The 72,089-nt window shown below is 33.0% G+C and overlaps 2 protein-coding genes and 2 long non-coding RNA genes across 7 annotated transcripts in view; 2 read left to right on the top strand and 2 right to left on the bottom strand.

Moving 5' to 3' along the window:
• Nucleotides 1-7,662, bottom strand: part of LOC101213907 — a 24,579-nt gene extending 16,917 nt beyond the window's left edge. Inside the window, exon 1 of one of the 2 annotated variants that reach the window (XM_031888532.1) lies at nt 7,222-7,662. In XM_031888532.1, coding sequence (XP_031744392.1) covers nt 7,222-7,353 — 132 coding nt within the window. In that variant the 5' untranslated portion in view covers nt 7,354-7,662. The remainder of the gene's footprint in view (nt 1-7,221) is intronic. The other variant, XM_011660822.2, reaches the window with a different exon arrangement.
• A 2,019-nt stretch (nt 7,663-9,681) lies between these two features.
• LOC105436142 lies at nt 9,682-17,243 on the top strand. 3 transcript variants are annotated; one of them, XR_004218468.1, is made up of 6 exons: nt 9,682-9,983; nt 11,296-11,361; nt 11,470-11,596; nt 15,842-15,948; nt 16,446-16,735; nt 16,822-17,243. It is a non-coding gene; the product is annotated as an uncharacterized LOC105436142 (long non-coding RNA). The 3 variants fall into 3 exon arrangements; XR_004218469.1 differs by lacking the exons at nt 16,446-16,735; nt 16,822-17,243 and adding exons at nt 13,080-15,581; nt 16,044-16,333; XR_970062.2 differs by lacking the exons at nt 16,446-16,735; nt 16,822-17,243 and adding an exon at nt 16,044-16,333.
• Nucleotides 17,244-31,562: 14,319 nt separating this feature from the next.
• Nucleotides 31,563-41,386, bottom strand: LOC101214149 (PH, RCC1 and FYVE domains-containing protein 1). Its single transcript, XM_004139629.3, has 9 exons — nt 40,896-41,386; nt 40,069-40,155; nt 37,042-37,131; nt 36,866-36,952; nt 36,655-36,774; nt 33,961-36,048; nt 33,684-33,830; nt 32,674-33,242; nt 31,563-32,088 (listed from the first exon to the last, which is right to left on the bottom strand). Exons 1-9 carry the CDS (start codon nt 40,941-40,943, stop codon nt 31,968-31,970), a joined length of 3,357 nt encoding a protein of 1,118 aa, XP_004139677.1. The 5' UTR covers nt 40,944-41,386; the 3' UTR covers nt 31,563-31,967.
• A 281-nt stretch (nt 41,387-41,667) lies between these two features.
• On the top strand, nt 41,668-43,542 carry LOC116405015. Its single transcript, XR_004218071.1, has 2 exons — nt 41,668-41,872; nt 42,972-43,542. It is a non-coding gene; the product is annotated as an uncharacterized LOC116405015 (long non-coding RNA).
• The last annotated feature ends 28,547 nt before the right edge of the window (nt 43,543-72,089 follow it).

Genomic DNA, 72,089 nt, shown 5'->3' with positions numbered 1-72,089 from the left:
ATGGACTCAATAAACATGGTGCCTTTAGGACTGTTAACTAAAAAGTTAATTAATGTCCTATTTCTTCTATTGGTCCATCCATCAACCGTAACGGTGCATCCAACCTTGGCCCACTTTGCCTTATAGTTACTCATCAACTCATTTGTTGCTTCTAATTCCTTCTTCAAACATGGAACTCTTAACTCATGATAAGATGGTGGTTACAATCCAGGACCGAATTGCCCAATTGACTCAATCATAAGGGCAAAACTATCATATGTGCAAGCATTCAGAGGCACTCTTGCATCATAAAACCATCGAGCAATTCTTTGGATGGTGTGCTCTCTCATTTCCTTCTTGTATGCCACATTCAATGAAGTTTGTTTTCCTTTGTCCTTTCTATTTTGAACCACAGTTTCTGGATTAGGAGTAAAAAATGCATCCATTGGACCCTTTTGCCTTGGTTTCTTCAAGCTCGGGCCCCTTGGTGTTACTATGTTGTTTACACTAACACTCCCTTCATTTTCATCCTCAATACCGTAATCTTTTACATCAATGTCCACAATCAGATTTTTTTGTTCTTTAATCTCTTTTTTCTTGGACATGTACTCTTTAATTTCTTCCTTCACGTGATCCGGACATTTTGTACAGGCGGTGACATTTCTATAACCACCAACGAGGTATTGTTTCATTCTATATACCCACAGACAAACGTATTTATATCTTGGTCATTTTGCAATTGACCATATTTCCATGCCGGATCTTTCCTCGAACTTTCATCAGCCATCTATGATCTAAGTTATCAAAAAAAAAAAAAAAAACAGAAGCTATTTAAAATAGCAGCTGTTATAAGAAGAAAAAAAAACAGAAGCTATCTATGGATGGGATGAAGCTGTTATAAATGGAGGATTGGAGGGGAGTGTGTTGTGAGAGGGATGGGATGAAGGTTGAATTTGATGGGTTATTGAAGGAAGTTGTAGTCGAGAAGTATAAGAAGAAGAAGATGTCCAAAACTTGCACACTAGAACCAAATGAATCTGTGACACAACAAAGTGTCACAGTAGTGTATGAAATTTAATGCAAGATGTCAAATCAACAAAGGAGAGATACTCAGAATTAGACATCTATAAAAATAGCCCACTATGCTTAGCATGAAATATAGACTTTTGGTCAAAACTTGATTGTAGTTATCTCAATCCTCTGCTATATTTCATCTCATTCCTCTTGAGTTTCATTGGAATTGTAACCAAATTAGAGCAAATGACAATAGAGCCAAAAGATGCAAGAGATAGAAAACATTTCAAGTTCATACATCCATATTTGTTCTTTTCACCATTCTGAGCAATCAATATGTTAAATGAAAGTAAAAGGATAAAAACTAATAATTCTTTGAAAAGCATGTACAAAATGGAAGAAGTTGTTGAGTGAAAAAAAGGAATGTGAGATTTTGAATGTGAATCTGATGAAAGACAATGAATTGATTAAGTTGTTGGAGGAATCAGGCAGGGTAATTGAAGATTTACAGAGGAAAGTGGATGTGAAAATGAAGGAGAAAGGTGAGATTGAATTTAAATCTAATCCAAGAGGAGGCAAGAAGTTTACAACGTACGATCGAGATACTCACCGGTGATAAAGCTGAAATGGAGGAGGCGAAAACTGAAGCACAGAATATTATTGTCTTCTCTTTTCCTCTGTTTTTGCACCAAAAAACAGAGTAATGGCAGCCGCAGCACCAAATAGATTTGTTGACGTTTTGTGTGAAGAAGAAGGGTGGCCGGAACGGAAGGGTGGAAAAGGAAGCAAAAAGTTTTGAAGTAGAAGCAGAACCGAAGAACCGAAGAAGTAGATGAAGAGTCGTGTTGAAGAAAATTTGTGTGCGGGAGGAGAAGGGTTGTTTCTTCACTTTCACGTAATAGGTTTAAAAAACCTAGATAATAATAGTTTTTTATAATTAAAGCCCAGCCCATAAGTTATAAAAAAAGCCCACGCCTAATTCGACTTGCGCCTAGGCACGCCTTCCTTAATCTGGGCTTTTTAGAGTTCACCACGCTTCCTCACAAATAAGCCCTAAATGGGTGCCTTGAGCCTAGGCGCGCGCCTTAGGGCGCTTTTTAAAACACTGTCATTGACAATGATGGAAAAATTAGTTGTCGACAAACAGCCTCATATCCATCTCCTCCATCTCTCACCAAAGCCTTTAAGTTTCATGGCCATATCAAGAAAAGACCAATCCACTTTGTCATAAGCTTTCTCCAGATCAAGCTTCAAAAGAACGCCTTTTCTTCCTTTTAAAGACCATTCGTCAAGCCTCAGAAGCAATCAAAATAGCATCAAGAATTTTCCTTCCCTTCACAAAAGTCATTTGAGAATCATTAATTATCGAAGGAAGGACTTTTTTAAGTCTTGTTGCAAGCACCTTTGAGATAACTTTATACAAGGAGGTAACTTCTTCTAAGCATGTCAGTGCGGATTGCAACCTTGTCAAGTTACATCAACTCCAACTATCATTCTTGTCTTCTTGTGAATCTTCCTCACATATGATGACGTAGCACCTCACTTAGAAATTGTAGTTGCTAGACAAGGTCTTATGGGCTTTGCACGCGCTCCTCTGCAATTCACTAGTCTCTTCATTTCTTATTAATTATGCATTAAAACACCAAAAACAAGGTAAAACAAGCATGCAGACTTATGTAAAGTGTATTTCTTAATAGTTATGAATTTGCAATAGAAGCTACGTGTTTTGATACATTTAATTATTACGCGTTTTTGGTCCATTATTCTACCTAAAGGAATATAATAACTTGTATTTCTACAAGTTATTACAATCGTACCAAGTTCTTTTTTACTATTGAATGACTTCTTTTGTCGTCGGTACAAATGATTGGGTGCTAGAAATCTTTGATGTCCTAGGTATGTTATTTTCTTCCCATACCTTAACCTTAGGCACGCCTTATACCTTTTCACACAACATCCACTAAGGTTACTATATGCATGAAAATCATTGATTCTCCACAACAAAACTGAATTTAAGTTGAATAGTTCTTCTTGATAAGCATTGTAACATTCAACACCACTTTCCCATAAAAGTTTTAAATCTTCAATTAGTGGTGCTAAGTGTCACAATCGTAGCGTTTCAACCTCGAGACGGACGATTGTGCGGCACTTGTTCTAAATCACGAACAAATCAGCCGATCAAAATCCAAGAGTTGTGGGTAACGTCGATGTATGTCGTAACCTTCCTTTGCGATTTAGGGAAATTTTATTTATAAAACGCGGAAAAGAAAGAAATACATTGAAATAGACGTTACAATAAGCATTAAAGACTGTCAATTGCAAGGAAAAAGGGTTGCTTGCAAAGAGTACAACTAATGCTTGGGCGGGGATTCAACTGGTATGCCTCCCCTATAGTACATTTTGAACATTTTCTTCTCTGGCAGACTTGCATATGAAAATGTCGAAACGTCACACCCAAGCTTTATGACCTAGAATGGAAAGCAAACACCTAAACTAGTTATGCAAAGTAAAGATGGGATAAACTGGGGGTAATCGGAGCATATAACCAAAGGTAAACACACTTTGGAAAAATATGTCCGTGACACACTCCCTAACTTAAACAGTTGACGTCCCCGTCGACTGGCAAAGCTGGAATCCTTCGATCTTCTGCCTCCACGCTTCACGGTCTTGGTACGTCTTCCACAGGCTTCTTCCATGAGGAGGCTCTTTTGCTTCATCACGAACTGGTGTATCCTCCCCATGGATCTTCTTCTTCAACTTCTGTTGATTCCTCGTGTGCTCTCACGTGGTGAAGATCATCGTATCTTTAGAAACCGCATCAGTTCAGGTCGCGGCGTCACGATATCCTGACCTTCCACATGAAGGTCCAGGGGGCGATGCTTCCCATCTGCCCATCTTCTCAGCCGCTTCGAGACTTTCTCCAAATTGGCTCGAACAGTGTCTGATCTACGCTTCCACTTCTTGGCAAGGTTACGAGTCTGAGGCTCCTTCATACAAGAAAAATCAACAGGACGCAACAATACATATTGTCCGTCACCAACACTCATTGTTGGACTTCCGTCAGTTGATGATTTCTTCATAGCTGTAACACTCGGTTGTGTTGCCTCCAACGAACGACCCCCGTTCTTTTGCGCTAACTTGCCGGCCTTCGTCAAACTCCTGCCATCATGAGCGACAGAGTTTTCCTTCGTGGATTCTGTTGACGCGTCTCGCATTGGGCCGTCAGCTTGACAGGCCTGTATACGAGCCGACACATGTGGAACCCCACGGTTGCTCTTTATGCGTTCTGACTCGAAATCAAGTTTGAGCATGACTCTTCGTCTCCTTACTTGATTTGAAGTCAGATTCGGCCGAGTACCGAAATGGCGGGCAACATCGTTGTTCATCTCTCTGACAAACGTTGATTTATGGGAACCCTGTCTCCCGTCCCTCAGATCGTGTGCTATGGCCAGCGTTTCTTCTTCAAACACTGTATGATTGCCCTCGGTGGCACTCTTCTTCTGACTCTCAAATGCAATAGGGTGTCTATTCTGTAGTAGGACACCACTCAATGCATGACTACACGCCTCAGCGTAAGTTTCAACAGGTTGGGTCACGCTCATGGACCCAAGAATTGGCCCTCTCCTCGGGGCTTGCTTCAGGACACGGTTGTCTGACTGACAACCGCCAATTCTCTTCCTCACGTAAAAAGCCTTGTGCTTTATACGGAGCTCCTGCAGGTCTAGCGAAACCTGCACTCGACAATCTCTTTGATTGTCTCCAGAGTCCAGGTGACTCTGACTGTGCCATACGATGATTATTCTCCGTAGGCGATCCTGGCATGGGCAAACTCTCACGTTTCTCATCTCCATATTTCTCCACGACACACCTTGTGTCTTCTCGAACACAGTCCTCTCTCAGTTGCATGGTCGAGATCGTTCTCAGTCCTTTAGGTTGCCTAAGGTCTGTCTGCACAACGGTGGGGTTAGACCTCGAGATCACCAGACATTTGGCTGCAGGCATTATGATCACTTGATGTTCGAGAAGGAATTCCATTCCAAGAACTACATCAAAGTCATCCATGCCTACAACCACGAAGTCAACGAAACCGCTCCATCCTCCCAACTGTATCACCGCCCGTTTTACTACTCCAACTACGGGTAAAGCTGTAGAATTCACGGCCTTCATTTTTCCCGTATCCTTCTTCCAATGAAGGTTTAGCCGTCTGGCTTCTGCCACCGTTATGAAATTATGGGTTGCACCAGAGTCAACCATAGTGCTTCTTGCATGGTTCTGGTTGATCCAGGTGTCCACATACATTAGGCCCCCTTTCGTGCGCCCACTTGTCTCCCCTGCTCTCTTTTGAAGGGACGACAAGAGTCTTATGGCTCCCACTCTCACATTTTGAACTCTTTCTTCTTGCCCAACTTCCTTCTCTGGTTGACCCGACGTGTCATCTGAGTCTGCAGCTAACGAGGCCTGGAAGGCATAGAAGGCAGCTTTATCCGGACATTCCCTTGCCCGATGTGGTCCGTTACAAATGTAGCAACTGATAGAAGCGTGAGATGTCCTCTAATTATTGGGCCTCTGCCCGTTGTTCCCCGTATTTGACTGGGAAGGCTGCGGTCTCTACCGGGACTTCTATTTCCACTGACAACTTCGGGATAATTCAGTCGGCTGTTTCTGTCTCTTCCAGGTGAAGAGCTTTGTTGACGTCTCGTCTCTTGAACTTCACTAGACAGATCAAACAAGCGTTCAGCTGTCGCATAGGCTGATACGAGGTCTTGGACCTTCTGCTCGTATAGCTTAGTCCTTGCCCACGGCTTCAGTCCTTCAACAAAACTAAAGATCTTGTCCTTTTCAGTCATGTCAGATATGTCCAACATCAGCCCCGCAAACTGCTTCACATACTCCCGAATGCTTCCAGTGTGCTTTAATTCCCGCAGTTTTCATCGAGCCAGAATCTCGACATTCTCAGGGAAAAACTGCGAGCGGAGTTCTCTCTTCAAACTATCCCATGTGTCTATTACACAACACCCTTCCTGAATGTCAATGTATCGGGACCTCCACCATAACTTTGCATCCTCAGATAGATGCATGGTTGCCAATGTCACCTTGGCTTCCTCTGCCACGGTGTTTGTGGCTTTAAAGTACTGTTCAATATCGAAGATAAAGTTTTCCAATGCCTTTGCATCCCTTGCCCCACAGAAGGGCTTGGGTTCCGGGATCTTTATCTTGCCAACTGCCATCGCTCCTCCAGCTGGAGCTTGATTGGCCAACGCTCGCATCGTAAGGTTCACCTTCGTGTTCACCTCTACGATTTCATTTCTAACGACATCCAGGGTGGCTCGAAAGTCCTCTGACATGCCATTTATCATTTCTATTATATCCTTCTGGAAGTTATCTAGCTCCATAACTCGCTCCTTCATTCGGGCAACAGAGCCCGATGAACTGTCCCCACGCTCGTAGGGAACATTTAACCAACAATTATCCTTTCTATAGTGGTAGATAATATTTAACAACACCATATTACTAAAACTTCTCCCAAACACAAACCAACCATCATCTACAATATCCCTCCCTAGCTCCAACCAAGGTTCCACAACACAAAATAACCATCCCCATCATCCCATTCCCAAACTTAAACATCTCTACAGGAACAAACCCAAGAAGCAAGAAGCTAATAAGCTAATGTAGCAGCATTAGATTTACAAATTCTTACACAACATTAGGTTTCTTTAAGCCCCCATCGCAAATTTCCCTCCAACTAAACAAATCATTAAATATCTATAATGAACCCAACCATTGTTGCATTTGCTTAAAGATATGCATATGAATCATTATCTGGCTTTGTTCTTTAACACGTTGAACAAACTAATTGGTGAGCCATCATCCAGAGAAATTTTGTTAATGCAATTGAAGAAGCTAATGAACAAACTTCCACAGAGATTTCACATAAAGAGTGCAGCAATACCACCATCCATTAATTAAAAAGAAAAGAAAAAAAAAGACTTCCATAACTTTCTCCACAAGTCAACAAAGAAAAGGGGTAAAACTAGTGGAAAGCCATTAAAGCACCAAGATAAAAATTAATCAGAAACAATCACAAATGAAATCCCATTAGCAAAAGAATAATCAACCCAAATCGCCAAATCCCATCATTGCTTAAGAAACTTAAGCATTAAGTCTTTTGCTAATGATCTGTCCTAAAAAGATAAGTTAAACAAGAGTAGAGACAGAACAACTCACATTTAGTATTACGGTAAGAGAAGAGAAGTGTTCGATGGGTTTGTTCGAAGGACGCAGGTCAGCGGTTGGAAGCGTCAAGGGAACGACATGAAGGGATTCCATTTTGAAGGGATGTGTATCAGAATGAAGCATCAGACGACAAGATTCCGTTTTTGTTTTTGCAGGACAACATGGAGGGATCTTGTTTTTGTCAAGAAGGGATGCGTATCTTAATGAAGCATCACACAACAGTCGGGGCAGGCAGAAGAGTTAGGGATGACGGTCATACAGAACGGAGGACAGCGGTGAGAATCTCCTTTTTGCTTTGGAAGGGCGGTGTGAAGGATTTGGTTTTCATGAAGAAGGGATGAGTGTGAAGCGTCTACGGCTACCATCTGGCATTTTCGAAGCGATACCATCTGCACTTGAAGTTTAATTGTTTAATATTACTCGATGCTTTCACGAAAAGTATCTCACTTGAAGTTTAAAAGACATCAATAAATTCAAAAAATGACCTTTCCTACCACATTTCATACAAATTCTTGATGTTTTAAAATATCAAAAATTTAATAGTTCTTACTAGATATTCTTAAAACGTCAAAGAAAAGTACATATCACTTAATGTTTAAAAGACGTCAAGAAAGTCAAATTTATAATTATTCTTGATGTTTTAAAAACCTCATGAATTTAATAGATATTACTTTACATTTTTAAAACATAAAAAAAAATGCATATTACTTGACGTTTAAAAACCATCAAGAAAGCTAAAAAAGGCCTACCTCCTTATTTTCATACAAATTCTTGACGTTTTATCTTTGATATCACCCATTTTTTGACGTCTTTTTCGAAAAACATCAAATAATTAAAACCACAAACGTCAAGAAAGTTCATTTTTCTAGTAGTGACATCATCCTTGTGTAAGAAAGTTGGTGATTGATTTAACTTTGTCTCCAATCAAAATTCAGGATAAGGAAGTAACAGTGGCACATGGCGTTCTGACATTAGACCATTCTCACCGCCGATCGAGCAAAATAATCATTATGGCATAGGAGACTACATCAAAGAGACTTATAAACATGTGAAGGTCTGTAATTTTGAAGCTGCTTTTACCCTAAGCTTACTTAAGAAAGAATTGAGAGAGTTACTACTTCTCGATGAAGGAAGCTCATATCCCATAGCAATTCATCGCATAGCTTAGAATATAAAATGCAAGCTACTTTGAAATTTCTTCAGTCGTATAACGGTCTCATCGTATAGGCCAATCTTGCCTCGTGAATCTTATCGCTTAAGGCAAAACATGATTAGGGCCTCAAATTAATCTCTAAGAAGCAAAAGGTTAGATAGGCTTATGATTTATGGTCTATAACAAAAACCTTTGTTCTATTGTTCTAGGGGAAACCATATTAAGTTTCTTATTAGGCTTTTCTTATTAGAAATTTATCTAGCGCAATTTTTTAAAGGGTAATGTGGTTAGTTAAATTGATTAGGATGTTATTTTTCATCTAATTAAATTGGCTAATTTGACATTTAGGATTATTCGTCACCGTGACATTTAGGACCACGATGGTGGGTTCGACAGCGACTAGGCACAAGATGAACACGAAGGATCTTCTTCTAGTGGTGGTGGTAGTTGTTCAGAGAAGAAAGGAAAGAAAATGAGATAGAGATGGAGAATGTAGGAAAGAAATTGACAAACAGAGGAGAAAAATCGTGTGGCTTGAGAAAATAGTAAAATAAGAGAGATAAATACTTAACTTTGTACAAAAAAAACAATTAAACATAGCTTTAATATCGCTTTTCAAAAGGAGGATGTTTAATGTCAGTTTTAAACTGACATTAAAGCTCCCTCTTTAATATCGATTTAAAACCGACATAAACATCCGTCATTTGAGAAGCGACATTAAAGCTCCGTTTTCATTTTTCAACCCAACAATAAAAGCCAGATTTCTTCTAGTGAATCAATTGGGCTAGACACAAGTAAGAAGTTATAAATCATAATTTGATAATTTGATGATCATAATTACAATGGACAAATTTCATTCTTATAAGCTAGAACGTTATTATTTGATTGCTTTTCTATAATTTACTTCAGCGTCTTTACTTTTATGCACATATGAATCTCAAACCACACCAAACCCCATCTTTTATCACTTAATTAAATAATTAGCTTTGAGAAACTAATATTCCGTGCTTCTCTATGGATCGACCCAATCTTGCCACCTGTACTACTTAGTATTAAAGGTAACATTGATTGGTATCACTACAAGAAAAATTGTCTACTATGACCGTTGTCACAAAATGGGGGAGAAAAAAAACTGACACAAAATGTAAAATTTCGCGTTTTGGGCGAAAAAACGGAACTTTTCGGATAATACATTTTGCGACAGTTATTTGATATCATAGAAAAAACATAAAATAATTTTTTATTTTTTATTAAAAATAGTAAATAAAGATTAGAAATTTAGAAAATATTTCCCCAAATCGTAAACCCTTATTATTTTTCTCAATTCTCCCACAAAGTATCCATCTCCAATCTGACCGTCTTTCGACCCCGTCACCATCTGCCACTACTCGTGGCCATCTGTTCACTCCGACGTGGCCGTCTATTCGCTCTGACGTGCTCATCTATTCACTCTAGCGCTGCCATTAACGAACGACGAAACCCCTGCAATCCCTCTGCAATCTTCAAACCTTTTCAATTCGTTCTCGTCTTCTCCAGTGTTGTCGTTCGTGCCCGTTGTCTCCGGTGCTGCCATTTGTGCCCGTCGTCACCTCCTCTACCGGTAAGCTTCTATTCTTTCTCTCTTTGTCTCTCTCTCTTTGTGACGGTTTGATTCTGTGTTGATAGTGTACATTGAAATTTAATTTTATTTATGGAAAGTCCCCTTGACTGACTCCAATTTCCAATCTGGTTGACCAATCCTATTTCTATTTCAAATCTTGATCTACCCTTTATCCCTAGACCCCAGCTTTTGTTCTATTTCAAATCCATACACACACACACCCAAGTTTCATTTGTTCATGGATGGAGGATGTATTAAATATTATTACAATAACCAACATATATAGTAGTAGTACTAGTGCTATGTGGAGTTAACATTCAAATCATTGGAAGTTATTAGAAACTAATTATGCCAAGTTTATATATTATTGTAGGATAGATTTGATTTTGAATATAATGAAATGGAATAAGTTGTTGCAATATATTATGTGAGCTTTGCAGATAAAACAACATACTGGATTTTTATAGGAAATACTGTACACCTACAGTTGGATATTCATTACTTATTTTTAGAAAAGGGGTATTGTTTAATTGAAAGAACATTTTAAATCCAATAGAATAGAAGAAGTTTAAGATATCAAATCTTGGTTTGGTTTAAGTATGAATAAGAAAGAGAGAGTATTATTTAATTAAAAATGGAAACTAGAATGAGAGAGATTTTAGGGAAAAGTTGTTTTGTTCTAGACACACAAATATGTATGGAAACTCCTAAGTCCTAACATATATATATATACATATATACAGTAAATTCCCAACTTAAAAGTGGGATGTTTAAGCATATAAATGAAGAGAATACCTTTAAAGCTTCAAGCTTCACTAAATTCTCAACTTAAAGGTTTTGTGATATTAAGGATTTGATTGTAAAAAATCCACTGTTATCCAAATTCCAGCTCTAAATGTCCTCCCTTCGTGTGAGGAAGAATGAGAATAGGGATAAGTTGATGGATGGAGACCTATTCAGAAATTTCATCTTCAAGGTTGCTTCTAAAGTTCAGCACCCAAGACGTGTCAATCAAATATTTTTGGAATTTTAGATGGAAGTTATATGCTTGTTTTATCTCGACCTTATGGCATTTACATATCCTAATAATTGAAATCTCTTGTTTCCCACAATAAATAGTTGTGATTTATATTATTTTTGTTTTGTTTTCTTGCTAAACTGATTCATACTCTTTATAACGAAGATCTCATTTGATGGCACCTTGTTCCTTCTCTGTTTGCCTACTTTTGGCTCTTCTGTTTTTTTTTCTTCTTCTTTTATTGAACATTATACTCTAGACTTACCATTTTATGCATTGAAAACATGAGTCTAGGATTCCTTTTCATAGGTGAAGTTCGAACTTGCTGCTTATGAGAAGTTAGTATTTGGAAAATTAGAGGTTTGTTCCTCATTTATCATTGTGATGTAAAATTGATTTTACCTTCCTTCGTTTTTTTCTTTTCTTTTTTTTACTTGAATATTTAACTGTTTTGAATTTTTTCTGCAGATGGTATTCTTGTTGTTACATCACATCCACTTATCAGTCCTATTTTGTTCAATCCGGCTGTGGCCGTAATCTCCAATCTGTCGCATTCTCTTGAACATTCAATTTGCATCTGTGACCTCCTCTACTGGTAAGTCGTCTCTTCCTTTTCTATTTCTCTATCTCTCTGTTAAATTCTTCTCTGTGATATTTCCCTCAACTCCATGTCAATCTGTCTGTAATGTGTGCAATTTTAAATTTTGGGCAAACAATATATAAGACTTGTAGTCGAAATAGATCACTGTTTGAGAATGGGTGAATGAATTCTTAGTTTTTTCTTGTCTTGTTTAGGGTTTAGAACGATAATGGATGAAATTTACATTTAATTTCTGTATATTTTGTAAATCATTTTAGATAGGAGAAAAAATATTTAGATGATTTTTCTTTCTTTTTAGTAATATTAAATTGCTAAAAATTATTTGCAACTATTTCTTTTTAGCATAGCCACTCGAAATATGGGAAATTTTGTGAGCATATTCATGTATGGAGTAAAGATGAATGCATATGATTCTAGCTAATAGACATTAATTTTAGATAATATTATGAATGAGTTGTTGGTGAATTTCCCATTCCATCATTTCTCCATACTATTTCATTTCATATCTTAATTTTGCTTTTCTTCTTGAAACATTGGTAAAAAGGTAATTGTATATCTACAAGAATATCACTATTTTTTTTAAGTAGAGATGAAGTGTAGGACTAGGGGTATATTTTGTTATTTAGCATTTATTAATTTTATTCACATTTGAAGGAAAATATTGGCAGTATATGTTTATATATTTGGTAAGTGATGAATGGATAGGTGAATTTGAGAAGGAAAGAGGGAATATGCATTAAATGTGTTGACCATAAAAGCTCAAGTTGAAAAAAAGAATGAAACTTAAGTTTTTTGAAAAATTATCTATTTCCTCAATGTATTTTCATAATTTTCTCTCTCTTATACTATAATGATTTGATTTAACTTCGAAGAAATGAATACAATGTTGTCGATAAAGTTTGTTAAATTGTTTTCTCTATGGTAGTAATGTTGCATTAAGAAATAATGATTTGTTGTTGATTGGGAAGGTGGCAAGTTGGGGAACTAAACAATTTTTCTCAACTTGATGAACTCTGATATATAGATGTGAGGAATTATGGGTGGATTCAAAAGTTGAACAATACCGCTCTAGTATTTGGTTTTGAAATTTAAGGGATCATTGGAGTTATGAAGTATTCTTTAGTATACTTTTAAAACTAAGCTGAAAACCAGCTATTAGGACTAAGTTTGATGTTGATTACGATATTTTCTTGGTATATACTTACGATATTTTCTTTAGTATATATAATTTTGATGTTGATTAGCTATTTTGGAAAATATACTTTTGTGTGTGTGTTTGTGTGTGATGCTTTTTCCTACTGCAATCGTTTCAAATACAACTATCTATATAGTACTATTTTTATCTTCGATTTAATTAATTGGATGAAAATTTTCTGAATGGTATCAAATAAATTATTGAGTATTTTGAGGATTATCTACTGTTTTGAAAGTTTGAGTTTTAAAAGTTGTTGCCCATAATCTCTTAATGTTTAATCAGGTTTATTTTGAGGCCAACTTAGACATCTACACAATGGACAAGTCATGGATGACCCAAAATAGGATGTCAAGAGAATATGATTTATGAGTCGAAAGGTTCATTAAATTTAGGTTGAGTCATGCCAAATGTTCTAATTCAATTAGATGTTCATGTTTGAATTGCGGCAATCGTTTACTTAAGGATGTCTCAACAGTTCAGTATCATTTGAATGCCAATGAAATTGATAAAAGTTACAAGATATGGTTCTAGCATGGTGAAGAATTAACACAGATAACGTTACCAACACGATGGAAAATACAGTGGTTAAACTGATGAAAACGTCGATTTATTTAATACAGTTAATATGATTCAATTCGTTCAAGAACAATCTTCTAATGCATCCAATACCTTTGACACTATGTTTGATGAGGCGAAGAAACCCTTATACCCCGGATGTAAGAAATTCACAAAGTTGTCAGCCCTCGTGAGATTGTATAACCTGAAGGTTAGGTATGGTTGGAGTAACACTAGCTTCTCTGAATTACTGTCCATAATAAGTGATCTATTACTTGATAACAACGAAGTTCCATCTTCCTTATACGAAGTGAAGAAAACACTAGGTGCCTTAGGACTAAGTTACCAAAAAATTGATGCATGTCCTAATGATTGTTGTTTGTACAGAAAAGAATATGAAAACATGACCAAGTGCCCTAAGTGTGGTTTTTCAAGGTGGAAGATCGCTAATAACTCAAACAAGGAAAAATGTGGTGTGCTTGCCAAACATATGTGGTACTTTCCAATAGTTCCAATATTTATAAGAATGTTTAAGCGATTCGAAAATGCTAAGAACTTGTGTTGGCATGCGGTAGATAGAAAGGTTGATGGTACTTTGAGACACCTGGCTGACACTCCATCATGGAAGTTGATTGACCACATGTGGCCAACCTTTGGGTCAGAACCGAGAGGTTGATGGTACCTTTGGGTTTGTCTACTGATGGAATTAACCAATTTGGAGATATGTCGACGACGTACAGTTGTTGGCCTATTATCACTACCTTCCACCATGGCTGTGTATAAGAAGAAAATATTTGATGTTGACAATGTTAATATCAAGTCCAAAGCAATCGATATACGATATCACTACGTACTTAGCACCCTTAATTGATTACCTACAAATGTTGTGGAAATATGGAGTTCATTGTTTCGATGCATATAAGGAAGAATACTTCACACTGCGGGTTGTCTTATTGTGGACCATCAACGATTTTCCAGCATATGATAATCTATGCAGTTTTAGTGTGAAAGGATATAAGGCTTGTCCAATATGTGGAGAGAAGACTAGTTCAATAAGATTGCAACAAGGAAAAAAAATTTCATACATGAGACACAAGGAGTATTTGCCTAGACATCATCCATACATATTACAAAAAAAAAATTAATGGGAGGCAAGAGCATGGAATTCCTCCACAACCCTTGTCGGGGGAGATCACGTACCTTAAGCTGAAAGACATGATATTTTCATGTGGGAAGAAGTGTGGAAGGATCGTGCATAATGAAGGTGGCAATGACTAATGGAAAAGAAGACCAGAATTTTTTCAACTACCATATTCGAAACACTTGCATGTTCAACACTTGTTTAGACGTACTGCATATTGAAAAAATGTATGCATGAACGTAGTGGGCACCTTGCTTGATATACCAGAAAAAAGTAAGGATGAAATGAATACTAGACTTGACTTAGTCGAAATAAAAATTAGACCAAAATTGCCACCAACGTTTACCGGTAATAGAACTTACATCCCTGCGGCATGTTATACACTATCAAGAGAAGAGAAGTATCAGTTTTGTAAGACTTTGTCAAAAATTAAAGTTTCATAAGGTTATTCATCAAATATTAGTAGTCGTGTCTCTTTGGATGACTTAAAACTGATCGGCCTTAAGTCGCACAACTGTCATGTTTAATGCTGCAACTACCTCCAATTGCAAGACGTTCAATCCTACCGAAGAATGTGAGGTACACAATCAGAAGATTGTGCTTTTTCTCAAAGCGATTTGCGCCAAAAAGTTTATCTGTCTCAGATCTTGATGCATTGCATGGAGAAATAGTTCTGACTTTATGCAATCTTGAGAAGTCCTTCCCACCCTTGTTCTTTACAATCATGGTTAACCTTATCGTTCATTTCGTTAGAGAAGTAAAACTTTGTGGACCTGTATATTTGCGGTGGATGTACCCATTTGAACGGTGCATGAAAATGTTGAAAAGTTATGTTCGCAATAGAACTCGACCGGAAGGATGCATTAAAGAAGCAAGCATATGTGAGGAGGCAACTGAATTCTGTTCAGATTTTCTTTCTGGACTAGATCTCTATTGGACTTGGGTCACTCAATTCAAGGGCAGACATACAAAGTGATTGACCACTGTCAGCAGGAACATACGTTTGACCCTATGTCCAACAACTGAAGCAAGCATATCTTCATGTCTTACAGAACACTGGAGAAGATATGTTACAGAACATACGTTGAGTAAGTATTTGTATGATTATATACTGCCATTAATTTACCCTCAAGGGACCATTTTAATCTATGAAACATTTTGTAGACAACATTTCAATCAATTAAAGATGAATCATCGTAGAAGTGCTAAAAATGAACAATGGCTACATGTTGAACATAATCGATCATTCGATGTATGGTTTAGGGATCATGTACTTAAACAATCAAAATTTATTTTCGTTTCATCTAATTGTTCAATATTTAGAACGACTAACTGTTCTATTCAATAGGTGATGAGTGAACTACATGAAGGAAAAGTTCTCTCGAACACCATACGTTGGCTTGCACTGTCGGACCTGACTGTGAAGGCATATGTGTTAGCAATTGACTTTGATAAGTATGTATAGTAAGATGCGTACACTTTTTTATTTGCGTGTGTCATTCAATGTTCATTATATAGAGTTAATCATTATCGTTTTTTCTTCTTTGTAGGATAATTCCATTTTCAGATATGACTACTTCAGAATCTACCGTTATCAAGTTTTCTTTTCATGTTCAACAGTTTCTTTGTTTTCAAATTTCGAAGAATTTTATGTAGTAGATATTTTAATTTGAAAGTGTTATGTGTGTTACCATATTTAGTATGAACTTTGCGTAATTAAGTGTGCATGAATCATTTCCTATTTTCTTTTAGAACCAAGTGTTTATTAACGTTTAATTATGAAAGTCATGTATCGATTCTAATATTAGACTTTTCGGTTATGCTAACACTTTTTTGGATATTTCACAATTCATATTTACAATTAATTGTTATGTAAGTGTTATGAAATATTAAATGAGTATTATTACTAATAGTCTGTTGGGTTATGTTTTAAATCACATGTATGTTTGCAGGAATGGTTTATTCAGACGATGATCAGATTGCTACACCCCTTGAAAGAGGGAAAACTAGTGGCCAGAAAAAGAAATGTGGCCCTATGGGAATGAAAGAAATAACACGTTTTAGTAGTGAATGATGGATAATGGTTATTTAGTACAACGAACTAGGTCAACCTATTAGACTCAATGCAACAAAGTTGAAGAGTTTTATTGGAACGATCGTAAGATTTCACGTTTCTATCACGTACTCCACTTGACATGTCATTCCAAAAGAGATGAAGGAGAAAATCTATGAACTAATTGAGGTAAAAATCCTTCTAATTGAGTGTACATATATTAAACCACTAAGTTCAACAAATTTAATACTTTTGATGTGTTTTTCACATTGTAGGCCGGCTTCATTCTTGACCCTAAGTCGAAGAAAAATATACTTCAAAATGCGGGAGTATGCTTTTGTGGATTCAAGTCAAGATTAACAACTACGTATGTACTGCCATTTAAGGACGATGTGGAGAAATTAAAACACCCACCAGCGGAGTATTCAGCCATCGATCAAGACCATTGAGATGAATTTGTGGCTTCACAGTTGAAGGAAAATCTGAATATTTTGCTATTTTTTATGTACAATTTGTTACCCAAATATGTTAATTTAAATGAGGTTATACAATTTTTTCTACGGAAAAAAGTGAAGAAGGTAAACTGAAGAGGAAACTATACAAATACAACCATAGAACATCTCGCAAGGGGGTGATTTTTTGATCTAACAAAAATGTTGAGGAGTTGATAAGTAACGATTTTGTGATCTAACAAAAATGTTGTTTCCCATTGTTTGTGATCTTAATTGTTTCTTAATTTTTTCTCTTCAAGAATTTAAGAATGGTATAGAAATTAGTGATTAAACTATAGGGAATTACAACTAATTAAATATGTGCTTTGTTTTCATGATATCTTAGGAAAGTGGTCCAGTGGTCTAAAACAGTAGAGAAGAGAATAGTAAAGTCTTAGGTGCTTTGACATTGTCACTGCCCTTAAATATATGTTTTGTTTTCATGATTTAAAATTTCAAATTTGAACAGAAATTAAAGTTGGTGTTGTTTTATCTTTTCTTCAGCATGATTAACTTCAATAACTTCCTTTGTTGTTACGTGAAAAGGGTTAAACATAAGGAATCACTTCCTATTTTGTTTGCCTAATTAGAATCTCAGACTTACAAAATAGAAGTTATGACCCCATTTTTTAAGTAAGGAAAAACACAGAAGGAAAGGAAGGAATCACATATGCTTAATACAATGCACTGAAGTTGTTATGTTGTTCTGTTGTGTGGTGTATTCTAATCTAAAGAATTGCAAATTGATTATAGTTAAATGTTTATTACTATTATATGTACACTTTCTAGGCTTGCTATGTATTTAATGTAAGTATATGTTATATATTTATACTTATATAACATCTATTCTTTATGTAGCGTGCGTCTTCTTCGTCCAATCAAATAGATCGATCGATAATATGGAAACATGTGCGCTTGAATCGTAAGGCATAGTTCCCAAATAAAGAGACGAAGGACGTTGCCAATGCTATCATAAGTTAACACGTTGACAAAATTTGGCAACTTATAATTTCCAATTTTTTTTTGTTACCATGGTTTTGCAACTTATAATTTCCATTTTGTGTACTATGTTATGACGATCTATTGGGCAACCAGAAGGCACATAGTTTATCTGGTGATAACGATGTTCTCATCCAAGCATTGGGAGGGAAAGATTGTTTGGGCATACTCCGAGACGTGGGGAAGTACGTGACTAAGAAAAAATATTTCCATACCCTGATGGAATTAAAATCTAAAGAAAGTAACGAGGAGAAGACAGTGTAAGAGGAACGTGATGAAATGGCCAAAAGAATTATGGGGTTAGAAGTGGAGTTACAAAGAATGAAAAAAGATGAGGGTGTGAAAGGAGATGAAGAATAACAACAACCTAGTATGTGTTCGAAAGGAACATCATCAATCGAAGGGGATTCAGATGATGAGCCTGAAGACGTAGTCTTTGATCCAATACCAAAGAAAGCGGCAGACGTTGTGACAGAAGTGACGAAAGAAGATGATGTGAGGGATACGAGATCAAATGACTTGAAGGTTAGTTGAACATATACTTTACTAATTAAGGCACACTGCTCCACAATATCCACACAAAGATCATATAGAATTTTAATTAATTAAAGTTCCCCCATATATATGTGTATATAGTGAATTTAAACAAGAGAGGGTCATCCCCAACCATGCTAAAACTCATATCTCCATACATATTTATTGGGATGAATTAAATAGGTTTTTTTATTGGGGCCATATTATATATATGTGTTTAATTTTGTAAGCCTTTAGAGGGTCCCATGAAAACATATTTACTAACTTTACGTGCACATATTTAACATATAATTCCACGTAGGTTGGAACCCCGTGTATGCTTGCGTTTGAAACAAAAGATACTATCATTGCACACGAGACAATATTTGATGCTAAAGGTGACAGTGAGAACATTAAGGTGTCGATGGATGTTGTCATTGATGGCCAATGTGCTATTCTGATACCGACAAAGGAAGGAGTCCCAAAATAATGCAGAAAGTCGGTTCACATTTAATGTGGCCACGACAACTTTTTCTTACTAGGAATTACAAGGTAATTGACTATCTTATTGCATTGAAATTTTCATGCATCAAATTATACTAACAGTAGTTGAACTCTTTGTGATAGAAGGATATTGTGAGCTTCAGTACGGATCCGCCCACATTCTCTAGTGCAGCATATCTACGTGCTCCAGTGGCACTCTAGTGTTTGGTAAGACTCGTTGAACGTAGGGGGTCATCGATTCAACTAAATACGCCTTTTGAGGTATTCGGTGTCAGAAGAAAATGTTGCATTATGATTGAGTCACTGAGGGATTTCTCATCAATGTAGCCAATATGCACATCATGCCTAGATGCTTACATGATGTAAGATTTCCTTTTAATATATATACGTATTTGATGTTTACATGATATACGATCTCCTTTTAATTGTAAGTCCATTGAAATTATGTAGGTACCTTCACACAATTATGGTAGAATGATGAAGTTTAAGCTTGTACAAGTTCATGGATGCCAGATCTATAAGTTTCTCAAGTTACAAACAATCGCGTGCGTAGTTGTTGAATGCTCGACTGCTCGGAGCCGAGTATGACCAGCTAGTATTGTTCCCTTACAACTCTGGGTAAGTGCATGATAATGACATTTTCATTGACATTCACGATTTCAATGCAGTACTAGTCAAATATGAATTCATAATGGTGGAAACATGTTCTTAGTAATCATTGGACTTTGGTCGTTGTAAATATTACAAAGGGTGCTGTATTTTGGATTGACTCGTTGAAGAATTGGATTGACGGAGACATGACTGAAGTGCTTCAAATGTAGGTCATACTATTATTGTTACTGTCTTTATTATGAGTGCAACTATTTTAATTATGTAACAATCTTATATTATGTGGTAGGTCATTCAATATGTCTAAGAAGAAAAAACCAAATTGGAAGGTTGTGAATGTATGTGACTTTGACCAATAGGATAGTCGTAAATAAGTTATTAATTTAAATGTTTCACACATATGTTTTTTATTGTGCATCCACAGTGTCCCAAACAAAATGGGGTGGTAGAATGCAGGTACTATGTTATGTGATTCATGCGTGACATAATTTTTGCGAGGAGTACTTCGATTGTAGATGTCGTAAGTATTAGAATTTTAAAACATACGTTATGTCATTGTTTGGAATGATAATAATTCTTAACCACTTTATTGTCTACAGATGAAAAGTTTACCTCCTACATACTCGTAAGATGAAATCGATGAAGTTAGATCGAAATTGGCGGAGTTCCTTTCTAAGCACGTACATCATGCTTAGCGTCAGATTAGGAAAAAAACTTTTTTGAAGTATTTTATGGGGATTTTTTGGTTATATAATTTTGTTCAACCCAAACGACACATAAGTAAATGTTTAAGCACATTGTTTTTAACAAACTGAAGCATGAAAGGGGTAAGTTAATGGTTATTGTATCGCATCTATATATATGTGACTTGCTTATAAGTAAATGGATATGAATGTGTGTGTGTGTTTATTTGTTTCTTAGGAAGAGTCTGATATATATGTGACTGGCTCATGAAATTTTTTTGTTTGGGGCCCTACTGCATTGGGACATGGATCTTATTGCAATCAAATAACTGTCGAAGGTAATTCTTTGCTTGCGTCCTTGAGGTTTTATTTTGTCAATATTATGTGGTTTGTTCATGTTCGTATATGTGACAAATTGTTAATTGCTAATTCTACTTGGTTCACTAGCTTTAACTATTTAATATATGGATTGAGGATTGGAGATGTAGGTTTTAGCATTTTGCTTATCTGTGTAATTGGTGTTTTTATTATAATTGAGATTGGGTTGGTGCTGTGTATGAAAAAAGAACTGGAAATATAAGTGAGCTAGGCTTGTGAAGGTTCACACTTTTTAACATTTTGTTTGGTTTATACTTACTTTATTAGTGTTTTAGAAGTTTATATCTTTAATTTTTGTTCTGGAATGGATGGGCCCTAGTTTGGATCTTAGTTTGAATCAACTCACAAAATAGTGTCATATATTGAGTAGTGCTAGTTAGGCATAGACAAAAAAGTGGTATAAAGCATTGTTTCATCCTTCTTCACTCCCTGTAGCAATGGTTATTGCATGTTTGGTTTTTTCAGTATTGCGGTCTTCCAAAATATGGACAACTTGGTCATGGAACAGATAATGAGGTACTATACAACTTTTTCTTCTATTCCTTTTAATTTGTATTGAACAAATGGAGAATCTTACAAGGGTATACTTTGTCACGTGACACATGGGATAATGTTGGGCCCTTCATTCCAGTAACAAGCTCTAGGCCTAAATTGCCGCAAGCCAGCAATGAATGGTATGTTGATACAAATATGTTTTGACACGAACCCCTTCAGTTGCCCAATCATCTGCATGCCACAAACTGATATATACTCTCATTTATTGCTTGTTAGGAAAAACTATTCCTTGATTATCGTAGTTGCGCAAAACTCTAATTGGGGTGCAATTTGGCTGACTGCATTTCAGGCTTTTTTTTCTTGTTCATGAACCTGAGTACTTGCTGTAATCTTACTCTTTGTTTTAATAATTTGAGAGAATTGGTGCATGATTATTCATAGTTCATCTTTATTTGCGATGATTTTCTAATACAAGTTGTTGAACTTTAAGGACTAAGAATTGTCTTAGGTCTATTGTCTTAGCTTTTTTGTTGTAAGGACTAGGAATAAGGATATATTTGTGATATTGGCTTTCCATTTTCACTCTTTGATGATTTTTCATTATTCAATTTTAGTGGTTATATATGCTAAAATAAACTATTGAATTGTTGCTTTACGAAACAAGATAAATACTTGAAAACGATCGATTGATGCTTCGTCTCTCCTCTTGTGTGTGTGTTTTAAATAAATTGCTTCCACTTAGAAAATTCTTCATTTGGTACAACTTTTGGGAAAATTTTAATTGATTTTCAACCCCTTTGTCAACTATTCGAGTATTAGGCTTACTGGTTTCACACTGACCAGTTGTCATGACTCACTAGTTTGAAATGGTGGTTTATGTGTTTCCACCACTTAAATACCAACAATATACTTGCTAGGCTGCTACAATTATTTTCCCTCTCTTACACTTTCTAGCATGATTATTGCGACAGATTGAGGTTTGTTATTGATACAACTTCCTTTTTCCTTTTAGTTTGGCTCTTTATTCATTGGAACTTTATTTTGTGCAGATATTGTGTCATTCATTTGGTATAACTTTTGGGAATTTTTTTTTCTATAATGTAACAAGCTAAAGACAAGATCAACCTCCCAAGATCCTAACTAAAACATGAATTTTAGAAATCTCCATGATTGAAAATTATTGTTATCTGGTCAAGATGGCTTTAGAGTGCAAAAATCCTATTTGGAAACTAATATAGCAAACTAAACTCATGTTTCTTCACAAACAACTTTTGTATCATTACTCTTTAGAAATTAATATAGCAAGTAGTTTTTGCTGCTAGTATGAGGTAGTAGAATTGTTGTGTGTCATAAAAGACTAAACTGATGGCTTGTAATTTTAAGGTTATTGGTTAGATTTCTATTTCATCTAACTTCAATGGCCCCTTCTTAGTTAATGTCGTTCATATTAGAGGATTAAGAGTAATAGATACCATTTTTTTTTATCATGGATAGTATGCTTGTACAGGTTGGCTATTGCTAAATTGCTACTTGTGTAAATTTCCATGGGTGTAATGTATGTACTTATTGCTATTGCTAAATTGCTACTTGTGTAAATTGTCATGGGTTTTATGTCTGTACTCATTGTTAAAGCTTTTTTTTGGATAAGAAACTAGGAGACCTTTAATTTATGTCAAGCCATAAATGATACAAGTTGTTCTAGTTCCATTTTCCTAGTACCTTAATATTTCTTGGCTTCGTTAACTGAAGTGGACTGCACATGAAAACTGTCTTCTTTCTGATATTTGTAAATTTGAAAGTGTTTGACTCCTTAAGATGAAAACTTTTTGGTTCTTTTTGGATAACGTTTCTTCTAACCTTATTGATAGTGAACTACTAATGGATTCTTAAGTTTCATTCATCTCTATTATTACTTATGATTACTTGTTCAATAATTTCCTTGTAGATTACTTATTTATATCCAGCTAAATTTTCTAAAGAGTAATGATACAAGAGTTATAATTTGTAAAAAATTCCAATATTGTAGACCAAGTGGATGTTAAGGTGACGCTGTTATCCTACATTTGTGCTCTACTACATAGTTGTTTCTCTTATCGACGCATGTAGTGATAGGTAATGCTCAATGTTGAAATTTTCTATAGGAGTTGTACTCTCTTGTCCTGTGATGGATGCTTATATTCATGTTGTCTTTGTAGGTTCAACTGGAGTCGACAACTTCATGAGTTTACTTTCAAAGAACATTTTCAGAGACGAACATTCTTGGTTGGTTGTTTATGCTTCTGCAGAAAATCTTGTTATATGTATTCTGATGTTATTTAAAATATTTTTTGATTAAGGGTTGGGATTCCGTACTTGTAAATTGTTGGAACTTGATTGGAAATGTACGAATATTATAAATTGTATTATAGCGTACATATATTAAAGTGTCGGCTATTTTTTCTATATGGCTTTCAATATTATAAATTCAAAATTGTCATTGTCGGCTACATTATTGTCATTCAAATGGTTCGTGTAATGACAGAGCGAGAAGGAGAACATGAAAAAAATGTAGTAATTGAGTAAGTTGCAACAGGAAATAAATGTCGTAATATATGAATTTGTGACAGTCATTAATTGTTGTCAATATGAAAACAATGACAGTTTTTTTACAAAATTAATTGTCATGATTGCTCTATCTGTGACAAGAAAAAAATGTCGTCAATAAATAAAAAATGACAATTTTTTTTAAAAAAGAACTATCACGATTGTCATATATTTGACAGCAAAAAAATGTCGTCAATAGCAAAACAATGACATTTAACTTTATCGAAAACTGTTATGATTGCACAATATTTGACTGGAAAAAAATGTCGTCAATAATGGAACAATGACATTTAATTTTTAAACAGACTGTCATGAATACCTTAAATTGGACAGGAAATAAATGTCGTCAATAACAGAACAATGACATGTTTTAAAAAAAGAACTGTCACGATTGACATATCCGTGACATTTAAAAAATATCATAATAAACAAATTCGCGACATTAATTTAACTGTCGTTAATACACAAATGATGATAGTTATTTATTGTCATAAAATAAAATATGACAGTTATTTGATGTCGTAGAATGCTAATTAACGACATTTATTTTATGTCATGAAATAAGTTATTGCGACAGTTTTTAGAAACTGACATGGAAGGACTTTCTATGACTCCCGCTTCTATGACTGAAAATAACTGTCACAGATTTTGTTCACGACAATAAATAACTATCGTCGTAGACTATTTTTCTTATAGTGTATAGTATAAATTTCATTTGATTGGCTATTTACGACCGACAGTAAAAGCCTATATCAGTAACGAAGGGAGGAGGGTTTGGTTTCGCGTGTTGCTTTGTAATTTAAAATTTCAAAAAAAGTGAAAAATTGTAGGCAATTGAATTGAAGAATAAAGTTGGAAAAATTATGATTAGAAAGGCCTAGCTCGGGTTTATTACGAAGTTTCTCCCTACTAGATTACTTGATCGTCGAACTCATTAGATTATTAGAATATTCGTCCTACTTGCTTAACTGTCGCCAAATAGATTAGTAGTGCTAACCAATCATCCTAATTAACTAATTAGCTTACATGAATAGATAAATCACTTGAACTTAATTTCATTAAAGTTTTTAGAGAATACACTACGATAAATGTCTAACTGGTTATACCTAATTAGAAATCCAATGTGACTTTACTTTAGGTTGATTAAACAATGCTCATTGGTGGTCTACTCACAATTCACAAGTTAATTAATTAACCTTTGTGTACTTAGTGATTTTGAGATCACTTAAAAGAAGTTTAAATCAATAACCACAAATCATACAATCTAGCTAATAGTTTGTCCAACAATCCAAAGATAATATGATCAATAATCAATTCAATATAATAAAGATGAAAATTAAAAAGCAAGAGCATAGATCAATTTTGATGAAGATCAAATCTCACAAGTTAAACTAAGAAAGGGAAAACTCCTAAATCCAAGCTAGAATTACTTAACATAGTCAAGAATTCATCCTCCAAATCAAGTTAACAACAAACCTGCAAATACGTTTGATCTCAATGTTATATTTGCAAAATCCAAAAATTAAAGTGGGAATTAATCTCTTAAATAGTTTCACATCTGCTTTGTAGTTTTAAAAAGTGTCGTTGTAAATTTAGTAGTTAATTTGATGAGATAGTATAAAGGTGTGTGCTAACTTTTGGGTATAATATTTTTTGAGAGAATATTGCATCAAATCTAAAGTAAAGAATTCAAATCTATAACATCTTTTAAAAAATCATGAGAAACTGGGAAAAAATTCTTACTCGTACGTATAATTATGATGAAGTAGAATGGAAACACAGAGTAGACTAAGAGCATGGGTTGTTACATCTTCCATGGAGATCAGATGGATCTGGGGAGATTTAATTTGCCATAAAATTAGCTGGTCAAAACCTGCTACGTAGACTACACTCCATATACCTTTTTTTTTTCTAACTATTTTTTTCTTCAAAAAAGAATATTTAAAAAAACACAGAAAACAAAAAGAAAAGGGAAACATGAAAAAAAAAAAAAGATGTGTACAGTTTTAAAAGGTTGAGGAGAAAGGAGAGTAGTGCGTATCATAGTTACTTGGAAAGAAGCATCACTGTTGAAGAGTTCTCTTCTCAGTCGGTCATTAACGTTGTTGCTTAAGACCCATACACAATACACCCATGAATCTTGGTAGATTACTAAATTTACTTTAAGAGATGGTTTCGCACAAAAAAAAAAGAAAAGATTATTACAATACTAAGTTCCCTTTGTTATTGATTGTTAAAAGATATGTGAATCCATGTTATGTAAATAAAATTTCACTGAATTTTATTCAACACAAATAAAATCTTGATAATGTACTCCTAAGATGAGGAAAAGAGAGCATTAAAAAGAAAAAGAAAAAGCTTTTCCCTAATTTTATAACCTTTCAAATCACTACCTTCACATCTTTCATTTTTTGTTCTTGCCCCCTTTTTCTTTATATAATTAAATTTATGTCTCAACCCCATCCCCATCCCCTCAAAATTCTTTGTTTTAATAAACCCCTCTCGGCCCCCACTATCTATATCTTCCCCATAAAACAACCCCATCTTTCTTCTTATCTCTCTTTAATTCCTCTCCATTTTTTAGCCAACAAAAAGGCAAAATCACTAAAAACCTCATATTCCCCGGCTCTCTCCTTTGGTTTAATTTCAATGGGAAAAGGAAGTGAAGTTATAGTTGTAATGTGGTTTGTTCTGGTTTTAATGCTCATTTTGTATGTGGGTTTCAGCCATGGCTCAAGACTCAAGCAACTCAACATTAGAAGCATTAATGTCAATAATGATAATAATTCTCCAGCATTTGTCAATGCCTTCCTTCCTAAAGCTTTCCCAGTTCCTCCTTCTGGTCCTTCAATGAAACATAATGGCATTATCACTTCCCAATATCATCCATGATTTTTCGACCTCCTCCGATCCTCCATCAAATTTTTTGTTAGTTCTCTCTATCTTTTTTTTTAATATGTGTTTTTTTTGGCTTTTTCTTTTTTTATGGAAAAAGCAGATATTGAGAATCCCTCATGTAGAAATGAAGAAGGGAAGGATGGAATTTTAGATGTTTTTTGTGGATAATAGTTTTTTTTTTTGGCTATAGATGGTTACATTACAATTGATTATATGAAATGTCAATCAATCTCTCTTTCTCTTAATTTTTTATGATATGTAAGCTAATGAAATGGGTTTTCTCAATGATAACACTAACATGAATTTACGTGAAATCTTTGTATTGTCAGACAGAGAAATTAAGAAAACATGTTTCAGTACTGACTATTGTCCTTGAGAAACCATTGAAAGAGATATATACCAATTGTTCCATTTTTTGCTTTTTATTTGTTTTTCATATTTTATTATTATTGTTGTTGTGGGAATATTAAAAAGGCATTTTAACTTTGTTCCTTATACCACCATTCACTTTTCACATTCAAGGACTAAATTAGATTTATATTACATTTTTCATTTGCCTATGACCTTCTTAACAAAAATTAACATGATTTTGGTGCTTATAATTTGAATTTTCTATAACTTATAGTTCGAATACTTCTAAATGTCTAACCTTTAATCTTTGACATCTTACAATACACCTTAAAATAATTTATAGTTAAATATTTATACCATTAACAAGTTTTTGTAAGAGCTAACTTCAGATTAATATTTAAGATGAATGTTAATATTAATTAATTTGGATTAAGTAAATGTATTTAGGAGAAGATGGTTATATTTTTCAACATTTAAAATAAGATTTAAAGCTAATGGAAATAATATAAAAAAAGGAATAAAATAAAAGAATAAAATAAAATAAAGGGGAAGAAGGAATTGGGAATCAATGCAATTGTAGATTTTGGTTGGAGTGAAAGATTGAATGCGTGTAAAAACAAAATTACCTTTTAAACAGTTGAGTTGACAAGAATGACCATACATATTCATTATTAGTATATTCAATTATATAATAAATATTGCAATCTTTTCAAAAGTATAACAAAATTAATTGTTAATTGTTATACTATAAATTTTGTTTTATATAATTTTCTTTAGATATTACAGTATGGTTAAAATAGTACATTTGGATCGCAAATATTATTTTATAGGTATAGATATTAAAGGTTAGGAATTTGAATGTTTGGATTTTAAATATCTTATAATTAATATTTGTGTTTGGATATGCATAATAATTAATATCTAAAAACTTAAAAGAACGTATTTGATTTACCAATCAGAACTAAAAACTAAATAATTATTTAATGGAATAGAAGCGAACTATAATGTCGTGTTAAATTAGATGGATAATTATTAATTATATATTAATTAAAGGGACTCTAGCAAATATAGAAAAATTAATTTTAGTAATTAAGTCCATCACACACTACTTTTGGGTCATTTGAAAAATTCAAAATTACAAACTTACCCTCAAGAATTATAAACATTTTCACACATAATTTCCTACGTTGTTGATACACTTGATGTGTTTTTGATATACTTGTGTATGGTTGTTGATACACTTTGTCGCGACGTGATCACTACGAGGAGCGGCCGACCTCTATCGTTTATTTAATTTTAATAAATAAATAGTTTTGGAGTCGTCACCAACCATATTGGGGTGTGATTGGTCACCCAAAAAAGAAAAAAAATTGTCTGCGTAAATTCAGAGATTTAAGTTCGGAAGTCAGTTGTGTAGAGAACTTGTTAGCACCTTACAACACCCACAAAATGATTACCCAATTTTATTTTTAAACTAAATTATAGAGGTTCACAAAACAAAATTTTTTATTTAGATTTTATTTAAATGTCACATGTTTATCAATTCACATCGAAAAAAATAAAACCCAAACATGAATTGATAATTATGGGTGACATAGAAGCCATTAAAAAATAAAGTTTATTTTTGTTTTAAAAGATTTTTTTATTCAACTTAAAAATATTAAAATACTAAAATTTAATATTTTAATCTCCATCATAGGTGTTTAATGAGAAATTTCATGTACCTAAGAATTAATAAATTCATATAAAACACTACTCAGTCTCATTTAAAATATGAAATGTGTTTATTTAAAAACAATCTATTAATTAAATTTCAAACAGAAAAATTTCATGTATTCATGAATTTTAAATTATAAAATCCATAAAAAACAATATTTTTTCTTCAATTTACATTTTTATATTTAAATTGGAAAATAAATAATAACAATGACAAAACATTATGAAATTTGAGAAATACTTGAAGGGTTATATGTTGAGATAAACTAAATACATAAAAAAAATACAGGGATAATAAGCAATATGCAAAATGTACGAGATGATTAATTAATGTAGGATGCAAGATAATTAATTAATACAACACATTCAAGATAATTAATTAATACAGCATATGCAAGATAATTAATTAATAAAACACATGCAAGATAATTAATTAATACAACACATGCAAAATAATTAATTAATGCAGAAATATGTAAAATAATTAATTAATGCACAATGATGCAAAATAATTAATTAAGACAGAAAGATGCAAAATAATTAATCATGCTAGAGTCATGAATAATTAAACGAGCATGCCAAATGAGTGTCAAATAATAATTAACTGCAGAATGTCAAAGTAGGTTTAACGCAAGATGCAAATAAATAATCATAGTAGCAATTATAGCAAGATGCATGTTGATTAATTAATTAATTAATACAGAATGCAAATAATTCGAATGAGTAATTGACATAAGAGGCCAAATGAGTGTCAAAATAATTAACGATATGCAAATAATTAGCTTATAATGGAGGATGTCAAAAATTAAAACTGTCAAATACAGGATGCCAAATGGATAATTATTTCCAAACAAGATACCAAATGGATACAAGCAATTAACACAGGACCTAAAATGGGTGCTTAAATAATTAAGAAGATGCAAATAATTAAATCAGCATAATACATGGGTGCTAAATAATTAACACACCAACCAAATAATTATCTCATCATCTAATTAACTAACCAAATTAAATAATTAACATAGCACCCAAATGGATGCCAAATAATTAACCTGATGCAGAACACTAATTAATTAGTACAGCAATCAATGCAGAAAACAGAAATCAAAATAGCCAAATGGATGTTAAATAATTAAATCAAGATGCCAAAAATTAAAAAGCTCAAATATGGGTGCTAGTTAATTAATAGGCCAAATGAAAAAATAGGTATCGTCAAATACATGCTAATTAATTAATCATTGATAATTATTAACGCATGATGCCATATGAATATAAGTAATTAACACATATGTAAATACATGGTGCTAATTAATTAATAGAATGCAAATAATTAAATCAACATGTCAAATTGGTGTAAGTAATTTACACATATTGAATGTGAGATGGGTGCCAAATAATTAAAAGGATACAAATAATTAAACGATGTCAAATGGGTTCCAAATGATTAACACGACAACTAATTAATGAGTGATTTAAATGAATAATTAAGACATCACCCAAATGGGTGTCAAATAATTAAACAAGTATCATTAAAAATGAATAAAAAAAGAATTTACCAACAGGTATGTCTTAAATGCAAAATGTTATTTCTTGATCCTCTTCACCTCTTCCCAAATCACACATAAAAAAATTTCTTTTACGTGTCCCTCTTCTCTATTAAATCCCTAGAAAAAATTCTCCCCAAAATTGAATCTTCTCATTCTCTTTTTATAGAACAAGATCTATTTTTTAGATAGTGAAGTGGAGTAGTTTAGGTAGTGAAGTGGAGTGCAGAAAGGGGAAGAAGGTGGAAGAGTGAGAGAAGGTGAGAGATTGGGAGAAAGTGAGAGCGTGTAAAAACAGAGCGTGGTGACGAAAGAAAACGAAAATAGGGGATGGTTGAGAAAAAATATAGAGGAAAAAAACTTTTATTTTTAATTTTAATTTTAAATATGTTTTTATTTTTATTTTTGTTTTAAAACATAAATTTAAAATTTAAGAATTAAGAATTAAGATTTAAAATTTAAAATTTAAATTTAAATTTAAATTTAAATTCTTTTTTTAAAAAATAAATGAAAAAAAATAAAAATGCAAGACAAAATACGATATCTACACACTCAATAAATTAAATAACACTTGATACACATTATTGGTTTGATACACTTGATATATTGTTGATACATTTGTTAAACTTACAAATACACTCAATCAATTAAATACATTGATGCACTAAATATAATACGTTTGTTGTATTGTTGATACATTATTACGATTTGTTCATACACTTGTTGTGTTTTGTTCATACACTTGATGAGTTTAATACACTCTATAAGTTTGATACACTAAATACACTAGTGGTAAATATTTTATACTTCACCGATACACTCGACGGATTTAATACATTTGATTATACAGATCATATGTTTGATACCCTACATGTATTGGTACATTTCCTATGTTTATTGATACACTCAATTGTTTAAAATACATTTGATACATTTGAGGTTCTGTTGATACACTTAATATACTTTACTAATACACTTTTACACATATTTATATGTTTGATATACTAAGTTATATCATTCATATACTTAAAAATACTGAAATGAATTGCATAAAATTTACAAAACTAATACATATAATGTAATGCTCTAACAAACCAAAGACAACCATCTTCATTACATCCCAACTCAATAGATCTTGAATTAGATATAATGCCTCGGAGAGAGATTGCTGCCAAAAGCTCTCTGTACCTGTGCGTCAATAAAGAGAGAGAAAAAAGAGCACAAAAACAAACACTTCCTCTACCAGAGCACAGAAACAAAAACTTCCTTCCTCTACCATTAACTCATTAGTCATAATATATACACTAATAATATGAAAATGGGAAAAACTGCCTATAAATTAATTGAAAGAAAAAACAATTGAAAAGATGACAAGAGGTGAAAGGATGGAGAAACTGACATAACAAAGAAATGACTAAAAGGTGACCACTTTCCTTCTCCCTAATTTCTCCCACTTGGTCACCAAGCCACAATATCTAAGCGAAAATGAGCTTTTAATGGGCATAAACATATATATAACCTACCAAACTTTGTGCAAAAGAGGAGAATTAGCTCGCTCTGAACTCTAAGAAGATTATATCCAGAATCTGAAGCTTTGTCGTTATCCTTTCCTCTGTTAGAGATTGTAGACCCATGGGGAGACATCTTCCTCCAACTCTCATGGCGGACTCGGAGAAATTGAGGATTTTTCAGTTCCACGAACGTTATACTTCTCATAGACCTTATCACGATTTTCTGACCACCAACTCTCTGCTTGGTGCTCCCCAAATCGTCTCCGACTGCACGTAGATTTGCATCAGCAATAAACATTTTGTTGGTCTTGAGCAATCAAAGATGTGGCTTAGATCAAAGAAAGTTATTGCAAAAAACTGTTTCTTTGTTCAGTTTCAAAAAATTCAAGCTATGAAAACTACCTTTTTCTTCAGTTTTGAGAATTTAGCAATGATTTCAAAATATATTTTCAGAGTAGATTAGGAAACAAAGAAAAATGATAATAAATAAGCAGAATTATTCAAAACAGCAAATGAAGAACAAAAACGTTATCAATACGACCATTCAATACTACAATTTCATGGTTAGAAGAATTTTGTGCCTTTTGCATGGAAATGTTAAAATCTCTGTCCAAATTGGTACAAGAGAACCATCCTAGGGGTCTATGGTTTCAAAAAAAATGTTCAAAATATTTGCAAAGGATGCTTATAATGAAATGCATCATCTGTCCATTAAATATTGGAAAACAATATTAGTTTTTGAAAATGATGGAAGGTTATGCACATTCTCACATGCTTCATCCATAATTTTTCATCTCAGAAGTTTGGTCATAAAGCCTTGCACCAAATGAGTTGCAAAAAAAGAAGGATTACCTGAAGCGCACTCGTTTAAGATCTCTAGTTCCGTTGCGAAGTGCGGTCAAAGTTATGTAGACACCAGGTTCATATTGCTCAATCCATTCAGCCTCAACTTGATTGTCATTTCCTGGCAATGCAGAATTTCTTGATCTGGCGTTACTCTCACTATCCAGTAAAGGACCCGAATTATCTGCTCCCTCTGACATGCTGCTGCTGCGGCGGCTTTCCCAAACCCCTCTATGACCATAAGAGAGTCTTACATCTGGATCGTCATCTATCCCATCAGCAGTAAACCGCCCTGGCTCTGAGGAGTTAGTTTCATTACTTGCAGGGAATTCTCCAGATGAATTAGCTAGACCTTGAATTCCGTTACTTAAGGAATAATCAGTAGCAACTGAAGAAGCCAAGGACAAGGAGCTGTGTGAATCTGATTCTGAAAGACGCTCTCCATTGGAAGCTAAATGGTGGACGCCATTTTGCTCCATGCCATTTGGAACAAACAATGATCTCATGTTTTCAGAGTCATTAATTCCGGAAAGGCCCATTTTTACTCCATCGGGTAACCTTTCGGCCATATGTTTAATCTGTAAATAACATTAGTAGAACTTGATGAAAATTACAGTAGCTCAATATAAAGATGTTAAATTCGCATAGAATATTTCTAAACAAAACAATGATCACTGGTTGGATTGTCTCGGTCAGAAGAAAGAACGGGAGCAGAATAAGTCTAATAGCAGAATTAACCATCTGAAAAAACCTAGTCTCTAAATTTTATGGGTTCAGAAATTTTTGTTTGCTATGGACAACATACTCATACACAAAGTACTCTAATTGGAATCCTGATGAGTTTCTTTCTTTTGTATCATAATACAATTTGACAGACCAACAACCTCAAGATGCTATTTTTGGAATAACAGTGAATGTCAAGACCATCGTGTTGCATGAAACTATAATAATGATAAAGCATAGACTTAAAGGCACAATATTCAATAGATAAGATAATGACTGTATATCTGAGTATCAACCTGAGCAGTTAGTGATGTAATAACTTCTTTTGCTGCTTTGGATTTAGCAGATTCCTCTGCAGCGACTGCAATAGCTTCTTCTGTTTTCTTCTCTGACTTCCGAAGTTCTAATTCTTGAAGTTCACATCTCTTCCTCAGGCTCTCAACCTAAAGGTTTAGGGAAAGATAAACAACCCAATTAATTACCGTCCAGATTTAACTATAAGAAGCTATGGATCCCCTCCTTGCACAGTTTGAAGTGAAAGGAAACTGACAATACAAGGAATCAAGTCATTACCTGTGCACGCAGCATTAGAACCTCTTGATTTAAAAGTTCATTAGTTTTCTTCAAGCTATCTGCTATACCTTTGGAGAAGGAAAGCCCTGACGCTGTAGGAACAGGTGTACCAGACCTTGGCGGACTAGATCTCCTTGACAAAGGTGACACAGATCTGGAATTTACTCCATTAGCCATAGGAATTGGCTTGGGAGCTAGTCGCCGAATATCAACAGTGTTGGGAATTGGACCATCTTTGAGTTGAAGAAGACTATGTGCTTGAGTGGGGCGAACAACAGCAAATGTATCTGTTCTCTTTCCTTGCTTGGCTGCTTTGCTATCAAGTTGTTTTATCAGATCCATATTTGAAAGTGCTGTTTTAGGAGGTCTTGTGTCACTTTTGTCCAGCTTGTCCCTGTTCTCGCCTGACAAGCGGGGTACAGCATTCTTCCGGTAATTACTTCCAGATTCTGACACCTTGCTCAATTTGGCATAACAAGAATCACATACACGATAAGATTTCCTAGGAGTAGGAGCTAGTGCAGCTCTTAATGCTTTTTTCGAACTACATGAATGGCAGTGCACAAGTCCACAGTTGTAACAGTTGTGCCTCTTTCTTGTGAAACCAAATGCCTGTCTACAAGCAGAGCATTGTGACTGCTCCGTACCTGACAATGATTTGTGTAGACAAATAGCTGCAGAGTAGTTAGAACCACAAGCAATGATTTTGACATGTTTATCCTTCAAAGATTCAACCAAAGTGGGTGATTTCCGATCCTCGACATCTCCATGGCCTAACCTTCCATTTGCACCCTTTCCCCATGTATAAACTTCATTTTTGGAGGTAAGTACCATCACATGATACGCACCGCAAGCAACCTCTTCAGCTGACTCCCCCAAAAGCTTATCTTCCACCAAGCATGGTTGCTTTCCATCAGCATGGGGATTACCCAGTTGACCATAAACTGAACTTCCAACAGTGAACACTTGTCCTGATGTTGTCAATCCAATAGTGATGCTGTGACCACAAGCAATTTTATGAAAATTGTAGTCAATTAGTGCTGGAACACATGTAGGTTTAAGCCGGGGTTCCTTGTCTCCATGTCCTAAACGATTCTTGTCTCCATCACCCCATGTAAACAATTTGCCGGATGGGATGCTTGTACTAGATTGTGTCATAATAACTTCTACCACAGCGGCAGTATGCCACACTCCACATGCAACAGCAATTGTCCTCAAGCCTGTTAAAGAATCCACTTCTCTTGGGTATGAAATGCTTTTTTTGTCACCATGACCCAGAACCCCAAAAGTACCATCGCCAAATGTGAATAGTTGCCCCGTGGATGAAATCAATGCTGTATGCCACGGACCACATGCTACATATGCAACTTGAAGCCCTTCAAGAATACCTGAGATTCTCTTTGGCATCCAATGGCTGACATCAGTTCCATTACCAAGGAGCCCGGCATTGTGTACACCATCTCCCCATGTATAAAGTTCCCCATCCATAGTAACAGCACAGGTATGGAACTCTCCACATGCCACAAGATCTACAGTAGTAGCTGCCAAGGCTTCAACAAGGCGAGGTTGTGTTACATCTTTCCCCATTCCCAGGCCAAGCCTTCCTCCAGTTTCCTCACCCCATGTAAAAACCTCCCCTTGCCTTGTGACTATGGCAGAATGCCTGACACCACAGGCTATATGTTGTGCATCTAGAACAATATTGGACTCTAGTGGCTTCGGAAGTAACACATCTGTCCTTGAGCTCACGTTACTAGCCCTATCAGCCCCAGGCTTCATAAAATTATCACTAATAACCTCACCCCATACGAATATATCTCCAAGAGCATCGCAGTCATCTGGTGTAGAGCCATGACTGGAGGAGCTAGGAGCACTTGAAACACTAACTCGAAAAATATCTGAACTAGATCCTTTTGCTTGCATATTTGTTTGGTTTATTGGTACATGTGACCTTGTAGAATTCTCAGACCTAACACTGGTTGGAGATTTATTTGGACTAAAAGTAGTACAGACCTCAGGAGAGCTAATATCTCTAGCGACACTATTGTAGCTGTCACTTGGGCTACTTGAAGTTAAGTCACTGTTGTCCTGAAAAAAATCCAAGAGCATGGATAAAGTAATACACAAGAAAACTTTATAACGACTTTTGATGGCATCAGAACCTAAAATTCTAAATTTAATAGCAAGAGAAGTGACATTAACTAAAATCTTGCATTCAGTCATACAAAACAAATGCGACAAATTTTGGCAAACATCCTTGACCCAACGTCTCAATGACAGATCTTCATTGCATATGAAAATAATATTAAACATCTCATGAACATTAAAAGACCAACAATTATAAAATGTCAGAAATCATTGGATTCCATATAAAATTGACAAAGCTTTGAAAAACGTCCAGCTCATAGGACTTTTAGTACCAAATCCAATCAGAAAAACTTGGACAGCATCCCAAACCTACTGACATAACAACAGTACCAAACTCACTATCAAATGACAATGCATCTCCCGTCATGACAGAATAATGACAGCTTTCGTTAATCATCAGTACAGGAGTAGAGTAGAGTTTCCATCAGAGAGTCAATTATAAACCCCACGAGTTTTTCCAAGCTAAAATGCCCAAATTGTTTAACATTATAGAACACTTGAAGCATGCATGTTTAACTGTTAAACAATTCCAAGTTAGCAGATTACATCTTGATAGAGGCCTCCATCGCTCCATCCATCAATTTTAGAACGCCCACCATCACCAGAACCTATTAAGGCTTTCAGACCCGCTATCCAAATTTCAGCCTCAACTTTATCCTTACAAATCTGAAAAGTCAGAACAAATTGCAATTACTTAAAAAAAAACTTATGAACAATGACTTTTCGATTACAAACAATAAGATTGTTCATCACCAACCAGATCAAGAGATCTTTTTCCATTGTTGTAAATCAGAGAAAATGATAAATAATCCTTCTCAGGTCGTAGATATCGTTGGAACACAGCCTAACACAATTGAAGTACACAGATATCATGTTTGACCAGTATCATAAAAAAAATCATGTAACGGGTGAAAAAACTTCCATAGATCTTACAGTTCTTTGTCCAGGAATAATTCTCGATACAGAAGCTAATTTCAAACTCTTTTCACCAGTAGTTGAAATCCAAATTAAAGATAACTCATCCTGCAATTTCAATGAAATAAAAATCTGTTACTGTAATACACATGTCAGGTAAGTCATGGCAAAGCTACATGATGAACATAAAAATAGACAGCAAGCTTTTATTTATTTATTTATTCATTTATTTTTTCTTTTTTTGATATTAAGATCAAATGCTTGATCTCTACACAGACTACCTCCAGTATCAACAAATATTGCATAGAAAGACATTCTTCGTCAAGTGACACAACGGTGACCTCTTACAATGAAAATAGCAGCTATAAGAAAGGCTGAAATATGGAATCAGATTGGATAAAAAAATCCAACACCGCACCAAAAGGAATTTCAAGACAAACAAGCCCAAGTGGCCCCCACATATTATGCATACACATTTTGTTGTTATCAATTTAAAAGATGAAAGAAGAAAGAAATATCTCTTAACTGTTACAATGAGGCAAGTTATTATTGTTTACATACTTTAGGACAAATTTGAATACTACTCATTTGCTTCCCCCTTTAATTCTTTAGAATCCTAAGCTTTTCAACAAATTGTCTTCTTCAAAATTCAATCTATCAGTTGCATATTCAATAGTTTTCTTGGGAAATCCACTGCCCACCAACTGTCGCTAGGCAAACCATTGTTCTTTGACGATTTCACACTTGCATAATCTTCCTCCAGATAACTAGTCATTACCCTCCAATCCCCTTTTACACCTACCAATTCACCCCTTTTAGATGTCACTTCACCATCCTTCTTATACTTCTTCCTTTGTAGTTTTCCAACTCAGTTGTTCATGTGTCAGATTCCTTTCCAAACAAACAACATCCTAGGTAAGAAGGGTTTTTTCATTAAATCTCAAGGTTGTTTCATCAAAAAAACTTCCGTGAACACATTCATCTCTTCCAACGAATAATCTAGAAGAGTGGCTACAATTTGCAACATGAATCTTCCACTTTTCAATCTCTATGACAAATAAAATTAAAGCCAACTGCCATTTTCAATGATAAACATTAAGAAAATTCATTCTTATTTTTACAGTTAGTTGATTTATTCATATTTAATTTTAAAGTTTTAATAGCATCATGGTGTCGTATTAAAGTTTGAACTGGAATAATGTGTTCTTGCCCTTCATCTTGAATAATGTGTTCTTGCCCTTCATCTTTGAATTTAATATGCTTTAAAAATCATAAGTTTTTGTTAGCTTTGTTGACAACCAAGAGATATGAAACCTGTAGTATTCATCTGTAATATGTATGTAATTTGTATCAATTTTTTTTTTAAAAAAAAGAGAAAGAACTTGAATAATTAGTAAAATTAACACTCCTCACAGTTTAAATTTACATTTTTCACGATAATAAGCCTAAACTAGGGCATTACTGAGGTTTGGGGAGTGAATATTTAGGGACTTTGGCTGGCAATTCAGGTTGTTTTCTTTAAAGGGAAACAAGACTCTTTTATTAAAAAAATTAGTCAAAGGCTCATAGTACAAGAGGATTATACAATGAGCAAAAGAAAAAATAGGATCAACAAACACACCCAAACACCTCAACTAAGTTGACAACCTCTTAGCATCTTCGTCATACCCAAATGAAAGTAAGAAAAGACCTGTCGATTCAAGCTACCATACTGCCTTTACAGCATATGATAGTGATACATGTAGGGTCAAAATACAAAAGTACGATCCTTTAGCTAATAATACTAAGACTAAGAAAAAGAATCCATTCATGATAAATAACTCCAAAACAGAAAACAGGACAGAAAAACGTAAAATCAGCTGCTATTCTTGGGGGAGGAGGAACGCCTGCCAATTCAGATTAAACTCCTGAGTTGAGTAGTCTTCAAAATCATTTTATAGTGTGCACTTAGAAGCATTTAATCGAGCAAACTCAAAGCGGTCTATCCAATGGGATGATTTATTGTAGAAAACTTGTTGGTTCCTTTCAAACCATAATTCAGACAATAAGGCTTTTACGCGTTGTTCCAAATCAAAGAAGGCCTTTTCTTAAGGGCTGGACCAACTGACAATATATTATATAACTCCTCTTTCAGCAGTCTTCTAAAAGTTACAGACCAAGAGGAAGTGGAGAGTCCCAATGATCAGCACTAGAACCTTACAGAACACAGGCAATTCTGAACAATCTAGGGAATGTGAGTTTTAGAAGAATTCTATCCATCCACGTATCAGACTAGAGAGTTATTCTTCTGTCATTTCCAACCTTATACACTGCCAAAGCTTCAATCTTGCGCTGCTGTCTTGAGATATTGATCCACAGGCTTCGAAGGCTGCACAAATCCTTACCACTGGTATGCCAGCTAAAGGGGAAATTCAGGTTGTTTCCCACTCGATATCAAAGGTTATTCCCCAATGTCTCATTGGCCAACTTTGACCCCTAGAATTTTGAGATAATATCTAGTATTCACAGTTTGTCTCTGTTCGTACTGCTCTAGCAACCACGCCTAATCAGTGCTTTTCCTCTACATGCCTAGCCTGCTGCCTTAACAGAGCTTGTGGAGCAACTCACTTTGACCTTGAGTGATATTCCACACGTAACTTCAACTCATCTATTGATTCTTCAGCATCAGTAAATTCAAACCTCTATCATTGTGGGCATCACTGTTTTTTTTTTTTTTTTCGTGGCATTTTCTGTTGTATGGTCATTTTAATCCCCGAGTTTGAACATTTTAAATTCACTTGATTTTGTGGGTGGATTTTGCTTCTTTCGAATGGGTTTGTATACGTTTATGGTGAACTTGAAGTTTTTTTGTTAGTTAGATACATGACTTGTTGGTTTGCTTATAAGAAAATTTCGTTGAGGATGAAATAAATTTTTATCATTTATCCAAATATATAATTCAATTAGATGAAAATAGAACTGACTAATTCATCAAAGTAAGAATGGCAGACAATAAATGCAGATAACAATATATTTCAAATAAATAAAATAATTAACCAAACTCACATTAGAAAGTCTAAATGGACAAAATTTTGGTTTCCCTTTACGACCATACTTGAGAAGTTGAGAACCCTTCTTCAAAGCAATTAGTGCCTGCAAATTATTATGAAAGAATAAAAGTCAAAAGTCAAAAGATTGTAAACATAGATAAGATTTAAATGCAAACCACAGTACTCAAGAAACTAATTAAATTTTACAAAGGTCTTTTTCTTGCAGTCATCGACTTGATTGATATTGCAATTAAATTGAAACAAACATGAGATTTCATAGGAAGTTATCACCTGCAAATATCAGTTCATTTTGACACGAATCGACTACCAAAACAAACTGTTAAAATTCAACATGGTTGAGTAACCGCCCATTTTATTTATTTATTTATTTTCGACCACCTTACAGTGTATTCTAAGTTAGTGAAGAAACAACAAACGAATAGGGACACTTGAAACGTTTCTAATTATTATATATTCTTTAACTTTTCCATTCCAGTTTTGGAAGGACTCAAACAACATTACTATTTAGGGGATCTGAAATCCATGTTATAGCAATCACAAATGCACATTTCCAAAAAAAATGCTTTCGGAAAATCTGCAGCACACGCAATGAGAACAATTTGGGCTCAATAGAATGTCTACTAGTAACGCATTACAGTTCAAATAATCGACAAACAGCAGCAGTTACGAAACCAAATTAGAAGGTAAAATTCCCCTAAACTAGGAACAGTACACCAGCAAGCTTCAAAAAGAGAAGAAACTAAATAGAATTCAAAGGTAGACCACAAAACTCTGAAATGTTCCCAAACTAATGTCGAAACAAAGAAATTAGAAAATCGAGACCTGCTCAGTGTCACGGTTGGCATTCCCGTAGCTAACAAGATCTGCCATTCCATGTGAGAGATTCACCGAACATCCACCACCCTCGCCGAAAAGTAGCCTGAGCTCCGGTCATCATCTACGCCGACTACCTCATCCATACACGAACATCATCGTCGATTACAACACACACGAGACCATCTCTCACAAGCAAAACATCATTTCTCCCTCCCTCCAAAGCTTCCAGATCTGTCAATCACCTGCAATAGCTAAACCACAGCACCTTCATTCCAAGTAAAGCGAAACCACAGAACATTTACTCCAACTATCCAGCAAAGAAACAGAGATTCTGCCGGAAAAGGAAGAGTACGACGAAAAACAGCCGGAATGATAGAGGAAAAGGAGGATTATTCGACGGAAAACGTGCTGACGACGTTGTTCCGGCGGAGAGGAGAGAGAGAGGAGAGAGAATCGAAGTCTGAAGTTTGTCAAAAAAGTAAAACGCAGGTAGTCAAAGACGAAAAACAAATTTGATATATTAAAAAATAATGGGGAATTGACAAAAATAGGCCAAAAATGGGGTAGAAATAGAGTTTTAGGATTGATTGTAAAAAAGTTGAGATTTAGGATAAATTGGAGGTGAAATGACGAAAATACCCTCTTTTATTTTCCTTCCTCTTTTCTTCTTTTTCCTTTTCTTCTTTTTCCTTTTCTTCAACCCGAAGACAGAAGGCCGTTCAAAAGAAAAACATAAACCAGAGCATTTGAACTCTCCCGCGTCTGCAGTTACCCCTTCAACTCTCTCCCGCCTCCGGTGAACGTTTTTCTCTTCCGTCCATTTCTTCTCCACTTCCATCCATTTCTTCTCCACGACTCTCCGCTATATTTTCCGATTTCAACTTGTTCACGGAACGTCTCCATTTCTTCTGCACGGGTTTCTGTTTTACTTTCGACTTCATCTCCGGCGGACGCTTCTCCACTTCCATCCATTTCGATTTCAGGTTTGTTTTCACCGGACCTCTCCATTTCTTATCCACTCCTCTACATTGGCAGTGCCGTATACATCATCTTTGAAGTCAAGTGAGTAATAAAATCTCAGTTTTTTTTTAGAGTTAGTCTGTTGTAGCTTATTTATTATTACAGTATTCCATCTTGTTTGTTTAAGTTGTCTGTTGAGATGTGAGTTTTTTGTTTTTGGCACATTTTAGAGAAGAAATGCATGTCATATGCACACAGACATAGAGAACCGTGGGAGCCATTCTGTTTTTTAGGAAGAAAAACCATTTCCTTTGCAATGTACTGTAATAATAGAAAAACCATACCTTGGAGTTTAGAACTTGAATTCGAACATATATTTGGTATCCCATATAAACTCTGCAAAGTTACCAGTATAATAGATATGTGCTAAACATGCATTCTAAAGATTGTATTCTAAAGACATTATCATAAGCTGCATTGTTGAAAGACCATTTCCTTTGCCTTGAATTTTTCCATCATCTCGCACCTATCAGCACCTATCTCTCACCTTCCAAAATTTTGAGTAGAAGTCCCAATATAAGAGTGTTAACTTCCTAAACCGTTTAGAATGCATGTTTAGCTAGTCTACTAGGTGTTAAGGCTATAGGGTTAGCAATTGTATTAGACTTAGCAACTTTGCCTTGAAGTTTTCCATCATCTCTCACCTATCAGCACCTATCTCTCACCTTCCAAAATTTTGAGTAGAAGTCCCAATATAAGAGTGTAAACTTCCTAAACCGTTTAGAATGCATGTTTAGCTAGTCTACTTGGTGTTAAGGCTTTAGGATTAGCAATTTTATTAGACTCACCTTCCAAAATTTTGAGTAGAAGTCCCAATATAAGAGTGTTAACTTCCTAAACCGTTTAGAATGCATGTTTAGCTACTCTACTAGGTGTTAAGGCTTTAGGGTTAGCAATTTTATTAGACTTAGCAACTTTGCCTTGAAGTTTTCCAGCATCTCGCACCTATCAGCACCTATCTCTCACCTTCCAAAATTTTGAGTAGAAGTCCCAAGATGCTAGTGCATCCATGTTTAGTAAGTCTCTTATGCAATTATATTTAATTAGTTTTTTTTTATGCAGGTTTCAGTATGGCTTCGACATCAACTAACGGTCCCATGTACAAGATTGACCCTGCTCATCATTTTCAGTCTATAGTAAGTAGTTTATCACATTTAGTAAGCAGGTTGACTATGTTGTCGGATCAAAACAAGACTGTCAAGATCCTTGGGTGAATGTTGATTACATTTACTCTCCATTCAATATCCATGGCAATCATTGGATTCTATTATGCTTGGACTTGGTACGTTGTCAAGTTAAGGTATGGGATTCGCTTCCGTCGCTGACGAGTGCCGAAGATATGAGAAGCATATTAGAGCCAATTCAAGAGATGGTGCCAAATTTGCTCGATGCTACTGGATTCTTTGTTAGGAGAGGCGGATCATCAACACACAAGGAACCTTGGCCACTTGTCATTGTCGACTCCATTCCACTTCAACGCAACAATAGTGATTGTGGTGTATTTACAATTAAGTATTTCGAATATGAAGCTTCTGGTTTAGATGTAGCTACATTATGTCAAGAAAACATGTCATATTTTAGAAAACAATTGGCATTTCAATTATGGACCAACAATCCCATGTATTGACTTTTAGTTCCAACTTTTGAAGGAATTGTATATGTTCCAAACTATGTACATAAATAGTTTTATATAATGGAATGAATACCATTTTTTTTTTTTGGTATGCAATTTTTATTTCATTATCTTGGAAAATTGTAAAGTGTGCAGAACTTTTATATAATGTACAACAATGCAGGTGAGAGCAACATTCTCATGCTCTTAGAATTAGGAAGGCCAATTTATCCCACAATGTATGAAAATGGAGAGAGATGAGAGAAAAATGAAATATTCTTTTTGGAAGTGAGAAAATGGAGAAAATGGTTTTCAAAGGCCGGTGGGAGACCATGGGAAGAGCTTGAGAAAGAAATTTCAAGAAAACGAATTAAAGAATGGAAAATGAAGAAAAAGGAAATTTCGTGAAAATGAGGGAAAATGGAACACCAGAGCGAGGGATGAGAGAAAAATGAAACATTTTTAGAAAGTGAAAAAACGGAGGGAGAAGGAGAAGGAGAAGAGAGGATTCATAAATTGATTTTAGGATATTTTTTAACTTGAGGGTAATATAGACTTTTTCCAACTAATTTGTCCTAAAAGTCATCTTTTTTAAAATTCATCTCAAAACTCTTTACATCCTTCCAAATTATCCTATTTTTGATAATTCCCCAAAAATAATTTTAATAAATATTTTTTATTAAAAAAAGAGAAAGAAATTTCTTTTGGTTGCTTTGGCATCGACTGGGAGCGGAAAAAGGGAACAAGAAAACATTTCCAAAGTAGAGATAGTGGAATTTGTTTCTTTCTTAATAAAATAAATATTTTACATAAATAAATATTTAAATTGTAAGATCTATTTTGTTCTCTTTAATTTATAAATTAAGTTATTTTGTTATTTAAACAACTTCTACCAAAAACAGTAAACAAAAATAAATTTTTTAAACAACATTTTTTCTTAATTCAATCCTTTAATAATAAATGGATTAAAATACAACAAAAAGTAAAGAAATAATAATATTTTATGTTGGTGTGGGGTTTGGAGTTTTGGGGGAGGGAGGCACGTTGGTGAGTGAGATGAGCTTTTTCAAACTTTCATTGGTGAAGGATTTTATGCAATGTGGACCCAATAATATGAATTGATCATATTATTTTGGAAAAAGTGCATTTGGTAGGTTTCAATTTGGAATTAATCTTTTCATTTTTAATTTCATTTTTAAATATACCCAATTAAATCAAAATACTTATTCTATAACAAAAATTAAAACATATTTAGAAAAAAATAGCTTATGACATCTATTTTTTACGTAATACAAATATGGTAAATTTAATGATATCAAACAGCTATCGGTAATCATAGGAATATCGGATGACTATTATACGGTAATCATATGGTTATTCACTTTTAAATTTGTTATTTTTGCAGTTTAGAAAAATGCAGTGATATGAGTCATATTATCATAAATTATTTTGCTATTTTTGCAAGGGTTTCAATTTTAAATATAGGACAAATGTGTATAAACATTTTATTAGTGTCTAATATTTTACTATAATTAAATAGAATCACAAACTTTCATATATTTTTGTAAATAATTATAATTGTTTATTATTCTTTTTTATTTACGAAACTAAACTAGAGTTGCATAAATATTACAAGAGTTCTTAGTGTGTCACAATGTTTGAGTTAGGAAGCTTTCTTCATATCTTGTAAGATATTTAAAAAAATAAATCAGCTCAATGTATAGATAAATATTGAATATTGAAAAAGTGTGCAACTTTAATAATTTAAAGTTTATTAAAATTTGAATGAGTGTTGTAACTTTTACTTTTTCTTTTGAAAAATAAAATCTTCTCACGTGTCTTTATGAATCACAAGACTTGAGGAGTCATGTAGTTAAGAGTATGTCATGTTCATTCTAAATCGATTAATATCACTTTTTTATTTTAAAATTATTATGAAATATATTTTTAATTCTTTTATTATGAGAGAATATTATATTGAAAAATATAAATTTCAATATTAAATTAATTTTGAGTGATTAAAAGTGTATTTTAGAGTGACTTTAAAATAGGTTTTTGTACACATGTCCTCTTTTCAGAGGCTCACTAAAAAAAAAAGTCTAATTTTCTCCACTCAATAAAAAGTGGCCTTATTACGTCACCACCGTGTGAAGTTATATATTTGCTCCAAGTTCAGTACGTAAGTACAATGGTCACTCATTACTCGATGCACGTCTACTTGTTACTCGATGTTTGACACATGTTTCTTCGTTCTCCCAGTTAACGGAAAAGATTACATTTTTAAGTTACTTGATACACGCTTTACTCGATGCACGATACCCTATTGTTCACTATTCGATCCTTGATTCTTCCTCATTAAATGTGAGTATACGTATCATCACAATTTATGGACAAATATAATTACTGACAACTGGTAAAATCTGATTTCATCAAATTAATGAAACATCATTTTGCATATAATACACCACACACTTCAAAACTTGAATTTCCCTCCAAAAAAATTGTATCAAAGAACGAAACTAAACCTATACCATATCATAACTGGAACCCCCAAGTGGAACTCTCTGAAGATAACGTTTTATTAAGATAATTAGGAATGCTTGTTCAATTGAATCACGTAAGTTGCACTCAAACACTATTTTGGAATACTTGCCATGTTATGCAATAATCGGTTTGTGTATGGGTTGGTTGAATATAATCAATTAGTGCATTTAATGGGTGAGTGACCATATTAGGTTACATGGTAAGCACATAGTCAGTGGGTTTTGCATGTCATGTAGAATGACGATTGTAGATAGGATCAAGCAACATGCAACATGCAACATGCCACTTACCAAGTATCCTATTTCGTGTATCTAGTAGCATACATCGTGTAGTGTGCATCAAGTAGAGTGCAGCTAGTAACAAGTATTTTACAAAATTATTGGTAAATGTTTGTATGCTAGAATAGTTTTATTGATTTTTTGTTTGCATTGAAGGATGGAAAATAAGCATATATTTATGCAAATAGGTAGTATATGAGACGAGGAGAAATAATGCTAGAATGAAGGTCGTTTAAAGGGTGTCGAAGTCCCAACAACATTGACATATATTGCATTGAGAGAACTAATATACAAAGTGACTAAATGCAGTGCATCATTGTATAATATAGTTATGTGGCTCAGATATAAGTTGGATTTAGATTCTCCTATTGCATTAATAAAGGATAACAATGATGTCCAATTTTTGCTTGACAAATATACCCATAGTAGAACTCAGATATATATAAGTCTTGAAAAGATCCAATAGGAAGGAATAATGGCAGACACTAAAAAGAACAATCCTGCAATTTTTCCAACAGTAGTCTTTAGAGAACGACATGGAAAACACGTGGCAGTGTTGTAATAAATATGTTACAGTAGAAGATTATGATAATTGCACTAGTGTTGAAATGGTATCATGTGATCCTGATGTGATGAACGGATCGATCTATAATAAAGATGTGACAAGTAGGTCAATACGATATCAAGAACAATCCAACATGTTTGGAGAACAATCTAATGTTTTAGGCCATATTGTTGGAAATAGTACTTGTCAGACTCAATCCAATCCTAGAAAGATATCTTCTAGTAGTGCTGCAAGACATGGGGACTTGATAATCCAATTGTTCGTTGGATCACCTTTGGACACAAATGTTAAAAAGGGACAGATCTTTAGGAAAAGTGATGTAAAGATGAGACTTTTCTTGAGTACCTATATAGTGTGTGGTGTATCCATCCTTCTTGAAAATTGGTTTTTCGTGCAACTAAAATGAAATTGTGTGACATATTTATGATTAGCAATTGTACGACTGTGAAAACATGTTCAATTGAGGTGTTCACCTTTGCAAGGGAGACTCCGGAGGAATCATATGCATTGTTGCATGCTTATGGGGAAGCACTGAAAATAGAAATTTGGAACTGTATTTGAGATTAAGTTTGAGGACAATGAATATTTCGAATATGTTTTCATGGCACTAGGTTCGAGCTTGCAACAATTTAGAAGTTGTCACGTTATTATTGTTGATGGTATACATCTTAAAGGTAAGTACCAAGAAACCATGGCACTAAAAGGTGGGTGTACAATGGAATCAATCCTAGGTGGTTGTAAGTTTGACTCGGTGGGGGTTGAGTGTAAATTGGACCAAGGTAATTAACTCTCATTCCTTGTGTTTGGAAGTTGGTGAATAGGCTAGTATCCCCTTGCAAATAAAATTTAAGTACTTGGTCCATGAAGCTTAAACATTATAATTAACAAGAATTAATGAGTTATACAAACCTCACAAAATTGGTGATTAAGTTTGGGATGTGTTGTAAGTTGACCTTCATCTCAATCATGTCAGTTTTCAAAACTACTAAATGAAGAGATTAAACGCATTGGCAATGGAAAATTTTACAGAAACCTTAGATCAATTTAATTAGGAACTTAAAAATACCGTATATTGACAAAATACTACAGAAACTAATTTTCTTATTATAACTTAAAGGCTAAGCTTAGCATAAACAAGATGTTGAAGTATGCCTTCAGTTTCACACCTCGTATCTTTATGTCACCTCATATCATCTACGATATGTTTTGATAGAAATAATATTTGCAACCTTGCTATTAGTGGAAAATATCTTAACACCTTATGTGGAATTTGTTTCCCCTTTCTATCATTCAACCTATATCTAGACTCTCCACAATGCGAACATTTGTCAAGTGATGCATAATCTTTCCAAAAATAAAGCACAATCAAATTTGCACACATGAATTGATTCATATCTCATTCCTAGGTCACGTAGTCTTTTCTTAGCTTCATAGTAGGAGGCAGGTAGCTTCATACTATCCAAAAATGCTTCATTTAATAATTCAAGCAACATATCAAACGATTTGTCGCTCCAATGGTTAAGCACCTTAATGTGCATAAGTTTCACTAAAAAATTAAATGAAGTGATGTAACACTCCGAACTCTAAGGTATTTATTTAAGTAAATTTTTTTGTTTAGTTCAAGATTTAAATTATTAGAAAAAAAAAGAAGTTAAGGGGAGAAAGGAATTGAAAATGTAATAATATAATAATATATATTTATTTTGTTATCATAATTATTAATTATTAAATTAAATAAAAGAAAAAGAAAAAAGAATTCTTTTTCCCTTTTCTTCTTCCTCGCGCGCGCAACTTCCCCCCTCCCCCATTTCTAGCCGCCCTTCCTCTCTTCTCTCCGTCCACCCGCAACCATCGCTCGTCCAGATCTGTGAAGCCGTCGTTCCTCTTTTCTTCTTCGACCCACGGACGCCGCCCCAAACCCGCGTCGCCTCGCCGTTCGTGAAGCCCCAACTGTCGTGCCTGCTACGTCCGCGCCGGTCTCTGTCCGCGTCAGTTCGCCGGTCGATCGTGAGGCAGCGCGCACGTCTCCTTCCAGAGGCGCGTTTCCTCTTCTTCCAGCCGCGTGTGACTCTCTTCTAGCCGCGGTTCCCAAATTCGACCCACGCCCAAGTCAATTTCAGATTTTTCGCACTGTCTTCGGAACCACTGCCGCTGTTTTATCGTAAGATTTTTTGTAGTGAAAAGTTGTGAAATCTTGTAGATTATTCCATAGTTATCATAGGTGTGGTTCTTCGGATTTAATGTTGAAATTGTTAATTAATTTTTGAAGATATTGAAGGTAGCCGTGAGTTACTTGGGTTCGCAACAAACATTTGATTTTAGTTGTAACTCGTTTCGTGAATAATTGGGTAAGTTGTGAAACATTTACATTGGCTTGATTTTAAATGAATGATGCATTGGAGAAAGATATTGAGAAATTGTCTTAATGTTTAGGTTCGGTTAAGGGACTTACCTAACTTTAAAGTAAGAGACTTTCTACTGGACCCATATGTGAATTTCAACTATTAAAACCATTTGACTGTTTATGTGTGTACTTGAGTAACTTAAAGGGTATGACCGCTAAGTGTAAGTCGATGTGGTTAAAGAGACTTAATGACTTTAAATAGTTTTATATGTGTTGATGGAATTACTAAATTAAAAAGTTTGTTGATTGAATTGAGGATGATTGACTCTTATGTTAAAGAATGGATGGTATACGTTTGACTGAATTTATATATGTACATAAATTGACGTAGACTTGATGTTGAGTGCATATGGTGTTTGTCTGGGATTATACATGTAGATGTGGATGTAGATAGGACGATAATATGTAGAAGTGGATGTAGACAGGACGATAATAGTAGAATGTGTTGTATAAAAATGTGGATGTAAATTTATGATTTTGATATGATTGGGTGTAGGATATATTAAAGTGTGGTTTCATATTGGTGAACTGAGTGGTGTTGTGACCTTGTAGTTTGTTTGAATGAGTATTAAAATGTTACCCACGGTCTTTGGACTAAAGTGAGATGGGTTGACTGTTAGAACGTTAAGTGAAAAGACTGTATATATTGAAGTAGTTGAACAGTGTTATAAATGACTGTTATGATGTTTAGAATGGACTGAGGGGAAAATTGTTAGCTTTTTATTGGGATGTGTGGTTTGTAGGTGTCCTACGGGATCACCAATTATTATGCATCATTCGAGAGCATGAAACTGATATGTGTTTTTGCATAACACTAGACTGAAATGTACGTCCCTCGGGACGTTAGACTGATATGTCTATCCTACTAGACTGAAATGTATGTCCCTCGGAGTCTATCCTACGGGATCACAAGACTGTGACTGTGCAGGGTATCCCAATAGGACGTTAACAGTTTATTTTTCCCCTAACGGGACCAGTAGCAGGTCTCTTACTGAGTATGTTTATACTCACCCTTTCGTGTTTAATTTTTCCAAGCAAAGGTAACAAGGGAGGCAGATCGACGAGGGGCAGGAAGGAAGCGTGATTGCCATAGGGGATATTTTAATTTGCTTCCGCAATGTTTTGTTTCTCGTGTTTTGTTTTAGTACTTAAGACTGTTTAGAAAATTTTATAGTTTAACTGCATTCATGAATTGATGGTTTGTAAACCTTTCTTGAAAGTTTTGGTTATTTTAAACCAGACCCAAATATAATTTTTTGCTTTCTTTGAGACTTTGAAATTATTTGAAATTGAGATTTTTGTGTAAATTCAGGTCTTTGTTTGAAATTAATGACTTCGATTTACTTAGAAAAGTTGGGTCGTTACAAGTGAACTTTAGACATCTCGGATATAACTCATCTTCTACTTTAGGAAACATTCCATTTATTCTATCAGACCCATCTTGCTCGTTTGATTATGTTGTAGTTTCTTCAAAAATCGGTCCACGTAGATCATGAATCATCTCTAGCATCTCATTATCCATAGTATCTCCAACTCCAATGTTTTCTCTAAGATTTACATTCTCTTCTATAAGATTTACATTCTCTTCTCTACATTCATTTGAATTGGAAAATCTTGCACCTAGAAACCTCGAATTAGATCTCAAAAATGGAGAAAGATCAACAGTATCTCCATGGAATGTCCATCGCCTATAAGTCGGAGACATAGCATATTTATACAGATGACGTTCTACCACATCTAATCTATTCCAGTTCATGTTCCCACAATTTGAACAAGGACATCTTGTTCTTCCCTCTTCGTCTAAAAAATTAGTTGCAATTTTGATAAAGTTAACAACACCATCAGAATATTCATTAGAAGCTCGATCTCTTAAATTTATCCAACTTCGGTCCATACTAAGTATAATAACGTTTAAAGTACCTAAGTTAGAAATCCATATGTTAGAATCAAAGCTAGCCATATGTAAATTGCAAAATAATGGATCGAAGCCAACAACAACTAATCTAGATATGCATACACATGATAGAAGCTTAAATAAGGATTAACTTGAAATGTTATCCTCAACAAAACTCATTATTGTTCTCTAATCAAAGGATGGTTGGAACCTCCTTAACAAAAGAAAGAACAATATATTTAAAGCTTTATTTCACACAACAGGCACATATCAAGATAGAATGAGAAACTAAAAAACCTTTTCAAATACGGAAGTAACCAAAACAATTTATCTTATTCCAAGAATTTCTAGCAAATAAAAACTTAAAGCAACAATAATCTACTATGAAATTTTAGGTTGAGAAGAGATCTTGAGGTTCAGGAGAAAGAAAACTTGAAATGTGGTGGGTCAAAATAGAAACAATTGTGGTAGCCGAAACGAAAATGATCGTGGGTCAAAGAGCTTCTTCGTGGTTGTGGGTTGTCGACAGAAATGGTAATGGTTGTGGGTTGTCGACAGAAATGGTAATGGTTGTGGGTCACTGGAGTAAACGGTGGAGACGCGTGAAGTTGTGGGTTGCCGACGAAAATAGTAGGACGCGTAAAAATCTTGAAATGGTGGGGATACATTGCAATCGTGGGTTGTCAACGGAAGGAGAAATGTTTCAACTTGGGTAGCGACCGAAAGCTTTCGTGCGTCGTCGACGGTCGAAATAAAGAGCTTGGGTCGTCGGCGAAATGCTTCTTGGGTTGAGAAACCAGCTGTCGTGGAGTGGAGTGGTGAAGATCGGGGATGGGTTTTGGAAGGGGGTTATCGTGAGAGGTAAAGGGAAAGGGGAAGATTATAAAGAAATAAATATTTATTATATTGTTTAATGAAAAGTGGGAGGGAAAATGAAATTGGGGAAAATTTTCTATAGTTTAGCACGAATTAAAAAATTGTAGCTAATAATACTCTTATGTGACATTTTTTTTCGTCGCTATAAATGAATTTTTAGTGACAAAAATTACTTGTGCCACTAAAACTTTGTCGTTGATTAATAAATTTCTTGTATTGAAGCATGCTTTCTAATTATAGATTAGAGAAAAAAATTCACATAGTTTGATGCCTCTGAATCTACTAAAACTCCAAATTGGAGTCTCGCCCGTCGGAGACCTTCATATCTCATCCTAATTTCATTTAAATCATATCGAATGAATATCTCTAAAAAATATCCTATAGTTTTAATTAATTAAATAAATCAAATTAAATTAAATTAAACAAAACAAAATAATTAATTAATTCTTCAATAATTAATTGTTGAATTAAATATCTTATATTGATATTTAATTCAAATTTTATCTCTGATAAATTAATTTTGAATCATATCCAAAATTAAATTTATATAATAAAGTTCAATTAACATATAAACTTTATATTATAATGTATCACCATATATTATTTTAATTCTCAAAGTGGATTTGAACTTTTTTCAAATTACAACTAATATAAATAAATTTCATTACCCTTTACGAGCTAGGAATGAGACTTAATGGACATACAACTCAAAAGTTACAATGATATGAGATTAATTGACTAAACTCATTAACCACATTAGTCAATATTCGTTAACTGTGTGTCCACGGATATAAACCAATACCAGTAAGTTAGTCATTCACGAGTGTTCATAACACCAGCTGGGATAAATTACTGTTTCACCGTTGGATTACTTCTAGTCCTTAAATACTAGTGTTCCTCTAATGAACAACATGTTTATGGTCCAACCAATAAACAGAAACCTCTCTCATGTCCTAGAGAGGGTAGGACCATTTGTTCAAGTTCTGGAGATACCATTTAAGGGAACATCCATCTACTTACCCTAAAGTTAGGAAGGAGTGAAGTTCATCTTGTGTAATTATATTTTCAACTCTCCACTTGATCTTGTCTCCAAAATGATAAGCATATTGAGTCGGCAATCTGACCACTCTTAGCCGTACAAATCAAAGAAAATTCCTCGTGAACAGGACATCATAATACACTTAGAATTAAGATTAAGTTACCTAGGTCATCCTAATGAAATAGAAACCTAACTAGTTACTGAGTTACATCTAGTGGTTACTATTTCGTGGTTCGGTCTTATGCAAACTCATCGCATAGGATACCCTCACTCGCATATCACTTCAACGAACGCGCTGGATCATTGTGTTTGTATAAAATACAAAGTGAGTTGTATTCATAGTGTTACCAAGATAAGGTAACCAACCTTATCCTTATATTATAGACCCTTTAAGCTGATCTGATCTCGAACATTGATCCATGTATGTCTCTATACACTGTTCAAGACTCATCAAACATCTTAGAATGTTAGTTTATTGGATTTGGGTTATTGAGACAAAGTTATATGTCTCTATATATTGTTCAAGACTCATCAAACATCTTAGAATGTTAGTTTATTGGATTTGGGTTATTAAGACAAAACTAATAATATAATCAATAACACTGGTTGAAATAATAATAATAACATTTTGTTAATAAATAACGGTTAATGAATTATATTTACAATCTACAAGTTTTAGGACATAAATCCCAACACTAAATCTGTCTAAATGTCTCATATCTTTCATTTGACTAACATGACTTATTCAACCAACTCATTCAATACTCTATGTGAAGTATCGACTCTTGTGGGTTCCAAGTGAGGTTGATCCCATTGTTGGCAATCTGATTGATGTGTGTCATGTTTTTTATAACGAGAGTCGGAGCCAAGTGATCTTTGTGATTCTCATAATGCGTGGAATGGGTTTGGTCAAGTGAGGCATCATCTCATTCTCCAAAAGTCCGAGAAAGAGTGCAAGTATCTTAATTACTAACAATTGTGATACTCTCGTCCCCACATCTTTTTGCCCATAAATCCACTCTGTCATGAATTAAAGTGTTCCTATACAACTCTTCCTTCTTTAACATCACTAGTTTGGGTGTGATCACCAACTGCATTAAAAAAACATTATTAATTTCATGTCATAATTGAATATCGATGATCTTAATGAGTAGTTGTAAATCTTGTTAGTCTCAAACAAGTCTCGTTGCATTTTCTTGGTGGGTAAGGAGTATGTGGCTTTCCATTTCAAGAAACGAGGAATGGTGTAATTATTTAGTGGGGTCGCACACTTTCCAACAACAATCAATATGATCTCATAGGCCCCCAGCTATAGCGAAGTAGAACTACTTAGTAACCAAAGTATTAGAAACATAACAAACAAATAGCTTATTTGATGATATTACTTGGAATGCATGAGGAAATATTGGTAAATTATACTTAACAATGTAGTCCTTATTATTCTTAACCCTCTTTTTGTAGCCATTCACCTTACCAACCAGACCTCATTGCAATTTCAAGAATGTCTTCTCCCACATAATGATTATCCGATCGAGACTATTATAGTAGTCTATGTTTCCAACATCCAAAAACAACCACATGTCCATATTGGCCCTTGTTTTTTCCCTACCCATCATAGCTAGCTTAGTGTAATAGACCACTACCATCTTCACAGTGTCTACGTTGTTTTCAAATTTCATTGTTTTGTATTCCTCTTCAAGGGCATTAATGTGAATTCCCTTTGTTATAAACTTCTTGTTGTACCTAAGAACTATGTCTTCCAGTTCACATTCATCTTTTGAAGCCCATTACCGTCTGATAGATGTCTGATACCACTAATTTTGCCATATTCACAATATTAAAAAAATAGGTGACATGAGCTATTTCTTTCTAAATGTTTTTTGTCATTTGATGCAATTTCTCTCTCTCTCTCTTTTTTTTTTTTCAAATTTCCTTCTCCCTTTATGTTATCTTAATGAATTGTCAACATTTTCCCACAGTTCAATCCAGTTATAATTACATACTCACATAATCTAAATTTTAGTACCCTACCCCCTATGAGGAAGTTTAGCTGGTTAACATATTTTGGTTTACACATCTTTTAAATAAGATGCAATAATAACTGTGACGATTGATTTACGACGTAGAAGTCTAGCAAGTGTCCCAATATATTGTTCCTAAACCTTTTAGTTAGATGTTCACCTAGGTTTTATATGATTTTTTTTATTATTATTAAACCAATTATTGTCTCCAAAATTATTTTTTAACAATTCGATTCCTCCTCGAAGAAGACATTAGATTCAAACAGTCCTAATATATGTTGAATAAAAGATATGTCATATTTATAGTAGAGGCCCTCATGGAACACAAATACAACGTGTATTGCATTGATAGAAAGTAATGGTGGAAAAATATATTACATTGCATTCATAAGATGATACAAGGTAATATTAATTTAATGATAAATCTCAAACATGATTTGTATGAATTCACTATTAGACATGTAGTCTTTTTCCTAATGCATGCAATGGACCTTGGTTTAAACTATATAAAAAAATTATAAAAAAGTTTTTTTTTTTTATTTGTTACAGAATGTTACCTTCTTTCCTTTGCGAGTTTTCTTCTTCTTCGTTCCCTCATCATTTGATGATTCCTCATCTGGCGTTAATGTCTCTCCATTCATTTTTGAAGTTTCACCTTCATTGTTGTTTGTTTACTCGTCATCATCTTGATTTGTATCGTCTTCTTCCTCTCCATATTACTATCATCTTGTTTGTCTTCTTCATCCTTTTCTCCCTCTATATTCTTTAATTTTTTTTCCTGAACAGCAGACTACTTTTTTCCTCTCCCTCTATAGTGGACTGCTGTTTTTGTAGACAATAGAGAACGATTGTAGCCAGCGACGAACGATTCCAACCAACGAACGAACAATGGACTAACTAGACGCTACTTCTTGACTTGGAGATATACTTACCACTATATTGTAACGACACCAAAAACTTGGCTCGGTGGTATTTGGATTGCATGCAAGATGTTCATTGTATCTATATTCTTCGTATAAGCACTAAATCATCGTTGATTACAAGTTTTCCTATTGCTTACCAAAGTGTAAGAGAAACAATAGGTTTTCTGGGTAAGTCAGGGTTGAACACAGGAAAATGATATCAAATTTTAGTTATAAAGCTTACTTCCTTCATCAAGGCAATAAAGCTATACAATATAAGCTAACCTAATATCTACATCATAGATTCTGTAAAAGGTGGTAAGAGTGGAGGTGCGAAGGGAATGTGAACTAACTTGTTTTTAAGAAAAAGTGCAGGAACGTCTCTGTGTTAATAAGCAGTCGAGCCATGCAGAGATTCTAGATGTGATGGAAATCAGTTAACTAGTTTTTAATTATAAGGCGAGTATCTCCCAATGCCTTAAACGCCACACTTGCTTGCCTTTTGAGATGCAAATCATAAAGCTTCATTACGTAATTACTATCTAGAAGTGATCACTTACATAACTCATATTACCTCTCTTTTAAGTGTGGCAACCTCTTGGTGCAAAGTCATCCACACTTGTCCTCTTTTCGGAACAAATGATGGAGGTTTAATTGCCAAGGTGGAATTTGTCTCCAAACTCCCTCTTGGACACGTCAACAATGTCCTTGTTACTTGCTTCCTCGAGTAGTTGGCACTAACTGCTGGCTATGCGTTGGAGTATAGCTTAACTAAAGCGATGAACCTTATGAGCTAGACTTCTTATCAAAAACTTATCGCAAGCCTAAGCTACTCGTTACACTTTGCCAGATGAACAATAACATGATGATAGATTGAAAATGAATAAGTATGCAATGTATTAAAGAATGTAGGCTTTCGGCCACTGTACAATATGAACATGATACATTACAAAAACTAAAAAAGATGGACATTACAACTTAGAGGTAGAAAGTAGTTGACTCTTTCTCTAATCTCTCTCTAAACTCTCACTTACGCGATTGACCGAAGAAGAAAATAGAAACATTTACAAAAACTTTTGGTTTTATAGAAGCATTTACAGAAGAAGGTAGAAGGTACAATCCATACATTTGAGGTTGTTTTTATATTAGATACTTTTGTTATTTTTAAAACTTTTATACCTTTCATTCTATTACTCATTTTCTTCTCAAATGGATTATAAATTAATATTAATGAATTTTATTTCTCAATTTTACTTTCATTTATTTACAAATTTACATATTCTTTATTTTAATTTGCAATACTAGTTACTCCAATTCTCTTATAAAAGTATTTGAAGATGATTTTAAAAAATTATACAACATATATTTAACCATAATACATATTTTAATTTTAAAGTGTGTTTTGATATAATTAAATAAATTATACTTATTTTCCTTTATTTGAGATCTAAAGAATAAGAAGTTATACAGTACATTCATTTTAAACTTTCATGACCATTTATTTTTTGCTTTTCAAAATTTAACTTACAAACTTTATTTTTGTCTCTACTTTCTATATTATTCTCCACTTTCTATCAACTATTTCAAATAAAAAACTAAACTAAAATTTGAAAACGGCAAGAAAAGATCTTAAAATTTTGTTTCTTCATTTTAGATTTTGACTAAAGAAAAACAAAAATTATGGTACAAAAATGAGAGAAGACAAACATAATATTTTTAAAAAAGAAATAAACAACCAAATGGTTATAATCAAATAATATTTAAATTATAAAGTATTGAATTGAGAACTCAATTACAAGAAAATTGAGTGTAGGTAAATTTTATTTATTTATTTTAGGTGGATTTTGAAGATTCCAAATAATCACTCAAACACGAATTCCAAATTACAAAATTACGAGTTACAAGATATGATATAGCTCATATTTTATTCATTTAACTCTAATTAAAACGTAAAGTAACTTTAAATTCACATATGGTAAAATATATAGAAATATTTTGCATGCAATGCACGTAATACTATCTAATCCAGGCTAAAGTAACAAATTTAATTGAGTCATCAAATATCAAAACGAGTGATGAAACGAGAACATACTCATCATCAAACAACTCTACCAATCCACATAACACATACACTAAGGGAATCATAACACCACTTGCTAATATGATTATGCATTATGATTATGCATTCAAATAGGACATCTTAGACAATGAAATAAAATTACATTTTTTATATTTAATATATTGTATTATGTGAACGATTTGATATCAACTTTTAAATACTTTTGCTCCAAAACCAACTTCAACGTTAAATTGAAGGATAAAATTTGTGGTGACAAATAGTCACCATTTGCAACTAAATGAAAGACCAAGAGATTGTTATGAAAAAAGAAAAACCTATCTTACAAAATAATGTAAAAATCATTTATATATTTGTGAAACATATGCACATGATCAACTTTCACTTCAAAATACATGAATGATATTCAAAATTATGTGATGCATGTGTTTCAATTATTAGTTTTCCCCATTAGCAATCATGCCAAATTCTGTCTTATTTTAACCAAAAAAAAAGAAAAATCCTACAAATGATATATTTTGTTTTCTTGAAAAAAGAACCATTTTCAAAATTATTCAAAGACAAAAATTTTGTTTTTAAAAGTTAGACATAATTGAAGTCTACTCCAAAGTATGAGGTTTTGTGTATGACCTAACCTTACTAGCCTAATTAAAACATGTGTGATACATACAACTGGACTTTACCTTTTCCTTTTTCCTTTTAAATTAAAACTAATTATGATTTTTACAGATTTTTTTATTAGTTATTCACTCAATACTTCCCACCATCTGAAGATAAAAAGATTGTTGTATCTTATATGTTAGTTTCAAGGTGGATGAACATGTAACATCACTTACTAAGATCTAAATAATCGTATACCAAGATGTAAACGAATTTTATTCAAGATCGTGTACTCAAGATCTATTATATTTGATACACGATCTTGAAACAAGATAGTTTAGGTTCATAGGCTTTATGAAAATATTTTACCCGCTGCATAAACTTTTTGCCGTTGTTACATTTATATTTTATGAAAATTAACCTAAAGTAAAAGTGGAAAGATATTTAAAAGAACATTCTAAACCTATTTTATAAAATTTATGCACTAAGAAGTACATTGAATAGCTGATACATCGTTTATGTTCAAAATGTTGTATAGTTGTTGAAAGTGCATGCTGAATCGCTTCCACTCTTTTTAATATCTTCTCCCAAAAAATGCAGATTTTATTTATATCTTCATCTCAACCCCACTTCAGTGGAACAAACTAAATAATAATCCAACCTCCCAACAAAAATGGGTTATCATAACAAACACCCAACTAAACTCAACAACAATATCTAAAATAAAGGAAGTTGGGATCACATAATAAACACAAACCTATTACTGAACAATATATCATATACTGCAAGGTTAGTCGACCAAGTTATTTATAGGTTTCTTATTTTTTTTTCCTTTAAACAATGAATGACTTGAGAATACTCTATCACCATTTTTATATAAAAAGTAGATGAAATGTAAAGATTAAAGAATCAATATTTTTTTAATATAAATGAGTGTGAGAAAAATGAAGTAATAGTGATGAGAAAGAAATGTGTATAATTTGGGTAGAGAGAACAGGAAGCATTAATAATTGAGTAAGAAAAGAATGAGAAAGAAGCAAATGTGGTTAAGATTAGAAGAAAGTTAAATGAGAAAATGAAAATTGAAAAAAGAGAAAGGATAATTATAAAGTTAGAATGATTTGACGTTGAGTATGTGTGATTTAAAAGGGAAATTTGGGGCAACAATGTGAGATGCTTAATTTATTTTTGGAATTTTTATTCATGATAAGTGAAAAGACCAGATTAGGCTTGGAGATTAATAATGAGAGACCCCACTGTTGTTACTTTTTCTTTTCTTTTTTGCTTTTGGAATTTTGGTATGTGATAGCGAAGGACCGTAGCTTAGGTTCAATTTTGGTTTCAATAAATGTTCATAAAGTTTGTTGAGATTGTATTGGTAGTGAAGTGTAGGACCCATTCATTTGGAACACTCAGATTCTCCCTTTCTCCCTTTCTCCCTTTATTCCTCTTTCCATAGCAAAATATGATTTTGAAAGCGATCTTTCCTTGTCTTCTTTTAAATAAAATATTAAATTCATTTTGATTTTGACTCTTTTTCCTTCTTTTTTTTTTTTTTTCTTTTAGAAATATACGCACCACTATACTAATAATTACTGGTAGCCATAGTAAATATTATTTAAAAACTTTTATTTACTTATATTAAACACTACTTCATATCGTCATATTTGTAATAATATTTACTATTTGCTAAGGATCATTTCTTAAAATAATGTAAAATTTGAAACATATATAAAAGATAGGGTTGGTGTAAAACTATTTTGAAAAATAGTACACGACTTCAATGCAGTGGACCCCACATATTCTATATTTTTTTTATATTTATACTACATTGGGCCCCACATTATTTTATTTTCTCATTATTTCTATACGTGGGTCCCACACACTTCACTTTTTCTCATTATTTATATATACATACTCACATATAATATAATATATATATTATACATTCAAATTCTAAAAATATCTTTCTTTATTAACTTTTTTTTGTTTATATATATTTAAATATCACAATCTTCAATCTTCAATTTTTCTTATTAAATTCATTTTTCTAATTTAATTTAATTCTTTCTTAATCAAAATTATACATATATTTTTTTTTTCCAATTTTCAATTTTTTTAAAAAATCTCATATATTAACAAAACATGTTATTAAAAATATATTTAACAAATTAAAATAGTAATAATAATAATTGAGATAAGTTAAAATTACTAAAAAAAATAATAATAACACTTGAAGCCACTAACGAACATTGATAATTGAATAAAAAGAAATTCATGTTTATGGCAAAAGGAAAAAAACAAGAATTGGTTCGATTACAAATTAAATTTAAAAAATAGAATTTCAAATTTTACATTATTTTTAAAAAAAATTCCCATTTTTACTATTTGTTATTTACCATTTTTTAAATTCTTTGTTACAGTGTTTACTTTTTCTTTCTTAAACTAAAATAATTCACTGTAAAAATGCATATTATTATAACCAAAACTAAAATAATATACACCACAAATACAAACTATTATTACTCAACTAATAATAACTTAAAACTATAATAATTCACTCCTTGCTGCAAACGTTTTCATAGTGTCTATTTACGTTTACTTTCTTTTAAACTCACAATTTTGATCTATGTATTTGTAAATGGTTATTTTGGTTATTGAACTTACTCCTCGCTTACCAATTCTTAATGAAAAGTGGTGTAATTGTTAATGAAATTCAATATCAATGTTAATTTACATATACAGAACAAAACTGTCACACTCTGCCTACATACAGACCAAAACACTACAATGCGGCAATAAGATATCAACATAACGCAAAGGAAAAAGTTGAACAACTTCTTTTATTAAGTTTAACCAATGCGGCCCATAACATAATCTACAAATCTCCTTGAATTAATACAAAATTTTAACCCAAAAAAAAAAAAAACCAAGTCCTTGTAAGCTTCCTTGCTTGGTACCTATCTCAACTTCTTATCTCGGGCTCAACGCCTGACCAACTGAAGAGAAAAACTTAAAACGTATGTTAAAAGACTTAGTGAGTGACTTTTTAGAAAGCCTTTTGAAAACACATTTCATAAACAAAATCATTTTAGTTCAATCAGGCTCATTGCCTTATTTCACAAATATCTCAATTGAATAATACACATTAGTCTCACATCCCTTTCGTTGAGAACATGAACCATTTTCAATGTCAAGACTCAACGCCTTTTTTTTAGACTATTGAGATGACATTTTCATCAACAACATCCAATCTCTTGGTTCACTTTCTGTTGTTTACGCCACCAAGCACAATACACATCTTTTATGCATTGGTTGGCTTCACTCTACCATACAAGCCTTTTCTACGTAGCTGCTTATACCCTTATGTGCACATAATAGTTAGCTCATTGATATCTATAAGACTAAGGGTTTGAACACAAATTCAAATTTATTTAAAACATATAAAGCTTTACTTTAAACATAATATAAGTTTTTATTCAAACTCATTTTATAAACAATCCTTACAAATCAACAAAAACTTTAAAAGGAATCTTTCAAAATAAGTAAACACACTTAGAAAGATCACTCACAAAAAATTGATCTTTCTTGTGCTCAAAATGCCTAGCTTTAGCTTCAGCTCTTTCGTCTCGCCTAGTACTTCCCTTAACAGCTTCAACACTTTAAAATTTTTTTTAGAAAAACCAACACCCTTATTAATCTTTTTAACTCTCTTTATACTAATCTTAAACCAACTTAGTCACATGTGAGTTTTCCTTAATTTGTCAGCTCTTGCTTTCAACTTTACACGTGTAAGCCTAATATTTCTCTTAACCTTACACGTAAAAATTTAAACCCCTGTCAAATCAAGACTAGATATCTCCTTGTTTGGCTTCATTTCTATGGTACTTTCAGAACTCCTAATACTTTTCTTGTGTTGCCATGCTTCAATGCGGACCAGAATTCAAATGAATAATTTCGTTTTAAACACTTTCTTTTACACTTAGTCAAAATTTTGACCATTTTATTTCAGATACGGGTCTCACAAAAATATGAAATATTTATGACATGTGTAATAAAGAATAAAAGCCCATGAAGCTACCATTGTACTTTCATAAATTACATATTTGTCCTTGATGGTTTTGAGTTTCGCATTGAATGCATGCACATCTTACTCATATTATTACTTCTCCTTCTGTATATTCTCACGCCTTCTTATTCATGATTTCTTCATCTCCTCTTTCAGAATTTTTTCCTTATTTGTCATCTCTCATCTTCGGCATCATCTCCTTATTTTTCTTTTCATTATCTAGTGTTGTGTCATTCTTCTTTTTTTACTACACGATAGTATACTAAGACCTAAACAAACGTTTTCCAATATCTAAACGATCTTGGTACAAGATCGTGTATGAATGTCATTTAGATTTAGTATAAGATCGTTTAGGTTTGATACATGATCTTGTACCAAATCGTTTAAATTTTGGTACATGTACCAAAATCGTTTTACGAATATCTGAATGATCGTGTACCAATATCTAAATGATCATGTACCATGCTTTTCACGCAAGTGTATGACCGATTAATCGTATGGTATTTTTGTTATTTCACATTGTTGGGCTTCTAGTTTTTTTTTTTGTTTTCAAAATTGTTGTATACGATGTAAATATTTGTGCGTTTTGTTCTATCTTTTAAAAATGTTATATTCTTAAATTAATCATATGAATGACAATTGCAAATGTAATTAGATAATTACTTTTGATTGTGTTTACCATTTTTATCAAATTTATTGGTACGTTATGGTTACACCATCACAATAAGGGTCAAACCATAACGATAACGGTAACATCAAATGGGTCAAAATTCATATTTGTTTTTCTCTAAAACAGTAACGAAAATAAAAGATTTATTATTTGTCATAACCGTATAATATGTACAATATAACTTTTGGACACAATTGGATTAATTGCCTGTCCTTTGTCAATCGATTTGCAATTTTTGTTTAAAGATTTAGATGTGAACCCAATGTTTTAATATGCACGTAAAACACAAGTAAACAACATCAAATTGTAATAAAATGAGACTCATTAATTAGTATTAATTCATTATGATCATTTTAACTTGACAAAAATGAGGTTAGTATTTAGTATACTAAAGTTATATGGTTAAAGTACATAGGTAGACAAGTATGTCATATTTTTCTTTTCCTATATCATGAGTAAAGGCCTCCATCAAGGGTCTATGGGGGCCTAGGTTATTTAGTAGAAAGTTGAATTTGATCAACACTTTTGGAGCCTAGTCTATGGTTATACATGTTACGTTGATGTTATGCCAGTTCTTTTTTTTTTCTCTTTTAGCTTGAATGTCATGTTATTATGATTTTTTTATGAATACTTGGTTATATGCATAGAAACTAACCATTTGAAATGATCACCAACCTTGTATATTTGGAAAATAGAGTTTTTTCTTAAAAAAAGTATTAGTTAAAATAGGTAGGTTTGAAATTATTTAGATAAAAGAGGCCATTTATATTATTTTATTATTTTTATTTAAAAAGATTTTCAAAAACTAATATGAAATAATGAGTTTTTAATGATGAGATGAACTGGTTGCACTTAAAAAAAAAAATCATCCACTTAAAAGCGGGAGATAAAATAGTAGAGTAGTTAGATGTGTACGTGAGTTGCTTTCCACTTGAGTTTGAATCCTTGGTTGATCAAAGGTTCGATTTTTTTTCTCTTGTTTTTCAAATTTTCAATACATCACATTATAATTTTTTCTATCATATTTATAGTTTTATGTTTTAATATTCTAAAAAAAATTGAAATATGTTGTCAAATCGGGGCACAACTGGAATACGAAAACCAAATAAAATAAAATATACATAGTATAAATGAATGAAATAATTAAATAAATAAGAAACTAAAGAAATTAAGAAATCTCATGAATTTTCACTTTCTCCCATTTTCATGGAATCCTTTTCAACGTGTGTCTCTAAATTTTTTACCAAATGTCACTATTTATAGGCAATTTGGCGAGCATGATGTGACATCACATGGCCTCTTTGCTTAATATGCATTAGATGGACTCTAAGAAAGTGTGTTTGGTTGACATGTGGCTATGACCACTATACATACTAATGGATAATGGAATAGACGTCTATATTCTATCTTAATATTTATTATACTCCTCTTAGATGTCCATTACATATATGAAATATGTCTCGTTAAAACCTTACTAGGAAGAAATTCAATGGAAAAAAAAAAATCTCAGTGAAGAAAAAAGAGTACATATTTCATATATACTTATAAAAATAAAATTTGTACTCGCCCTCATGGTAACATCACTTGAGATCTCTAAGTCACCGCATTGCAATGTAATGCACCAATTTTTTTTTAAAGTTTTGTGGTAGTTAGTGATTTTGTAAATAAGTCGGCTAAATTATCCTTTAAACAAATTTGTTGTACTATGATGTCGTCATTTTCTTCAAGATCATGAGTATAGAAAAGCTTCGGTGAGATGTGCTTTGTTCTATCACCATTAATATAACCTTCTTTTATTTAAGCTATACATGTTGTGTTGTATTCGGTATAATGTTGTTCGAGAAAGTTTACTTAAAGACAAACCACATGATTTTCAAATGTGTTGAGTCATCAATTTTAACCATATACATTCTCGGCTAGCCTCATGAATAGCAAGAATTTTGATATGATTTGAAGAGGTGGTTGTTATTATCTGCTTTACTGATTGCCAAGATATAGCAACTTCTCCACATGTGAATAAATAACCTGTCTGAGATCTAGCTTTGTGTGGATAAGATAAATATCTAGAATCTGCAAAACCAACTAAGTTAAAATTTGATTTATTTGTATAAAATAATCTCATATCAATTGTTCCTCGGACATAATGAAGTATATGTTTAATTCCATTTCAATGCATCTTTATTGGAGAGGAATTAGATCTAGCTAATAAATTTACTGAAAATGCAATATCTAATATAGTATTATTAGCAAGATACATAAGTGCACTAATTGCACTAAGATAGGGTAATTTTGGACTAAAGAGTTCTTCATTATCACCAAGAGAGGTTGAAATATATCCTTTTTCACATCTAGTGAACGAATTTGCATCCAACAATTTTACCATATTAATGGATGTGCTTTTCATAACTTTTTTTGTATAAGTTGATTGATGAACAAATATTTCACCTGGCAGATGCTCAATTTGTAAACTAAGGCAAAATCTTATTTTCCCGAGATCTTTCATCTCGAATTTTTTCTTAAGATATTCTATTGCCTTTGAAAGCTCTTCAAGAGTTCCAATTATATTTAAATCAACATATACAGTTATAATAGCAAATCACGACTGTAATTTCTTTATAAAAACGCATGGACATATTGGATTATTTTAATATCCTTCTTTCAGTAAAATATTCACTTAGGAGATTATTGTACCACATTTGTCCTGATTGTTTCAATCCATATAATGATATCTGTAACTTTATTGAACATAGTTCTCGAAAATTTGATTTATATGTTTCAGGTATCATAAATCCTTTTTGGAACTTTCATATAAATATCACGATGAAGAGATCCATATAAATATGTTGTGACTACATCCATAAGATGCATGTCCAGATTTTCATACATAGCCAAGCTGATTAAGAATCTTAATGTGATTGCATCCACCACTGGAAAATATGTCTCCTCATAATCAATACCGGATCTTTGTGAAAAGCCTTGTGTAACTAATCTGACTTTATATCTTGTGATCTCATTATTTTCATTTATTTTTCTCACAAATATCCATTTATATCCCATAAGTTTGACACCTTCTGGTGTTTAGACTATTAGTCCAAAAACTTGATGTTTGGAAAGTGAACTTAATTCTATCTCAATTGCTTCTTTCCATAATAACCAATATTTTCTCTGTCGACATTCTTCAACAGATTTTGGTTCATATATATCAAACATGCAAAATAATATTTATTCTATTAATTATAACGAGTAGGAAAAATTGGCATACCGTTAGGATGATCGAAGGAAACAACCTACATTTGGCGAAGGAGATGACCAAAGCTCGTGCTGATAACATATTGTGAAAACAGAACACAACCAGAATACATAAACCAAGAAAATATAATATTAAAATAATAAATAAAATAATTAAAGAAATAAGAAATTTAAGGAACTTAAGAAATCTCATAAATTTTCACTTTCCAATTTTCATGGAATCCTCTTCAACGTGTCTCTAACAATTTCACAAAATGCCACTATTTATAAGCAATTTGGTAAGCATGATGTGACATTACATAGCCACTACGAGGTCATTTTTGCTTGACACATAGTGGACAAGAAACTATGTTTGGTAGACATGTGACCATGACCACTAAACATACTAATGGATAATTGAATGAACATCTATATTCTATCTTAATATTTATAATAAAATACCTATTATATAATAGGTATTTCAATTTTTTTAAAAGAAAAATACTTTTGTACAATATTTCTATACCATATAAAAACTAAATTTAGGCATTAAAAAATAAATGGAATAAATTGAAATCTAAAGTACAAAGAACAACATCTAAGTACAAGAATGAGTCTTTGCATAAAGCAAGTTACTCAAAAGATGCCGTTATAATGAGTAGCGATTTTAGGAATAATAATTAAATATATATAGTAGCTTTTTTTTAAAAAAATAGAAACTATAGCAAAGCAAAGTCTATAAGTAATAAACTTTTATCGCTAATAGACTCATACAACCTATCAATTATAGATCAATATTTGCAGCATAGTTCATTGGTGATAGACTTATATCATTGATAGATTTTGACATATTTTGCTATATTTGCATTTTTTTTAAATGTTGTTATATATGCTAATATTTTGAATTTATTTGTTATATTTGCAACTACTCATAAAAACAAAAACTAAGTGCTATTCTTTCAAATGTCAATATTCACACGAAATTTTTCGAAGAAATTTGATTCGTGGAGTTCAACTTAAGTTAATGTTGTATTTTTTTTTTATTTGATGCGATGTGATTTGATCTCTAGATTTTGATCATCTGATTCTCTCTCGGTTGGATGCTTATGCTTGATTTGAAGGAAGTAGAATACGTGATGTTCTTGAAATTTGTTGAACGCCTACGCTTGATTTGGAGAAGCAGAGCACGTGATGTTTTTGAAGTTGGTTGAACACCTACACTTAATTTCAGGAAGCAGAGCACGTGATGTTCTTGAAGTTAGTTGAATGTCTATGCTTGATTTGAGGAAGCAAAACACATGATCTTCTTGAAGTTGGAGTCTTGGAAGAACATTTGTATCTTCAAAAAAGCTTCAATCTTCGAGGATGGTCGATTTCAGGAGTTAAGAAGTTTTCTAGCTAGCTCTTGGAAAAACTCTCTTTAGACCTTCTAGAGTAAAAAAATTTCAACCTAACAAATGAGGAGAATTATTCTATTTATAGAGTTCTCTTATAGGCTCAACCACATGGATTTGGGTCATATTTAACGTTTGGGCTCAATTAAATTTATTTTTGGATTCAATTTCATCTTAACCAAAGTAAATAATATTCAATTGAACCAAAATAATTAACTTGATCCAACGGTTATGATGATCAAATTTGAAAATACATAGTCAAATTTGGATCATTAAAAGATCATAACTAAATTAAATAAAATAGAATAGAGAGTGTAGGAATAAAAATTGTTCATACAAAAATAAAAGTGGCTAAAATTGCATTTTAAAACATAAACATTTGATATAATAATAACAAACAAAGTTTTGATTATAATTTTTTAAGAGTATTATTTTCTATTTATGACAAATATTGTATAAAGTATTCTAAAAGTAGTAATATATATTAGATGTCTATCGATAACGAAATTAAGAAGTGAGTGGCTCTCATGTGTCATCTATGCATTCTTAATAATCATTATCATGCGTCAAAAAGTGACTTCATTATTCTCATGCCTTACAAACTTATACATCATATACATTATATGTAATCCACCACCTACTTATCACTTTATCTATAAATAGAGATATTTGGTGGATACTTTTTAAGTGCATGCAATATTGGTAAAATTTCCTAATCTCTACTTCGTTACTTTGTTTATTTATTTTGTAAACAGTTTCATTTTTTTATTACATTTTTTATAATTGTGTTTCCGTTATGTCTCATTTTTACAATATAAAATATTTTTTAAACAATTTTTAATAACATGTTATTTCATTTTCAATTTTCTCAAGATATGAAAAAAACTATGAATTATATTGAATAGAAAAAAACAAGGGGCTCTTGCAAATATAAAAAAATTAGTTTTAGAAATTAGGCCCATGACACACTACTTTTGGATTTGCAAAAATAACAAAATTCAAGTCCAGTCCACATTTGAAAAATGCAAAATTACAAACTTACTCTCTAGAATTATAAACATTTTCATGCATAATTCGGTATGTTGTTGATACACTTGATGTATTTTTTATATACTTGTTATGTTTGTTGATACATTCGATGAATTAAATAATACTTGATACACATCATTGGTTTGATACACTTGATATGTTGTTGATACATTTGTTAAACTATGCAAATACACTCGATCAATTAAATACATTGATGCATTAAGTATAATATGTTTGTTGAATTGTTGATACATTTATTACGATTTGTTCATACACTTGTTGTGTTTTGTTCATACACTTAATGAGCTTAATACACTCTATAAGTTTGATACACTAAATAAACTAATGATAAACATTTTATACTCAATGATACACTCGACAAATTTAATACATTTGATACAGATCATATGTTTGATACCCTGCATGTGTTGGTACATTTTCTATGTTTACTGATACACTCAATTGATTAAGATCCACTTGATACGTTTGAGGTTATGTTGATATATTTAATATACTTCACTAGTATACTTTGACACATATTGTATGTTTAATTGATACACTATGTTATATCATTCATATACTTAATAATACTAGCTAAAATAAATTATATAAAATTTAAAAAAATGAAAATTATATATGTAGTAAGTATTTCAACCAACAAATACATATAATATAAGTACATCACAACATTGATGTACAAAACTAATACAAAACTAATACATATAACGTTATGCTCTAACAAACCAAAGACAACCATCTTCATTACATCCAAACTCAATAGATCTTGAATTAGATCTCAATGTCTTAAACTCAAAAATAGTTTTGACAGCGAAATGACTTTGACAAAATTTCTTTACTACGTACAAAATAAATCATTCTCCTTAAAAGCCAACTCATTTTAATATTGGTAATGTCAACATCTTTAAAAATTTTAATTCACCTCCCAAATTAGTTTCAACTATGGAAGAAGAAGTTGAAGAATCAATTAAACATCCAAAACTGTATATGTAAAAAATGAGCAACTAAAGAATATTGGGTAGATTTACCTTTAATTAATGTCAAGAACTAAGTTACATCTTTATTTTCAATCATCAGAACAAGATGAGCACCATTACTACCTATAGGCAACAAAATTGAAAGTTCTATACATGATTCAACATAAATTTAAGTACGTATCAAGTTTACACAAAAAAAGAATCAAATGATGATATCACTCCATCAACCAAAACACAATTTGTTTTGTAATCTACATAGCACTATCACTCATCCATTGACCACGTGAAAAACAATTACTACAAGCTTAACCGTAACTACAATTAATTGCAACAATTTTTGGAAAAATGAAAATACATAGTAAGTGTAGTAGTCAACTAATAGATATAATATATGTACATCAAATCACTGATATACAAAACTGATACAAATTTATATAAAAAAAAAACAGAACCAAACATAAATAAATAGAACAAGGCTATGCAAATCCCCTTTCGGTAAAAGTGATGAGGAACAAATAAAAAAATAAATAAAAGAGGTGAGAAAAAATAAATCGTAGCCTTAATTTCAGATAGATGATGATCGATTCACATAAGAAGAAAGATAAATGATGATGATCAAAGTCCCTTACCAATTTCGGACACTAAAATATAGGAAAGAATATTAGGGCTTTAAAAAAATATATAGTAAAAAATACATATCTGAAGAAGAACGGTGGAGAAGAAAGAGAAGAAGACGAGGAGAAGGGAGGTAGCGAAAAGGAGAAACCAAGAATGGTGGATATTGAAGGAGTGACAGAGAATACCACCAAGAGGAAGAGAAAATAAAAGAGAGAACGTAGGAGAAGAAAAAAAGTGAAGATTTAGAGATGGATATTTTTGGAATAACGAAAAGATTAAAATATAAAATATCAACAAAATTTAAAAAGTTGCTAATGCAAAATTGAAAAGGTTAGTGCTAATATTGCTAAAAGAAACAACTAAATGATTTGATTGGAAAAATGAAAAAATAAGTGAAATATTTGTCATTTGAGATTTGAGTTAACCCAAGTGTTAACGGTCATAGAATAAATACAAATTAATGGTTAGTGACCCCTATGCTACGTCCAAAACCGTCGTTAAATTTCCGTTATTCTACTTTTGTTTTTGAATATAAAAAGTGATGTGGATCTCATCAAATGCATATGTTGAAGAAACGTATTCTAAAGTGTCCAATCTATCTAAATAATTTTAAAAAACTTGTTTCATCTAATATTTTTAAAAAACAGCTCTTATTTTCCAATTAGCCAATCTTTTCCAAAACATACACGTTTATAGGTGAGAAGTTAGTTATTGATCTAAATAATTTAGGTGTTCATTATCAAAAGTATGTCCCTTTCTTGAAATTTCATTTTTAGAATCTCTGTTTTATTTTTTATTTTGGAGCCAAAGCTACTTGTTAAGCAATGCATCTTCTTGAATATCTTGAATATGAGTAACAACTCCTTAAAGAAGCTATTTTAGCACCCCCAAATCTGACGTGTTTATTATGTTTAATGTGTACAAATATATATTATCATAAGATCTCGAATAAATCATGTACATATACCATTCAAAGCTATTAATTTTGAGCTATCAGAAGCAATTTCGAGCATTCAAGCTTCTAGTAAGTGAAACTGTAAAAAACTCTCCAAGGAAGGTAAGTGTAGTGTGAGTCACAGTGGCAAAACAAGAACAGTTTTCTTACACCGTCTCATGGCACCCATTATAACTTGAACTTTCTCCCAAATATATGGGTTGAAATATTGCCTTCAATTATGTACGTAGCGTTACAAACAACTTAGTATGAGTCTTGTCGTCTAATTAGATAGTTGGGGTTTAGGAGTGGTGCTATCTAGTGGGAGTTTAGGGCAATGCCCCAAAAGCTCAACTTTTGTAATTGAGGTAGCATATGTTCTTGTTTAAGAGATATTTACCATTTTCACCGTAGGGTTTAGAAAAAAGTTC

This window comes from Cucumis sativus, chromosome 7, assembly GCF_000004075.3.
Source record: "Cucumis sativus cultivar 9930 chromosome 7, Cucumber_9930_V3, whole genome shotgun sequence".
Taxonomy (NCBI): Eukaryota; Viridiplantae; Streptophyta; class Magnoliopsida; order Cucurbitales; family Cucurbitaceae; genus Cucumis; species Cucumis sativus.
This window is presented reverse-complemented; position numbering and strand designations above follow the sequence as displayed.

Excerpts from the sequence above, each read along its gene's own strand:
- LOC101214149 (XM_004139629.3), bottom strand. The coding sequence starts at position 40,943 with ATGGCAGATCTTGTTAGCTACGGGAATGCCAACCGTGACACTGAGCAG. Across the intron at positions 36,049-36,654 it reads ATGGAGGCCTCTATCAAGAT|GACAACAGTGACTTAACTTC; the intron begins GTAATCTGCTAA and ends GATTTTTTTCAG. Across the intron at positions 33,831-33,960 it reads TTCTAATGCTGCGTGCACAG|GTTGAGAGCCTGAGGAAGAG; the intron begins GTAATGACTTGA and ends CTAAACCTTTAG.